Raw genomic sequence first — 61,090 nt, 5'->3', positions numbered from 1 at the left:
GACATGACAACTTGTACTTCTCATTGTTGCAACAGGTCCACCTGTATCCTCCATTCCATTTATAAATAAAGGCTGGTCAATACTTATGTTCTGGGTTTATTTTAGAACTTTATTTATTATAATTACTGGAGTTTGAACTCAGAGCTCTGTGCTCTTATTTGGCTTTTGCGATCCAGGCTTGTTCTCTACCCTCTGAACTATAGCTCCACTTTTTTTTGTGATTAATTGGAAATAAGAGTCTCTCAGACTTGTTTGGGGCTGGCTTCAAACTGTGGTCCTCAGATTGGAATAGCTAAGATTGCAGGCGTGAGCCACTGTGTCCGGCCTTATGATTTTCAAATAAGCATATTAAAAAAACCCTAGGATTCAATAAGTTTGTTGGATTCATTCATTTATACCCATCATCCACTAAAGATCCACAGAATTAAGACAATAACAATGAAAGCAGAACATATTTCATGTGTTTGTATTTTGTCCAGTTTGGCTGATTTCCTGGGGGGAGAGAGTATCTTAGACATCGCTCTCAATGGCTAGCATCAAATTGTACACACAGTAGGTGCTCAATTTCATACCCATTGAGGGAGTCAATTTTTTCAAACTTTGGGCACTCATTAGTTCAATGAACCCGAAGAGAAGGGTATAAACTGTGATGAGTAATTAAAGGATAGTCAACACGAGGAAGGGTGGGATTGTCAGAGATTCAACTTCATGGATCAAAGACAACTCCCCTGCAATTATATCCTTTAGGGATCAGCTTGGAGGGGCCCCTGTGAGTGGCCACCATCATACCAGCACCTGCAGGAAATTCCCCTTCCCTTCCACCTCTTCCTTCTCTGTCACAACCGTGACCACCGCCATTACCACAGCCATGATCATGCCCAGGCTAAGCATCCACAGCTCCAAGCCAGGTGCATGAATGATTCGCAGATGTTTAAACAATGAACAACACAAAGGCTTCTGGGACCCATAGTCCCACATGGGTTCTCCCATGCTCTCTGAGCATGGATGGACTCAGTTTACATTGAAGCACCCATAAGCCTTCTGGTTGTTATCCAAAATCTTCTCCAGCCTGCAGGGAAGGACCTCAGCTGTGGGGTTCCAAGTAAGAGGCTAAGGTCTCCTAGCAGGTGAGCTCATACTCAGCCATGGCAGAGGAGATATGAAATATAGCCTTCAGATCATCAGAGTCAGACTTATGATCCCTTTGCAGTCTGTGATGGAGGGTTAGCTACTGCGGTAGTAAAACAAACTAGCCTCTGATGAAAGTGGGTCTTTTATTTTCTTCTGCTCACTTTAATTTTGGCCAACTTCCTCTTTGACCTCTTGAGTGTTGTCTCCAGGTTCCAAGGCATAAATACAAGGGATTGAGCCCGTATCTGTGATGCCTGCCACGTGGAACTCTCTGCACGCCATGCCTCTGGGAACTCTCTGCTTCCTGTCCTATGATTTTCATCTTTATCATGAAGGTGAGTGATCTTGGACAAATTCCTTAATGCCCCTAAACCTCAGTTTCCTAACTTTGTTTGTTTATTTTGTGTTTGCTGGTACTGGGACTTGAATTCAGGACCAGGACACTCAGCCTTAGTTTTTTCTTTCAAGGCTGGCACTCTACCACTTGAGCCATACCTCCACTTCTGTTTTTATTTTCCCCCTGGTTAACTGAAGATAAGTGTCTTATAAAATTTCCTGCCTAGACTGACTTTGTTTTTTTTTAAATTTAATTTTGTTTTATTTGTGAACATACTGTACAGAGGGGTTATAATCTAGACTGACTTTGAACCTTGATCCTCAGATATCAGCTTCCAGATCTCAGGAAGCTGATTGCAGGCATAATCCACCAGCACTGGGCAGTTTTTTGACTTTAAGTAAAGTTAGTAATGTTGCCAGATACGGTGGCACAGGCCTATAATCCTAACACATAGGAGGAGGGTTGTGAGTTTGATACCAGCCTATTTTATATAGGGAAAACCTGGATCAGCCTTTCTGTGGGGAATATAAACCCTCTGGAGGTTCCTAAAACCCCACCCCAAGTAGCCACTTCCCAGCACACTTCCTTTCATTCTTCACAATGCTTGGGCTGATCTAAGTGTTGGCTCAGATTCCACTTATTGGATTACAGGATCCTGGGGGGCTGTTGGCTAAGTCCAGGTCAAGGCTCTTACAAAATGTGTTGACATTCCACACCAGAAAGGAGGCACAGCCTGAGTTCTTGTGTATGTGTATGTGTCAGGGTGTGTAGTGGTACCCCAGTTAACTGTTAACCTGCTGCCATCATTGTGATCTGGCTTAGAAAACCACAAGCCACCACTTCCATTATGTCCGCTCATGCCTTGGGGCCAGGACCTGCCAAGAAAGCAGAAGACAGGGACCTTAAAGAAGGAGGCCACTGGGGCTTTAAGGCTGCCGGAAAAATGTCCTGTAATGGAATCCTCTGGGACAGGCTCTGCCTGTATTCTATCACCTCCCATTGCCTACCATGTTCCCCCAGCTTCTTTCCCCTTAGCTGAAGTTACTGCCCAGTACCATCTATCTGTAGCAAGCCAAGCTCCTCATGTAGTTATGGGTGGCCACAGTGTCCTGCATTGGGACAGCTGTCAGATATTTAGTTTGGGGATATGTTCTAAACATTCCATTCTACCAGGACTACTTGAGCTCAACAGGGCTTGATATTTCTTGTCCCCAAATTGAGTGGCTCTTAGAAGTCACCAAGAAGTAGGACTGTTCAGGAGTGTCCAAGGAACTTCAGCCACAGGATATTCTAAAGAGCATGAGATGAGCTAACATCCAGTTTTCTCCCCTGATCTCCCAAGAGGGGGCCATTCCAGGTTATCAAGAAAAGCAAACTCTACTGGAGAAAGTGGAGGCTGCTTGAAAGGGCAAGCTGAAGGTCATCACACATTAGGCTGACCACATCAATACTGAAAGCCCCAGACAACTTCCTGAACTGGTGCATGCAGACACTGCTTCTCATTTCCACCCTCCTGGGCTGCATCCCAGAAGAGCTGTAGTCTCCAGGGTCACTTCAGCTTCTGTCTAGATGCAGATCTTTGAAGAAGAATCCTCTGCTTTCCACATCTCCTCTTCCCTGAGGAATACCTCACCAAGAACAGATGACAGGGAGCTGTGTTTCTTTGGGGGGTGAGGAAACCTAGGCTGTTCAGATGAGCTCTATCTGGATAAAAGCTGACATTTCCCCCCTGGTCCTTTCTGGTGGATAAGTAAGAAGGAGGCAGCCTTAGAAAAATAAAGCTAGGAGATCTCTGGAGGGGATAAGTCTCTACTCCCTAATTAGGGAGCATAGTTAAATTCCAAATTAGACCACTGCAGTGTGCAAGGACAGCATCTTCCACCTGCTATCAGAAGGGCTTTGTTGCTCAAAGGCTTGAAGATCTCAGTTCTGTAAATTGCCCCAGCCTTGTAGTAGGGAAGGAGATAGTGGAGAGACGCCCTTTTCCGGTGTCTTGGGATCCTTAGGGATAAAAGCAGGCAGCACTCTGGGGCGCTGACATATGCTCTCTAGCCCTTGGCAACTGTGTTTTCCCAGCAGTGTCAGTTCTATCTTCCCTACTATGAGTCGGCAGCTGAACTTCAGGCCTGGCGGAGACAAGGGCAGCTTCAGTGTGCTTTCTGCAGTAGTTCCCAGGAAGGCTTTGGGCAGCATGGCCTCTTACCGTGCCTCTGGCCAAGGGGTTGGGGCTAGCTTTGGCAGTCGGAGCCTCTATAGTCTTGTGGGAAATCGACATATTTCCTTCAACACGGCAGGCAGTGGTATTCGGGCTGGAGCGCCCAGCTTTGGGCATGGCTCTGGGTATGGAGGGGGCAGGGCAAGCGGCTTTGCTGGCAGCATGTTTGGCAGTGTGGCTCTGGGGCCTGCATGTCCATCTGTGTGCCCACCTGGAGGCATCCACCAGGTGACTGTCAACAAGAGTCTCCTGGCTCCCCTCAATGTGGAGCTGGACCCCAAGATCCAGAAAGTTCGGGCCCAGGAGCGGGAGCAGATCAAGGCTCTGAATGACAAGTTTGCTTCCTTCATTGATAAGGTACGTGCCCCAGGAGGAGACAGCAATCTAATAAGATTTGAGCAATTTCTTTGTGGCAGAGAGGAGGCAGCCAAGTGTTGTGGGTGGGTGGGGGGAACCTTATTATAAGAGGAGAACAGATTTGAAAGGTAGGTAGAGCAAAAGAATAAATGAATGGACTTTATTCTATTTTCCCTTCCTCCCTCCCTTCCTCCCAACCTCCCTCCCTCCCCTCTTTCCCTCCTTTCTTCCTGTTCTCTCTCCGCTCCTCCCCTCCCCTCCACATCCCGTCCCCTCCACATCCCCTCCCCTTCCCTCCCTTCCCCCCCTCTCCTCTCTCTCTCCTCTCCTCTCCTCTTCCTGCTCTCTTTCTCTCTCTCATCCTGGGGCTTGAACTCAGGCTTCATATTGTACCTTACTTTTTTTTACTCAAGGCTGGAACTCTACTACTTGATTCATGCCTTCACTTCTGACTCTTTGCTGGTTCATTGGAGATAAGGGTGTCATAGACTTTCCTGCCTGGGATGGCTTTGAACCTTGGTGATCCTCAGATCTCAGACTTCTGAGCAGTTAGGATTATAGTCATGAATCACCAGAGCCTACTATGTATTGTTTTCTTTGGGGACCTTTCAAAGAAGTGTGGGCAATTGGGTAGAGGGTAGCCATACCTTGAGAAAGAAGTAAGGAACCTCTGGAGACAGCTAGGCAGAACCTTAACTCCCTAAAGAACAGGACAGCTGGAAAAAATCAAGCACTATTCAGAGGGAGGGGATTACAACACAGGAAGACACATAGTATATCTTAGGATATGTGGTAGGTAATAGAAGAAAGCTAGGGGATGAACACTTGCAAAAGATCTTGTTTTTGCCAGGTGGCGAGGGTAGTGAGTCAGAACTTGCCTTTAAAGTCTTTATAAAAATCCAATTAGTCTAAAGGCAATATATGTCCATGGGGCATAAGAACATGATGTGGTTCTAGGTGGCCTTTGATTTGGGTTCCAGGTGCGCTTCCTGGAGCAGCAGAATCAGGTGCTGGAGACCAAGTGGGAGCTGCTGCAGCAGCTGGACCTGAACAACTGCAGGAAGAGTCTGGAGCCCATTTATGAGGGTCACATCAGCAGCCTGCGGAAGCAGCTCGAGACCCTGTCTGGGGACCGGGTGAGGTTGGACTCGGAGCTGAGGAGCATGAGGGACGTGGTGGAGGACTACAAGAAGAAGTGAGTAGAGTCATGGTTCATGTGCCCTTTTGTTTAAGAGGGCAAGGAGCAAGCTATTGGGTCTGGACCTCATGACCTCTTCTCTAGTGAAGGGAGAGGTGTCCGCCCTGTATGATGGAAGCATCCTACCTGGTTAATACGTAGGGGCTCCCACATTCATCGACTCACCTGTAGTTCAGGGAGCCCCACAGGCTCCTGGGTATTTTCCTGGAGTATAGTAAATGAGTTATAGCGAGAAACCTAGGGACTGCCTAGTGTTTGTGCTCACCCTAGGAGACTCTGGTCTTTGGCAGCCCAAGTGCTTGCCTGGTTAGTGTGAAGAGAAGGTCACTTGCCTGCAGGGCTGAGGTCTCTTCTGTCTTCTTTCCTGGCACAGATATGAGGTGGAGATTAACCGGCGAACTGCAGCTGAGAATGAGTTTGTGGTACTCAAGAAGGTAAGCAGAGAAGAGTCTCTGGTCTCTGGTCTCTCTTATGCCCTCATCCAAAGCAACTCAGGGCTCAGGGCTGGTCTCCAGAGACCTAGAGAGAAGGGACACTTGCTCAGGAATTGGACAGAGATAGACTCTTTGCCTCTGTCCTGGCTCATTTCAGTCTTTTCTGTGTGACCTGAGGAAACTCAATACTTCTCTGGAACTTGTGTTCTCCGAGGGAGGGGGTGGTAAGATGGGACAGAGGAAAAGCAGGCCCTTTCCCCCCTATCCTCTTTCCAAAGACTCAGTGAGTCTGGGAGGAGTTGCTTGATGGTGAACAAGTCTATGTGTTTTCTTTCCTTTGTGGGCAAAACACAGAAATTCAGATGGCTTTGGGGCAGGAGCAGGGATGCTGATGGGATAAGGGGAGTGTTGATTGACAGCTGTGGGGTCTCTTGGCAGGATGCAGATGCAGCCTACACAGTGAAGGTGGAGCTTCAGGCCAAAGTGGACTCTCTGGAAAAAGACATTAAATTCCTCAAGTGTCTGTATGATGCGGTGAGAACCCACCTGTCCCTCATCCCCACCTCTTTCCAGCTGCAGCATTACCTGGTGCTGCCAGGTGGAGGGATTTAGGGCTACTACAGGGAAAGATGTTTAGATAGGAAGATGCAAGTCCCAGAACTGACTGACTATTGAAGAACAGGATCCTGTCCCTGGTCAGGAGACAATTTCATCTGGGACACAATAATGGCTTTACCCACAGGCAAGAAAAAGATGGCCCCATGAAGTCCTCCTGAGACACAGCCTTATGGGTTCTTTGAAATTGTAGGTGACAAGTCTTTCCTCCTGTTCTTTCCTCCCGCTCCCTGCTGTTATTGAAGTGTTTACTGCTGCTATGGGCACTTTGGGCAGGCATATCTCCAGTGGCTATTTCCTTCACTTGAGCTCTGTGGATCCCAGTGATACCTATTATCAGAGACCAGGGGCTCAGGAGACTGGTAGGGCAGAAGAGGGGAAACTGAGGGCCTGACTTTGTCTTCATCTCCTAACTCAGGAGATCGCCCAGATCCAGACTCATGCCAGTGAGACGTCTGTCATCCTGTCCATGGACAACAACCGGGACCTGGACCTGGACAGCATCATCACCGAGGTCCGTGCTCACTATGAGGACATTGCTCTGAAGAGCAAGGCTGAGGCAGAGGCGCTGTACCAGACCAAGGTGGGCACTTGCTGATTTTCCCTCCTTCCTGGGAACAGTTCCTTGCACTAGAGAATGCAGGAGATATCTCCTGCATGTGCTGCAGGAGAGGGTGGTCATGACCATGAGTTCCACGTTGTTTCCCTCAAAGAAATTCTCAGAGAATGTGATCAAAACACTGGTGTGGATGGGGCACACTCAACAGAGGGGAGGAGATCATGAGGCAATCTCATCACAGACAGGAATGGGAGCATGCTGCCACAGCACAGGAGGACAGTCATAACCACGGAGCAGAGCAGCTGGGGTTGGCTGGGGAGTGAGAGAAGGGGAAGTCTGGAGATATTTACCAATGGCACTGGGAAGACTTCAAGAGCAGGTCAGACTGGAGAAGTGTACTGACTAGTGGAGTTACGCTTCAGGGTAGGGCCCTCTGGGGCTGTTGGGTACAAAACTCTTTACCTTTGTACTCCCTGGAGCCTGGGGAGGTGTTTTTTTATTTTGTTCTTTGTTTTTCTGGTTTTTTTTTTTTGGTCGGTCATGGGGCTTGAACTCTGGGCCTGGGTGCTGTCCCTCAGCTCTTCAGCTCAAGGCTAGTGCTCTACCACTTGAGCCACAGTGCCATTTCTGGTTTTCTGGTGGCTAATTGGAGATAAGAGTCTCATGGACTTTGTTGCCTAGGCTGGCTTTGATCTTCAGATCTCAGCCTCCTGAGTAGCTAGGATTACAGGCATGAGGCACAAGCACCCGGCTTCTGGGGAGTTATTTGTTATATTTGTCATAACATTTGTTATATTCTACCTGTATTAGTCAGCTTTTCATAACTGTGACAAAAATAGCCAAGAAAATCAACTTATAAGATGCAAAGGTTGGTTCTGGCTGATGGCTTCAGAGATTTGTCTGTGGTGTCTCAGCACTGTGGCAGTACAGTATGACATGGTGGGAGGAGGCTGCTCCTTTTATGCCATCCAGGAAGCAAATAGAGAGAGGAGAAAGGCCAGGGTTCCAGTATCATCTTCAAGTGCCTGCCCTCCAGCTATCTAACTTCTTCCTATCAGGCCCCATCCACAAAAGATTCCAACATCTCCCAAAAGGACCAAGCTGAGGGCCAAGCCATTAACACTTGGACCTTTGAAGAACAGTTTCAAATCCAAACTATAGCACCACTAACAGCAAGGATGCTGTGGTCTATCTTCCTGCTTCCCGCTGTCCCCTTTCCCCCTGTCAATGTACTTTCCATTTCTTCTTTCCCAGAGTCTGGGTACTGGGAGAAGTCACCAATCCTATCAATCTTGTCTGTGATCCCTTTCAAGGGTACATGAGATTGTGGACTTTCCTCTCTTTTTCCCTGTGATCAAGGAAGTGTCACAGGAAAATGGTGACCAATGGCTTTGCCTGTCTTGCTCTCATCTGGATTCTAGGACCCACTTCTCTGAATAGGTATTAACTAGGTGAGGGAGGTGGGTTAGAGCTCCCTCACATTGAGGAATGCTTAGTTCATTTGAACTGCATCTTTCCCTATCCATCCCAAGAAAGATTACAGGCCAGGAGGAGATAGGAACAGAGGACCACATGCAGGTTCTGATTAGAGGATGGGTTAGTTCTTAGTCAAAGCTGGAAAGACACTCAGGGGCTGGCTCTACCTTCTCTATCCTAGCTACTCAGGCTCATTCTGGTGGTGGGAGTATTTGTTCAGCACTCTTCCCTTCCTGGTCACATCACCACCCCTTCCTGCCTCTGACCTCTAGATCCAGGAGCTACAGCTGGCAGCTGGTCGGCATGGAGATGACCTCAAACACACCAGAAGTGAGATGTCGGAGCTGAACCGGCTCATCCAGAGGATCCGCTGTGATATCACCAACGTGAAGAAGCAGGTGAGCAGCTCAGTATCACCCCTGTGCTGGAGAAGCTGGGGCTGGACGTTCAGGAGAAAGCAAGTCTTTCCTCTTGGGCTTAAGAGCTGCCAGGCCAACCATAGTGCCTCTTTCCCATTTTGCTTCACCCTCCCTGCTATCAGAGCTTCTGGCTCTGTAGTTGTTCCTTGCAGTCACGTTGGGCCTCCTCTGCATACTGAGAGAGTTATGTTACTTGACCTGTATAATCTAGACATGATTTTCTGTTCTATTTTCATGCTTTCCGCCTACCTCCCCCAGTGTTCCAACTTGGAAATGGTCATCGCGGATGCTGAGCAGCGAGGGGACAGTGCCCTCAAAGATGCTCGGGACAAGCTGGATGAGCTGGAAGGCGCCCTGCACCAGGCCAAGGGAGAGCTAGCCCGGCTGATGCGTGAGTACCAGGAGCTCATGAGCCTGAAGCTGTCCTTGGATATGGAGATCGCCACCTACCGCAAGCTGCTAGAGGGCGAGGAGTGCAGGTGAGGGCAGGAAAGCACCTTGGCGGGTGCCACGGGAGGAGGGGGCTGTGTGTGTCCTGTGTGGCTAAGGGGCTTTTTTGGATCTGGAAGATGAACAACAATACTGTGTCAACAAAAGTTCTGGTGACACCATGAATAGGAGAGATGATGATTTGACAGGTTAGTTTAGCTGCTGCTTCCTGCCAGGGGATGTCAGACAAAAGCCATGAACACAGGTGGCCATGTGGCTCCCTAAGAAGAGCAGACAGACTGACACAGGCTAGCTGTATGGTCTTGGTAAATCATGGAGGGTCTCTATTTTCTCACCAGTGGAATCGAAGCTCTAATCTCTACCTATAAGAATGAAATAACCTGGGTGCCAGTGGCTCATGCCTGTAATTCTAGCTACTCAGGAGGCTGAGAGATCTGAGGATTGTGATTCAAAGCCAGCCGAGGCAGACAAACCCAAGAAACTCTCCAGGGAACCAGCAAAAAGCTGAAAGTGAAGGGGCTCAAGTGGTAGAGTTCCAGCCTTGAGCAAAAAAGCCAAGCAAGACCATGAGGCCCCGAGTTCAAGTCTCACTACCAGCACTCTCTCACCCCTTCATGAATGAAATAAATTCACATACTCATGAAAGCAAGAGCTCACTAAAGCTCAGCTGAATCTGGACACATTCCTGAGGTTTTTTTTCTCTTTAATTTTGTCTTGCAGGATGTCTGGTGAGAATCCATCTTCCGTGAGCATCTGTGAGTATCCTTGAGTTGGCTGGGAAAGGCAGGGGCTCTGGGACACCTCCATTCATTGTCTCACCTGCATGCAGAAGGTTTTGTTACAGCCCTGTGGAGGCTCTCTGGCTTCTGAGGAACTTTCTCCTCTTTTGTTCCTTGGCAACAGTGACTGAAGTCCCACCCAGCCTTCTCCCTGCGTCTCCCTTGGGGATTCTGTCATCTAGAGAAAGGCTTGGAAGAGGGACTTTCCTCAGAGGTTCAGGAGAACAAACATGGTCTCTGCCTTATGTAGTACTTCCACCACACAGATGCTGCCCTGTGGCAGGGTCTCCATCATCTTGGCTAGGTCTTGACCGCTAAGGAATGTGGTGGGATTAAAAAGGATATTATAGTTGTCATCTTTGGTTGATTGACACCTTCCTCTCTCTCCCTGCTCCTGGCTTTACCTCCCCAGCAGTCATCAGCAGCAACAGCTATGGCAGCTATGGTTACAACCCCAGCTCTGCGAGTGCTGACCTTGGGGCTGGCAGTGTGGCTGGTAGCCCCAGCAGCCCGCGAAGTGGCCAGATCAAGTCTCGAGGCGGACGAGGGGGAGACCACCAGGAGTCCCAAGAGAAAAGTGTTCCAGCCAGCATGCCAGCCAGGAAGACCACTCGATAAGCCTGTTGCTCCTTCACCAAACACCTGGAAGAAAAGATGTCTTTGCCATTGCTCAAAGATGCCTGCCACACCCCACTCCTCATCCCCGAGTTTTAGGACTGTCTGTAGCACACTATCTACATCATGGCTTATCTTGCTTTCCAGTTCTGATGGATGTGATCACCCTCCCTGTACCCGTAGGTCCCGTGTGCAATTCATGACTTCTGGTTTTCCTTGCTGCCTTCAGCTTGGCAGGTGGCCATGGACACACAGCCATCAGTACCTTCTTGGCCTGATGGCAGTTATGATCAGGCTCTACAGAGAGAGAGGTGGGAAGAGAGAGAAAGAGAGGAAGGAGAAGGGGAGTAAGAGGAGAGGGGAGAGGAGATAGTTTCATTCTGTGCTTAGGTCAAGTTCTCAATTCTTCAAAAGATTTTATTTTACCCCTGCTAGCATGGTGGGGTGAACCTGAAGCCATACCACCAGGGTATGAGAAATTAGGTCTTTGTCATTTGGGAGAAAATGTGTACATTCTCAGATCACCAGCTGCATCCTATTCATGGAACCAAGTGGAGAGGGATGGAGATTTTTTGCCACCTTGTGTCATCCACCAACTCCCTTTGTTATTCATGGCAATAGCTGCTCCCACTTAGTAAATGCCTGATAAATGCCAGGCACCCTACACATGTCTCCTCTAATTCTCACCTTGCCCTGCAGGGAAGGTGTTGATCAGAGGACAGGGAGCCTGATCCTCAGAGAGCAATGTGTCCTAGTCACTCACCACTCCCCTCCCACCCAGTGCCAGCTCAGGCCTGACTGAATACAGGGCCAAGCTCTTCCCATGACATGACACTGTCTCTTTACCAGAGGGAAGATCAACTTGTCCTTTGTCAAGACTGCAGGCCGTGATTGGTCCTTGGTCACTTGGCCACAGATCCTATTTTTGCAGGACACAGGCTGTGCCCTATGGTAGCTTCTGGCTCTCAATTACCATTGTCGTGAGCTGAGTCCATTGAGGGGACTTGACTTTGTGTCTTCCATCCAGCCAAAGGTCATGGCTTGCAGTGGAAATCTTCTTTAGAATGGCACCTGCTAGTCTTTCCCTTGCTTGAACGAAGGACTCTGAATTTCTGCGGTATATTCAATAAACTGCTCTTGAGTGATGTTATAGGTGCATTTTTGTCAGTCTGTCTCTCCAAATATCCGCTAGTGATGATGGAAGCCATTGCTGCATGTACACAATCTTACCATGTCGCTAGTGCCAATCCCAGGAGACACTCAAAGTTGTGCAAATCAAGGAGTGGCCATAATGGGAGGCTAAGCAAGGATAGCTTCCTGGAGGAAGAGAGATTACTCAAGTAATCAGAAAGATAGGCACCTAGATTCTTAGAGGGAGAAGTTGAATCATGTTATCACAGTAGGTTTGAATGCAGGCCTTACTTTACATTATATAAAAAAATAAAGGCTGGGCACAGGTGGCTCACGCCTGTAATCCTAGCTACTCAGGAGGCTGAGACCTGAGGATTGTGGTTCAAAGCCAGCCCTGTCAGGAAAGTCCATAAGACTCTTCTCTCCAATAAACCACCAAAAAACCAGAAGTGGCACTGTGGCTCAAGTGATAGAGCACTAGCCTTGATCTGAAGAGCTGAGAGACAGAGCTCAGGCCCAGAGTTCAAGATCCATGACTGACCAAAAAAAAAAAAAAAAGAAAGTCAAATCGATCAAGAACAGTTTTGTGATGTTTTTGTGCATTGTCTTCTCTTCTGGGTTTTGAAATGTCATAAATAAACTTTTTCACTGTGCACTTGAAAAGAAAACAACCTAAATATAAGAATTAATTAAAACCATAAAGAAAATATAAGGATAAATCTTCATTTGGGATCTCACAGTGGATTCTTAGATACCAAAAGCATAAGCTACAGACGAGAAAGTACCTAAAATGGACTTCATGAAACTTAAAATCTTTTGTTTATTCAAAGGTGCTATCAAGGAAGTGGAATAAGAAGGTACGGTAGTAAAGAACTATAAACCCAGCACTAGGGAGGCTGAAGCAGGAAAGATAGTGAGTTTGAGTCCAGCCTGGGCTATGTAGTGAGATCCTGTCTCAAACAAAACAAAACAAAACAAAACTAAGTGGGAAAAGAGAGAGACAGAGAGAGGAGAGTCTGGAGTTAAGGTTTACATGTATAAATGCACATTTAAAATAAAACCTCCTTGAACAACTAATTGATGCTCATAAAAAGTGGCAAGGAAAAAGGAAAATTTTACAGGTTATTTATCTAATAAGGTATTCAGCATATAAAAAGAACTCTTGCAACTCAACAAGAAATAAATTACCTAAATTGAATGCTGGTGGCTCATGCTTACAATCCTAGTTACCCAGGAATCTGAGATCTGAGGATTGTGATTTGAAACCAGCCTAAGCAGGAAAATCCATGAGACTCCCATCACTGATTAATCAGCAAAAAGCCAGAAATGGAGCTGTAGCTCAAGTGGTAGAGTGCCATCCTTGAGGGAAAAAAAAGAATTACCTAGTTAAAAAAATCAAGGGATTACAATGAAATTTTATTTAAAGAAGATATACAAATGGCCATTGAGCACATGAACTATATTCAAGGTGGCGAGACATTAAGGAGCTGGAAATTAAACCCGTAATGAGGAGCTAATTTTCACCCAGGGGGCTAACTGTCATTCAAAAAAATATGATAAATCTTGGCAAGGATGTAGAGAAGTTGGAAACCTCTGTGCACTGTTGGTGAGGATGTAAAAACAACTCTGGGGGAGAATTCAGCAGCTCCTCAGTATTGCCATGTGACCCTCACACTGCTCCCTTAGAGATGCACTCATCAACATTGAACTCAGATAGTTGAGCAATACACTCACACACTTGTGTTCATATTGGTACCATGCTCAAACATCTAAGACAGAAAAGCCCAAATACCCATCAAGGAATGAATGGTTGGTTAAGAATTGTGACCACTGAATGCAAAAGAAGACGACAATGACCACCATGATGACGACGATGATGATTGTCACCTATGCACCTGCACGTCTCTGGGACCACATCCATCTTTTATTGTACCATTTCCCTGGGCCTCTCCCAATGGCCATGATCTTCTTGTTTTCTGATGTTATAAATGTTCTCCCAATGTTTCAAATTCAAGAGGCTCTCACTGACCCATGGATGTGCACTGCTAGAGCAAGTCTCATCAACGTGGGTCCCTACTGACCTTGAGATGTCCACACAAGGTCAATCCTCTTGCCTTTGGGACTCAGGCTTCACTAATTAGAACTTGTCCTGCTTCCACGATATCAGAGATAATGAATGATGAATGAATGATTCCCTCACTAGACCACCAATTACGGTCGCTGCATTGCCCCCTCCTCATGACAATGAACAGAAATATGTTGGAAGGAAAGGAAATGGGACCATTAAGATGGAAAGTATGGCTGTGCAGGGGTGCTCAGGGGGCAGAGACGCCATGTGAGCTAGAACGTGTTGAGGTGGCACCTCTGTGGCAGAAGAGAACAGAAACTAGAAGTTGGGGGAGGTGAGAATTGGACCAGAGAGTCATGGCAGTATGAGGACAAGAGCCAAACTGCAGCCGTGCCTCCTGGTCCAAGACCTGGCTGAGCATCTCATCAGCTGTGTGACCTTGAGTAAGCTGCTTAACTTCCTTACGCCTCAGTATCTCATTTGCCAATTTGGGAGGTAATCATAGTGCCGGCCTCCTAGGGCTGTTGTGAGGATTAAATGAATGAATGTATGTGGAGTGTTTAGAACACTGCCTGAGTATTACCTTATCATCATCATCATTGTCATCATCATCATCATCACCATTGTTATTTACAAGCTGCCTTCCATTCACCTTAGGGAGTCAGTGGGGTGGGTATTGTTGTCCCTCTTCTTGGAGATGTGGACACAGAGGCTTTGCATGGTAGGAGATCCCCCCATCAAGGTTACATGGCTAGTGAGTGGCAAAAGTAGGACCAGGACCTTGGTCCTCAGTCCCAAGGCAACATACACTCTAATAGAAAGCATGGGGTGGGGTTGGAGGAAGGAGATGGTCAGCCAATCTCTCAGGAAGTGCTCCTGGCCATGGAACTGTGTGAAATCATGATGGCCCTGGAAGACACTTCTCTGCAGTAGTGGGCATGGAGCTGAATGCCACGTGAGACCCCCCCTCCTACTTATCCTTTACACCCCAGCTCTTCAGTGTGAGCTTACCTCCAGCCTTGCCAGTGGCAAGCCTGCTGAGCACCTGGGCTGCTCCAGATGGAGGCCAAGTCCTCCAGGGACTGTAGTCCATAAGGCCTGTCACCCACCATCTACCTGAAGCTTCAGGTAGAGATAGGGTGTGAACAGAGAGCTTCTGGAGATTAAAAGCTCATGTCCCAGGCCGAGCTGCTGAAGATGTCTGGCAGAGCCTAAGCTGAGGTCATTCAAATGGCCTAGCTCATTCTCTCTAATTTTGGGGACAATTATTTTGCTCAATTATTTTCTACTCTTTCTTTAAATGTTTCTCCATTCCATACACACACACCGCCCCCTCGCTGAAGTGACCCATACAGCAGCTCCATTCTGCCTCTTCAAACATGCATTGGTTAGGCTTTCCCTGGGCTCAACAGTCTTCAGTGGCTCCATGTTACATGTACAACCTGGGTCTAGTCCACTCACGGTTACTCTTCTCATGATTGCTCCAGCCTGCTAGGTATTTTCCTACAAAGGACCTGCCTCCTGCCCACTTGGGCTCCTATGCCAACTTCTTGTTGCCATGCCTTCTCCCCATAAAAGACTGAATGCAAGCCTCCTTCTACAAGCGGCCCCTGTGGAGTTAAGAGCCCCAACTCTTGCTTTTTTGGGGGGGTCCGGTCATGGGGCCTGAACTCTGGGCCTGGGCGCTGTCCCTTAGCTCTTCAGCTCAAGGCTAGCGCTCTACCACTTGAGCCACAGTGCCACTTCTGGCTTTTTTCTTTTTTTTTTTTGCTTATGTGGTGCTGAGGAATCGAACCCAGGGCCTCATGCATGCAAGGCAAGCGCTCTACCACTGAGCCACCTTCCCAGCCCACTTCTTTTTTTATTTATTTCCCTTATGTTCATTCAGCAATTGCCTTCGCATGCTGTGCCAAGTCCTCTCAACCCTCTAAGAACATCTCTTGGGAGGCTTACTAGGCCAAAGAACATAGAGAGGTGAGGACAAATGTACCAACCAGAGTTGTGGGATCATAAATGTGTCAAACTGACCACCATCTTAAATCTTAAACCACAGGTAGAGACGACACCACCAAAGCACATAAAACATTTTGGTTATTAAGCCAAGAGCTCAATGGCTATAATTAGTTAACAACCCATTTAATTTATCCTCAGATGTTCAAGCTAGGTGTTCCTGAGGTTTGATTGTTTAACCCTTCATATCCTCCCCAGTGATTTCATAGATGAGTAAAATTGGCTCAGACACATCCGTGGCTGGCCAAGGCTGGCTTAGAACTCAGTTCTTACACAGAAAGCCTGGGAAAGGTGTGAGTGACAGGAAGCTGGGACATAGCAGCTTCCAGGTGGCCTCCTAGAACCAGGTCAAGAGGCTGCTACAGCAGGGATCCTGTCTCCTGCTCTCAAGTCTGTCCTGATCGCAAACAGGAGTAAGGACAACGTCTTTGTACCTTTGGTGAACTTGGTCTTTTGCTCCCTCCCTTTCCCCTCCAGCAAAGTGCAAGAAGCCCAGGTCCTGTCTGGGCCCACCCTTCCTGTGGGTAGTCCAGAACTCTGGGCTTCCTCCTCTATCATCATCTGCATCAACAACACCATGTGTCTCATTCCTCATGGCCTGAATCTGATTAACTAATGTATGCTAGGGTGTTAATGACTTGTTAATAACCCGATGAGCTGCGTCTCCCAGGGTCATTTGTAGGGACCCAGACTTAGTTCTTTGAGGGTAGAAAACTTCAGATCACATCCATCAGTACTTAATAGGTGCTCAATATGTATTTGATAAATGGCCCAATACCAACAGACGTTTGGAACGTGCTTCCCGCTGAGTTATATATTTGGCAATACTTGCTGGACAGTGGATAGTATATTTTCCAGTGTCAGGGATGGTCTGAGGGGAGAGTCTGGGGCCTGAGGGAACACACCCCTTGCCTGTCCTCAGCATCTGATGCCACTGTGTGGGAATGTGCTGATCCAGAGGTCCCACAGGAGAAGAACCAGGGAGCCAGCAGGGCTGAGCCCTGGATCCATCTGTTCCCTCTTTTTAGTCATTGACATCAGTTTGCTGGACAATAAGTGCAAATCAGGGAGTATCTGTGTCATTTCACCACTACCATATTAGTGTTTCTTGACCCCTTTATTGATGGGGAGCTGAGGCTCAGAAAGGCTAAGCAAAACTGCCCTGTTGAATATGGAGTGGAATTTGGGAATAGAAGGCTCAAGGCACCATCTCTGCTTTGTTGGCAGCTTCTCCAACAGCAGCTGTTCAAGGCTTTCTTAACTCAGGAAGGGATGTGTAGAGGCTGATCTCAGGCCCCAAAGGAAGATTCAGAGGGAGGTGTCACCAGACCCCAGAAGAAAGTCTGATACACAGGTATCAATGGACAGAGGAACTAGGGTGCAGCAAAGAGGGCGCAGGACAGGGGCAGAGTTTCAGATGAGAGACGGATATGGATGAGAGAGGTGGGGAGAAAGGGGGTCTGGGTTAGGTGAGAACAATGTGGCAGATGTTAGAAGTAGCTGAAGTTGAGGCCAGGGGGTAAGATGTTTCAGCCACTCAGGAAGAAGGGTGTTGGGGGTATGACAGGGGCAGTAGCAGCCACAGGATGTGGCTGGCTGGGCTGGAGTCCTGCCGTGAATGTCAGAGAAGCATACAGTCAACAAAGCCATCAATGGAGGACACTGTGCCAGGACTGTGTACTGAGAGTACTTGCAGGTCTTTAGCAACACACCACAGAGTCCTTTATCTCCAGACTGGGCATAGTGTAAGGTACACACAAGTGGGCACACAGGGAGGTTTGACTGAAGGGACAAAGGAAGTAGTAAGACTTTACTATGGAGAAGCATCTACCATCCTTACACAGGAAAACTAAGGTGACACACGACATGACCTTCATAGAGACATCGTAGAAGTTGCTCCCAGAGTCAGCGTCCTGTAGAGCCAACAATATTTTAAGGGCTGAGGGAAGTAAGCAGAGCTCAGTTCTAGGCTGTTCTGATCCAGGAAGTCCCTGAGGATGGGGACAATAGAACAAGAGGCGAAGAGAGGAAGATGGAGGGATGATGGAGAGGAGGAAATACAGAGGGTTGGGGAGCAAAGCTGGGAAAGGAGAGTGGCCGGTCAGAGGCAGAAATGCCGGGGAAGGAAGGTAGGGGAGAGATGAGCATGGATTCTAGGCCAATCGTGAATCAAGCAGCCTGTCTAGACTCTCTGCTACTTTGTGCCCTACCCAGCCAAGAGTTGTACCTGCCTCACCGTGGGGTCCACGCAGGGGTCTTTGGGTAGGAGTGTGGGCTAAATAAGATGATTTTAGGAGGGACCAGTAAGTCGGGAAAGGCAAGACAGCAAAAGCTCTGTGGCAGCCACTGTAGGACTGTGTGGAACAGGATGGCATGTGTTCGGGGAGGCTTGGCCTTATGGGGTGAGTTCTAGTCAGCTTCCGTTCTCAGCTGCTCAGGCCTGGGTCGTGGGAATGGGGGCTCATGGTGACAGTGGCTTTTGAAATTGAACATAGAAAGGGTGATTTGGGTCTTTTAAGCAGCTCCAAGTTTCAGAGAAGATGTATCTCATAAGAGAGACCAGAGTGGTGAAACAGATCACACAGAGAGGTCTGTCCTTGTAGTCCCCGGACAGCCAGCTCCTCTACTTCTTCCTGCCCAGCTCTATCTTCCTGTATGCATACATATCCTCTCCAGATCCGGTTCCCTCCCACTGTCCCCCACTTGTGTTACAGTGGGTGTCAGAGAGGCACAGTGTTACACACAGGCCTCTCCAGGAGGCACGCAGAAGGACACTACGGGTGGTGACCTGCAGCTCATGTCCCAGGCCAGACACAGAATCTCTTCCTCCTGTGGCTAGTGGTAGCAGGAGGTTTTGAACTTGTCCAGGCCATGATCGGTGGAGAGGATTCCCCCCGCCTCCCACCAGGAGAATGAACCACTGAGTTTTATGTGTTATATGTGTATGAGGCCTGGGGTGTGTGGCTTCCCGAACAGACCGTCTTTCTCTAGAAAGGAGGCTCCATTTATGGTGGATATCCCCGGATCCTCTGCTCAGTTGCCTGTCCTGTCCAAGGAAGCCCATGCCATCTCTGCTCCCTGAGCCCAAGAGGAAGCCAACGACCCAGAGATTCATCAGGATAGCCATGGTGAGGTGCCAGTGACATCCCCCTGGAGAGGCTGAGGCCTGAGGCAAATTACCCTTATAACAGCGGGTTAATTAGATAAGACCCAAATTACATGAGCAAAGCTTGCAAGCACAGCAATTTGATGGTTTCATGTTGTTTCAGAGGTGGGGAGGGCCCGATCTCTAGCTCAGCACAGAGAAAATGACTTCTTGCTCCCAGGCAAGCCAAACCCACGAATTAAGCTCTCAACTGCCCATCCGCAAGCCCAGTGCCAAGCGAATATAAAGGCACCTGTCGAATCTCACCACAGCCAACAGAACCCTTGTGGGACTTCGCCTTCCTCACTCCTGCATCTGAGCTCCATCTCTACCAGCAGCATGAGCCGCCAGTTCACCTGCAAGTCAGGAGCTGCCACCAACAGGGGCTTCAGCGGCTGCTCTGCAGTGCTCTCTGGAGGAAGTTCGTCTTCCTACCGGGCAGGAGGCAAAGGGCTAAGTGGGGGCTTTGGCAGCCGGAGCCTCTACAGCCTTGGGGGCACCCGGAGCATCTCCCTCAATGTAGCTGGCAGCAGCGGAAAGAATGGAGGTTTTGGATTTGGCCGGGGCCGGGCCAGTGGCTTTGCTGGCAGCATCTTTGGCAGCGTGGCCCTAGGGCCTACATGCCCAGCTGTGTGCCCACCTGGAGGTATCCATCAGGTCACTGTCAATGAGAGCCTCCTGGCCCCCCTCAATGTGGAGCTGGACCCTGAGATCCAGAAAGTGCGGGCCCAAGAGCGGGAGCAGATCAAGGCTCTGAACAACAAGTTTGCTTCCTTCATCGACAAGGTGGGTCTAAAGGCACCTAGGGATCTTGCAGATAGCTCTCCTCTTCTGTTCTCGGGATATGAGGGTTTTGTTACATGACAGAGGGATTGGGGTTAGGTATTAAGTAGGTGTTTATGGTGGACATGGCAGATGCCTTCTGTCATCTTGGTGTTTTGTGCTGTCTTTCCAGATAGAAAATAGAGGCAGAGTCAGCCCCACAGAAGCTTATGGGAGATCCAAAGGGGAGAAACCTGATCCTTACTCTTGAGGCCTAGGTTGTGCCATTGCTAAATCTATTCAGACAGGCAGTATTCAGTAAAGGCTGGCAGGAGACTCTGCCCCAAAGTATCCAGGAGGTCTGCCCTCCTCCTGTGACATGCTGACATGGTCCACCAACCACCTGACCTGTGGATCCAGAGCCTCTGTGTCATTTCAGGTGCTTTGACAGATGCTCTGCCATGGGCATGTGATTCTGTGGCTAAGGACTCCCTTGAGAAGTAGAGTTGTGTTGTGTGGGAAGAAAACCCCAAGATGCTTTGGAGTCAGGCCTAATCTTAATCCTGACCCACCACTAACCAGCTCTGTAGCCTTAGGAAAGTCACTTGGCCTGTCTGAGTCTCTATCTCTTTATCCTTAAAATGGAGACAAGAGCCTACTTCTCTTGGGGTTGGGCTAGTTTAGAAAAGAAAGTATAAGTAAAGATTTTGTCATAATGCCTGGCCCACACTCAGTACTCCAAAAACGATGGTTATTGTTGTGATCTCTTTTTAATCTCTGGTATCTTGGAGAGTGATGCTGAGAAGCAGAGGAAGTGTAGGTCTGGAAGATCCTTCCTGTGCACATAGGCTCCTGACATCTGGTAGATAAGAGATGATTACCCCAACTTTTGACTCAGTAAAGATGTAGAGAGCAATGGCTCCAAGGTATGGAGCACAAGGAGGGTGAGCTCAGACCCTCAGCCAACTGCCTTTGGTTTCAGGAACGAAACTAGAGGGCTCTGTTTGCCTCCATGCCATTCAGGCATCAAGGTGGGGCCAGCCCAGGACAAAGCCTGAACCAACAGAGGTGCACCTGCTCTTGCAGCTATAGCCTGTGTGCCTGGAGCAGTCCTGATCTCTGTTCTGCTCAGCCTTAAAGGCCAGGGATGGTTCTGTGGCTTCTTGTCATGTCTGGACACTCAAGGTGCTCTGAGGACTGGGAATCTGGGAGTGGGGGCAGCTTGGTTGACTCTTGGCTGGGCTGGTGAAACCCTGCTGATAAATCTGGAGGAAGGTAGGAAGATGGACCACTAAGGTAGACTTCCTTAGGTAGAAGGAAAAAGTCTCAGAACCTAGATAGCTCCTAAATAATCTCAGTTTCAGGAGAGTGCAATCCCTTACCTCAGGGAGCCAGAAAAGATTGGTGAGGTTTTATCTGCAATCCAGCTGGCTCCAGTGGTGCCATGTGTATTATGGTCTCTCAGAGGAGGGGTGAGTGAGGAACTCAGGATTAGTTAATCCAAACCAAATGGTAGATCACCTGCTAGAGACAAGCTGTTTGGTGAATAATCCTATCTCAATGGCAAAATCCAGACAACATTCCCATGACCTATGAACACAACCTTGTTATACAGCTGTGCTCATAAGAAGTGAGCAGAAAAAAAAGCGTCTGCAAATTGAACCTTCTGGCGTGTTTCCTGGCCCAGCCAGGGTCTGCCTCCCTCTGTCCATCCTTCTCCACATGCTGTGCCCATGCTAGGAAAGATGGGTATAAGGAGCAGGACAAAGAAAAGAGGGAGCAACTCTGAGCAAAGAAGGAGCTAGGGCTTGAGGTAGGAATCTGGAGTACCCTCAAGCACATGTTCTAAGCTTCACTGAGTTTTGACATGTCCTAGATGAAGAGCAGACTTTCCTCTTCAGACTGACAGCCTGGCTCTGCCCTGGTGTTTTGGATATGGTCACGCACTGCTCCAAGTTCACCATGAGTAATTGGATACATAGGGTACAGGGACACATGCCTGGGTTCAGTTCTAGGCACCACTAACTTGGACAAACCCCCAAATTCTCCATGCCTTACTTTCTTCTCCATTGGGGGTTAATGATGCACTCACCTTTTACAAATGCAGGGGGGAGCAAGGGAGAAGACAGAGTGCGTGCCTTGTACAATGCTCTTGAATGATCATTTCCATGGAGACTCAACCGTAGCTGGGCTTTGGGTTCCAGGTGCGCTTCTTGGAGCAGCAGAACCAGGTGCTGGAGACCAAGTGGGAGCTGCTGCAGCAGCTGGACCTGAACAACTGCAAGAACAATCTGGAGCCCATCCTGGAAGGCTACATCAGCAACATGCGGAAGCAGCTGGAGACACTGTCTGGGGACCGGGTGAGGCTGGATTCGGAACTGAGGAACGTACGGGACGTGGTGGAGGACTACAAGAAGAGGTGAGAGAGGAGGGTCTCCTCCTTCACTGGACAATTTCCCCTGGCTCTCTGGTGGTCCCTAGCTGTCACCCAGGCTTAAACTTATAGAAGATAACATCCTTGTGCATGAGAAGTAGAAGTCTGGAATATATTCCTTGCTTTCACCTCTAGTCTGGCACTTACGACCAATGTCCAGGGTGCTGGAGAGTGGTCAGGAGATTAGCTGTGGGAACCTTAGGTTAATGGCTCATTTTCTCCAAGGACCTGTGCCCTCACTTGAAAAGAGGAATACATTTATCTGCCACCCAGGCTGCTCTGAGGAGTCTCTGAGGGAAATGCATGGGAGATCGCTATCGTTTGTAATGCTTTGCTCCCATGTAGGGGTGGGAGTAGCTTGCCTACTTCCCAGGAGTTTTTCTGTAGAACACTCCATATGTTCTTCCTCCTCTTCCAAAGTAGATCTTCAGTGAACTCTTTCCAGAGTTGGCTACCATGTCCTCTCCCCAAGAAGTCTTCCTGGCCTAGCTGGCTCCACTGTCCAGTCTTCTAGCCTCTGTGCCATCTGGCTGGTGCATAGATTATCCCTTAGGGTCCTTCTAGAGCAAAGAAGGGATCTCAGTGAGAGACAGGATCCCACAAGCCCTGTTGTTCCCACAGGTACGAGGAGGAGATCAACAGACGGACAGCTGCAGAGAACGAGTTTGTGCTGCTCAAGAAGGTGAGGGGAAGACAGTGCTGGCCACACCTGCCAGTGTGCTCTCCCATGGGCCACCACGCTGGTGCTCCCTGGTGAGGAGAAGGCAGGAGGACCATGGTGACAGGCTCTCTAGGAGAAGGAATCAGAGCTGCACACTGTGGCTCACGCCTGTAATCTTGGCTATCAGGAGGATGAGATCTGAGGATTATGGTTTGAAACCAATCTAGGCAGGAAAGTGTATGAGACTTTTATTTCCAATGAACCAGTAAAAATCTGGAATTGAGGCTGTGATTCAATGGGTAGAATGCTAGCCTTGAGTGAAAATGTTCAGAGACAGCAAGCACCCTGACCCCAGAGTTCCAGCCCTAGGACTGGCACTTAAAGAAAGAAAGAGAAACAGAAAGAAAGAAGGCATGACAAAGAGAAGAAGAGTGAAAAGGAAAGGAAGGCTAATGGGGAAAGGACCTGTTACATAGGGGCTCCTCTGCAGCTGTGGGATCTGGCTCAGATGTTACAGGTGTGCTTCTAATGGCAGGTGCTCTCTACCCCATTGCTCTCAATGGAACAGGTTCTCAGGAGGGACAGGGCTTGGTGTTTGGTCCTTTCTTTCCCCAAGAGCCACCCAAGGGGAAGAGGGTGCCTACTTCTCCAAGGGGAAGCCAGGCTAGGATGGGTATTGCCTTCTTGGCTGCACCAGTGGTGACTTGGGGATGGCTGGGATATCTTTCAGGATGTGGATGCGGCTTATGCCAATAAGGTCGAGTTACAGGCCAAGGTGGACTCCATGGACCAGGACATCAAGTTCTTCAAGTGTCTTTTTGAAGCTGTAAGTCTGTCCCCCCTGTATTCTTTAGATAAGAAGGGATAAAATATTCCCAGTGGGTTGGAGAGAGAAAGAGGTCTCAGTCCCAGAAAGGACTCCAGGGTTCATCTCAGCCCTAGAAGCTTCTTAGCCTCAATCTTGTGAGTGGGAAGAAGGAAACAGGCCTCATTCCATGATAGTGGAGCTCAGGACACTTGCCAAAGGATATGGCAGCCTCGGGTTCCAAGCCACAACATGGCATCAATAAAACTTTCTGACCTTGCTCAGCCAAGGTCATCAGCTTCTGACAATGGTCAAACTGAGAGATCCCTCCATCTCTCCTGTAGGAGATGGCTCAGATCCAGTCTCACATCAGTGACATGTCTGTCATCCTATCCATGGACAACAACCGCAACTTGGACCTGGACAGTATCATCGATGAGGTCCGGGCTCAGTATGAAGATATCGCCCTGAAGAGCAAGGCTGAGGCTGAGGCTCTGTACCAGACCAAGGTGAGCTAGCTAAGGCTGGGCTGACATGGTAACCACAGCCTGATGGAGCCCAGAGAAGAGGTAGTGTCCATCTCAGAATTCACCATTCCCTGATCCCATAAAAATAGCTCTCAGGAGACCTCACTTCCTCAACCACACATCCTTAGACTCATCCTTGGCTCTGTCCTTGCTTTTGGGTTCCCAGTTCCAGGAGCTGCAGCTGGCAGCTGGCCGGCATGGAGATGACCTCAAAAACACCAAGAATGAAATCACAGAGCTCAATCGGTTCATCCAGAGACTCCGCTCAGAGATTGAGAATGCAAAGAAGCAGGTAAGGGAACAAGGTAGAGGGCACAGGACTTGGCCGAGAGCCTTAGGCTTCCAGATCTCTGCCAGAAGAGAAGACTAGTGAAGCCAATGGCACCAACAGCTGCAGCAGAATGTTTCTGGGACACCTATCTTATTCTCTCTAGCACAGTGTGGCTCTGTAAATATCTTTGCACTGAAGTGAGGTTCAGAAGTGGGGCTCAACTTGGCTATGATCTCAGGGCAGGATTTAGAATTTCCCATCACACAGACATCTGAGCCCAGGGCGTGGAGGTAGAGTGTGGGAAGGATTTGCTAGCCCCTTCCTTCCCTAACTAGAGTCAACGTATGGGTAGAGACTGGGCAACTGTGGCCTAGGAGCTTCAAGAATGGAAGACATGTGGTTGCAGATGGTTTCTACGATGACTTCTAGTTTTCTAACTTCTTGAATTTCTTCTATAGGCTTCTAACCTGGAGACCGCCATTGCCGATGCTGAGCAGCGAGGAGACAATGCACTCAAGGATGCCCGGGCCAAGCTGGATGACCTGGAGGGTGCCCTGCACCAGGCCAAGGACGAGCTGGCTCGATTGATGCGTGAATACCAGGAGCTCATGAGCCTGAAGCTGGCCCTGGACATGGAGATTGCCACCTACCGCAAGCTGCTGGAGAGTGAGGAGTGCAGGTGAGCTGAGTGTGCACTTCCCCATCAGCTTGGAAGAACCAAAGGAGAGAGGGCCTAACACATCTTCATCCAGAAGTGATGAGTTCCTGGGTAGTGATAGAATGGGGAGGATAGGAATACTAATAACAGTTCATAATCAGTAGCCTGGAGTGTCCACTCATGCTGAGAGTATTTACTTCATCCTAGGTACTGGGTGAAGAAATATTCTGTGTAGATTAGCTCATTTAGTTTTATAACTTTCCTGGATGTATCTGGGACCATCCTACTGTCCTCTCTGCCCACAGAACTGCTCTACACTCTTCTTTTACACATTCCCATTCTATCTTCTCTATCTGGCCAATTGCATACTGAGGCTGGCAACACAATTCCAGCCTCTTGTGCTAGGGAGATAAGAAGGGTATGGGCCTGGAGATGGACATGCTATCTGCACAATGCAGTTTTTGTAAACTATTACTTGACAAAGATTGTTACCCACATACCCCCAAAGATTCAGAGATGGTCCCCAAAGCTTCTCAGGCTCTATTTGTGCCGAAGAAACCCTGGAGTAGAATGGGGACCTGTTGGGTTCTGAAGCCTGGTGGGGACAATGTAGATGGAATGATTTCTCTCTCACCTTCTCTCCCTAACAGAATGTCGGGAGAATATCCATCCCCTGTCAGCATCTGTGAGTATCTGTAGCCTTTGACCTAAAGCTGTAACCTGGGGAGGCTGGGAAGAACTTAGTCATACCCTGTATATGTGCAGAGTGTAGAGGAGAGAACTAAAAGTCAGGGAGAGGAAAACTTTGCCTGAGGTCACACAGCCAGATGTCGGAGCTTACTGAAAGTCAGGTCTCCTCTCTCCCTACCTGGGGTTCTTTTCTCACGTCAGGGGATGGCGGCAGGGGGAGGTGGCTATTGCCATGCGGGGTAGGGGAGCATGATGGGTCTGTGTGGGGCCAGAGAAGCTGGGTCTACAAGTTGCAGTCTGGGGGAAATTAAAGAAAGTTGAGGGAATTCAAGAATGGGAGGAGGGGAGAACCGCAAACTGGTAATACTGGATCTAGACTTCTCAGAAGGGCTAAAAGAGTTAAATCAGATATTTGGGAAACTGACATATCTGGTGTGCTAGCAAGATAGAGATGCTAGAGGCCAGGGGCTTAGCCAAGGAGTTAATAGGTGCAGGCAATAGGAAGGTGGCAGGAAGACAGGTAGGCACATGGGTACCTGGACCAAGGAGATAAGCCTCTGAGCTTAAGTAAGGCAAGACCCAGCCACATGGGGTATAAGCTGAGCAAGTCAAGGACAAGACGTGGGGTAGGTGTCTTGGGGCTAGTCTCACCAAGGGGGGAAGTGTGATTGTGACCAGAGTCCCTAAAGAGTTCTGTCCATCCTGGGGAAAGGAGAACCACTCAGTTCTTCCTGAGTGTGAACCCCACCTCTTCCTTTGCAGCCATCATTAGCAGCACCAGTGGCAGCAGCGGCTATGGCTTCCGGCCCAGCACTGTCAGCGGCGGCTATGTGGCCAACAGCACCAGCTGCATCTCTGGTGTGTGCAGTGTCCGTGGCGGGGAGAGCAGGAGCCGGTCCAGTGATTACAAGGATACCCTGGGGAAGGGCACCAGCCTGAGCGCCTCCTCCAAGAAGAGTGGTCGGTAGAGAGGGCTGCTCATGGCCTTCCTCCTGTGTGGATCCAACTCTGGCTCCCACAGCGTCTTCCTCTATCCTTTTGTCAGCCCCAACCCCACCCTGCTGTTCCTGCCTCCCAGCCTTTGGCTTTGCCCTTGGCCAACCCATTTCTCCCTGCAGCTGGTGTCTTCTGAGCCTGGATAGGCAGCACATACCCAGGATTTGCTTAGCCCTGCCAGCCTCTGCCTGGATCCCTGCGTCTGGGACTCAGACCTCTCCCCTGGTGGGCTTTGTCTCAGCTCCTGCCTAGAGCTGGCCAGAGCTGGCTCTGAGTGTAGGCTGGGGACTGAGGGACAACCAACCAAGAGTGGCCATCCCATCCCACTCTCATTCTGAGTGGGACAAGCATGGCTCAGAGTGTCTCTCTCTGCTCTCTTGTACCCAGAGACAGAGAAGAGGGGACATTGTTTGCTTCTCCTGTGTTCCTAAGCCCTCCCTGTTGCATCTTCAATAAACAGCACAAGCTCAATTGTTGGTCTCTGAGTATTCAAATTGTGCACATACACTACGATTTGATTGCTGACAGAAACATGTGGGCACATGCATTTACATCCCCCACACCTACACATGCCAACAATATGCATCTACATAGGAGCAGTCACACACAAGTGTGTCATTGTGTGTTGCTTCTGCAGCTTGTTTGTAGCTTTTTTTTTCTTTTGGTAAAGTAGAAAAAAAGCCCACCAAAGTACACATGGCAGTAGGGAGGGAGCTTTGTTGGAGTTTCAGGGCTTGATGTATGGAGTAGAGGCTGGGAGGAGGGGAAAGAGGATAAGAGAGAGGAGGGAGAGCTATGGATGTGCATGCAATCTGCTCTGTGGTTTTCAACAGAAGGATGAACAAAGTCCAGTGACAGAAATGACTATGTTCCTGACAGGGACACTGAACACTGTCTAGGCTGGGGTCTTAGGTATCTGGATTTGTCCTATTCTTTCTGCTTTGCCTGGTCTCCTGGGGGACAGCAGGAGTGGGTGGAACTTGTGAGAATCCCATACCCTGGGCTGGAAGAGGAAGATGAACAATGAGTTGTTAGAAGCTGAGGCAGGACTGAAATCGAATGACTGGGGGCTTCCATAGGATGGGGATGGGCTCTGGATTCCAGCAGCTGTGCAGTTAGCACCTCCCCAGACACATGCCTGTGGATGCAAAGAGCTACCATTGTGATGGCTTTTCCCACCCAGTGGGTAGGAGGAAGGCAAAGAGAGGACAGATTCTCTAAACCAGTTCTGTTTTAGGTTACAAAGCAGGTAGAGGTAGGAGAGGAGCAGCACATTTATGGCAGAGGTGTGTAAAGCCAAAATCTCTGGACACCAGCCCACTCTCAAGCTTGCCATATTAACGGTGCTGTTGGGGGTGAGGCAGAGGGTTTCAGTTACAGAGAAGAGCAGACATGCCTGGGGCTGGAGGCAAGAAGAGGGTATGGAAGAACTGGTGGAAGATTTGGGGAAGGCTTGGATGGGCTGAGATGGCAGCTAGTAAGTTCAGAGCAGTGGTTAGTGGCTGGGGGGGGGCAAAGTCACAGAACCAGGTTAGACATCTTTATCATCCAGCAGGCAGCCATCAGCCAGAGACTCCCAGCTTCCCTCGGCTCAGAAGTCCATGCCACTGTCTGCCTCCTGGTGGAGGTGGAAGAGGTGAGTTGATCAAGATTCAACAACAAGTTTGCTTTCTTTTGACAAAACAAGCACATGTGCATGTGTGTGTGTGTGTGTGTATGCATGTGTGCATATGTGTGCTGCTAGCATGGGACACAGATATCTCCATTTCTGCAGTAAAGCCCTCTCCACACATACCTGCTAACTCTGCTTCCTGCTTCCCTTTGCAACAACTGGTTAAGCAGGAAGAACTTTCCAACCAAGAGGCTTGAAGAGATGACTAGATTCTCTAATAAGGGGTGTAACTTGTGGTTTATCACCCAGACTTTGGGGGGTAAGTAAAGACCTCTCCTACACCCCCTCACTCCTCAGGGCTCACAGGGGTTTTCTGGATGGGGAGCATTAATCTGGGCTGTTCCCTAGAGTCACTTGTGGAAGACAGGAGAACCACACAAGCCCCAGAGCCCACTGTGAAGGTTAGACCAATGGCAGACCAGTGAGGACTTGATGGATAATTTGGGAACCAAGTGAGAGATCTGGGGCTAGGAAATAGTAACAGTAAGTTGCAGGCAAGATGGCTACTGGGCTACATCTTATGAGTCTATAAGGGTATTTGGTAATGGTTGCCAAGAGCAGTGGTTCTTTATAGCAGCTGAAAAATAATCTCATCATTTTTAAAATGCTGACATCTGAGCTCCTCCCCCAAACCAAGTGAGTCAGGCTGCCGGGAGTATCCCACACATTCACTGGGATCTTTTTGAAAGGCAGTGAAAGGATTCTTAGTGAGTAGCTAGTTTTGAGAACCAAGTCTGTGGTCTTCAATAAAGTATCTTGAATAGTGTGTCCTGCTCCAAAGAGAAAAAGCAGCATGATCAATTACTCATGTCTGCCATGGTCACAGGTGGAGGACTTTGTCCTCTTGGCTGGGACTCTACTTTTCATTTAACAGCCCACAAATCACTCTCATACTATTGTCCAAGAACAGAACTGGTACAAGGAACTTGCTACTGTCATTTTACAGACAACAGGAACAGAGCACCTGCCTGTCTGATGACATCCTGACAAGAAGATTCCAAAGGGACCCTGTACTGCCTGCCTTTTAGTGGGCAGCAGGGAGGAGAGTGGGAGAAGGGCTCCAGCTCTCTGGCTTGCAAGTTTGGACAAGAGGCTGTTCTTGGCACTGCTAACACTTGCTCGTCCCTCCTACCTGGCAGCTTCCAGGAGACCAACCGCAGGTTAATTATGGAAGAGGACTTGTGCTATTCTGATGTCTCGATGTGTGGTGGCCTCTGTCACATACCAGGAGCTAACTTCTCTGTTTATTTCACCAGTAAAGCAATTGTGATAGTCAGAGCTTTTGTTGAAGACAAGGACAGAGCTAAGCTCAGATCCCAGATCCTGTACTCTTTCTAATACTCTTAGTAGGACCATGTTGGTCCTCAACAGGAGCATATCGCCAAGTTGGTCAGGAAGTGTAAGAAGTCAGTAACTTCCAGGATAGAGAGAATGCTGATAATTTGCAGGGAAGCAAGCACTAGATAATACCTAGGAATGTTCTGTGGGAAGGAGGCTAGGGTACAAGCAGGTTAGGGCAATTCAGGATTAGTTGGGAGGTAGGCAGCAAGAGAGAGGAGTCAGGACAGAGCTGTGGGGAGCGCCTAAAGGTGCATGATGTGTGGCCATTTGGTTCTGCTCCAAGCTGTTCAAGAAAGACTTTTCTCACCCAAGCCTCTACGCCCTGAAGGGTGGAAAGAGCAGAGGAAGGAGCAAGTTCTCTGTAGATGTCTGAGCCAGAGGGGAAGTTTAGGTTCACCTTGGGGCAGGGATGAAGCTCTTTCTTCCTTTCCCTCTCTTTGTCTTTTATTCAGAACTAGGAATATAATCCAGAATCTCATATATGTTATCAAGTGTTCTACTACCTTGTGTTTTGCATTTGACATAGGGACTCACACTAACTTTACCCAGGTTAGCCTAGAATTTGCAATCTTCCTTCTTCCATCTCCTGAGTAGCTGGGGTTACAAGCATGCACTACCACACCCAGCTAAGTCTTTGTATTTTTAGCATATTATCAGATGATGCTGATCCTGATGGTTCTTTTTTAATTAATATATATTTTTAATTGTAAAGATACTGTACAGAGGGGTTATACTTACATGAGCAAGGTAATGAGTCCATTTCTTATTGAGCATTGTTACACATTCCTTTATTTTTCACCTACCATCCCTTTCTTCCCCAACTCCTCCCTCTCCTCTCCTACCCCCCCTTCCCAGTCTCCCTCCTGCAAAGTTGTAAAATTCATTTTCAACATACTGTCTTGTACATCCAATCCTGGGTCATCCTGTATCCTTATTTCAGCATTTTGTTATTTCCCTTCCCCTCCCCAGATTAGAAAAATGTATATACAAGATTCAGGACACCGGAATCAAATACAGTGAAAACAGGGATTGTATCATGGGGGAAGAGCATACAAAGAAACAAAAAAAATCACATAGTACATTATAAGTAAATTAAAAAGAACAGCAACAAAGATAAAAGCTCTTGTATCCCTATCTTGGGGTTCATTTTGCTTAGCATCAGGTTATATGGTCATATGTACATAGCTTTTGACCTTTTCTGCTTGTCCTAGACATATACTAGTTATTGCAGATAAGGGAAACAATGGGACCTATGTTCTTTGAGCCTGGCTTACTTCACTTAATATAATTTTTTTCAAGTCTTTCCATTTCCTAACAAATGGGACAGTGTCATTCTTTCTGATGGAGGCATAGAAGTCCATTGATCCATTCATCTACTGAGGGGCATCTGGGTTGGTTCCATGTCTTTGCTATAGTAAATAATGCTGTGATAAACATAGTTGTGCTGGTAGCTTTAGTATGGCCTTGTTTATGATCACTTGGGTAAATGCCTAAAAGTAGGATTGCTGGGTCATAAGGGAGCCCTATATGTAATCTTTTGAGGAACCTCCATACTACTTTCCAAGGTGGTTGAACAAGTTTACACTCCCACCAAAAATGCGGTAGGGTTCCCTTTTGGCCACATCCCCTCCAGCATCTGATATTACTGGATTTCTTGATTATAGCCATTCTAACTGGGGTGAGGTGGAATCTCAATGTTGTTTTGATTTGCATTTCTTTTATGACTAAAGAGGTTGAACATTTCTTCATGTGTCTATTGGCCGTTCTTATTTCATCTTTGGAGAAGTCTCTCTTTAAGTCTTTAGCCCACCTATGAATCTTCTTTGAGGATTTGTTGTTTGGGAATTTAATTTTTTGAGTTCTAAGTATATTTTAGATATGAGACCCTTGTCCATTGTATGACTAGTGAAGATCTTCTCCCAGTCCATAGGCTTTCTATTGATCTTGGTAGCTATGTCCTTTGCCATGCAGAAGCTCTGAAGTTTCGTGCAATCCCATTGTCCAACCTTTCTTTGAATTGTTGTGTTTCTGGGTGTTTATTAAGAAAATTTTGGCCTGTGCCAAGGAGCCCTATAGTTTTTCCTGTTCCTTCCTGTAATGTTTTCAGGGTGTCTGCTTTGAATTCCAGGTGTTTGATTCATTTGGAGTTGATTCTGGTGCAGGGTGATATGTGGGGATCTAGCTTTAGTTTTCTACAGGTGTTTAACCAATTTTGCCAGCACCATTTACTGAAGAGGCTGTCTTTCTTCCATTCTATTTTTTAGCTCCCTTATTGAAGATTAGGTGGCTATAGGTCTGTGGGTTCATTTCTGGGTCTTCACTTCTATTCCATTGGTCCTGAGGTCTGTTCTTGTGCCAGTACCAAGCTGTTTTTATTACTATGGCTTTGTAGTAGAGTTTGAAATTTGGTATTGATATTCCTCCAGCACTGTTCTTTCTGCTAAGGATTGTTTTTTGCTATTTAGGGTCTTTTATTGTTCCATATGTATTTTTGGGTTGCTTCTTCTATTTCCTTGAAGAATGAGGTTGGGATATTGATAGGTATTGCACTGAATTTGTAGCTAGCCTTTGGAAATACTGTCATTTTTCACAATGTTAATCCTCCCGATCCAGTTCTGCTTTAATTTCCTTTTTCAGGATTTTAAAGTTTTCATCATAGAGGTCCTTCACTTCTTTAGTTAACTCCTAGGTATTTTATTTTTTGTGGGGCTATTACAAAAGGAGTTACTTTCCTGATTTCAGCTGCACTCTTCTCATTATTGGCATACAGGAAAGCCATTGATTTTTGAGGATTAATTTTGTATCCTGCTACTTTGCCAAAGTTTCGAATCAGTTTGAGTAACTTGAGAATGGAGCTCATAGGGTTCTTTAAATACAAGATCATGTCATTTTCCTGCTGGTTATTGCACTTCACCTTGAGCAGCGGAGAACTTGATTCTCTCCATTCCCTTCCAACCCAAGAACAATGAATATTCTAATAACTGGACTATTTCTGACCCATCTTGGTAGCAAGTTTCTAGCGGGAGTTTTCATGAGCAAAGCCAAACTCAAGGGTAGTGAAGGAAATTTGTCTTAACACATTTTTCAGATTTGAGACCCTGTCCAGCTTCCATGTACTGGCATTTGGGTCACTGCCATTTGGGCAGTTGAATGTTTTCCTGTCATCAGAGAATGCAGATGGAATAGAAGCAGCAAAGAAAAGCCTCAATACTGCAGTTGGCCATGACTCCAAATGATGGCAAGTCCCCTTCAATGGGAGTCAGATCAGTCTGAGTCACCTTCAATGGGAGCCAACCTGGGAAGAGATGGGGGGGGGTCCTTCGCCAGCCTGCACCACAGATTGAGTGGCTCCAGTGTGTGCATGTGTGCATGTGGTAACTTAGAGGGAACTGAGTAGGTAGATTACCTGGAACTTGGCAAAGCAAAAACACTTAACACGAAACCCAAAACCTCAAAATAAGGCAGAGAACAAAAGGAAGAAGGTAACCCAGCCTCAGAGTGGACTTTTGAGCACTGTCCTTTCTTCAGGACTCAGCGTGGGGCCATTCCAGCCCACAGAAGCCAGCTCTTACCTCTCCAAGTACTCCTGGCAAAAGGTACATCTTCTCTTTATTGGGGAGACTGGAATCCGTATGTCTCACATCCTAGCCATAGGAAATTTCTGCCTCATGTCTGACTTCACGCTCTACTTTAGTTACACAGGACTTACACCTCTATTTGTGCTCACTCACTGCCTGGCTTAGATGAAGCACTAGTACATTTGACCCTGGGTCAAGATCCTCAGGTCCCATGGCCTGGCTCACAGTGACCTAGTTCTCATTCAGTATGGTCTTCTCACAATGCCATCTCCGGAAGAGATGACTTCTTCAGGCCAGCATTTCTGACGAAGCTAGTTCTTTTCCTCTCCATTCTAAACTCAGATCCTGACCCATTACTCTGCCAGTGGATGGAGACAAGATTATATTAAGTGAAGTAAGGCAGACCCAAAGAAACATAGGCCCGCATGTTCCCCTCATTTGTGGTAACTAGAATTGCCTATAAATCTACAAGTAAACACACTGAATAGTAAAAGACCAAAAATACACCAGGACATGATAAACGATATACATCTCTAGATATTCATACAGTGAGACCAAAGGAGGATATTCTTAGGAGAGGATCATAAGGGCTCAATAGCTATGTGCATATGATCATATAAGATAATATTTATCAAAATAAACTCTAAGAAATGGAAACAAGATGTTTTTATTTGCTTTATTGCTATTTTTGTTTTGTGTACATTTTGTTTTATTTGTAAGTTTATCTGTTTTGGGAGAGGGCAAAGAGGGGGCATAGAAAGGGTGGGACAAAAGGTGAACAAAAGCAGCACTATGTTGTGGGTGGGGATGGGAGGAAAAACCTGGGAGAGAACAAGGGAAGGGGTAACACTGTTCAAAAAGAAACGTACTCATCACTTGACTGATGTAACTGCATATCACCTTTACAATAACAATAAAAATATATTAGAAAAAAAGAGCCACTTACAACCCAGACCTGAAGGACAGGCCATGAAGCTGGCATTCTGGAATCTTGTTTCCAGTCCTGAGAGGTGCGTGTATGCATCCTCTGGGAACTAACTGCTTTCACATGGTCCTGACATCTCCTGGTTTAAATAGGCCTTTCAGGTCTTGGGAGCCAGCCAAATTAGGGGAGTGGGGCCTTTTGGTTGTCATGGAAAACCTCCTAAACAAATACAGGGGAGGGTGAATCATAACATAGAACTTCCCTAGAGATAAATTAGTGGTGGGAAGATTAATCTTCCATTCCCCTACCCCCTCCACTAAGGAAGCAAGGGGAGTTTGTGGGAGAGGGGCCCTATGCAGGCTGAGGCAGGTCTGAAAAAGAGGGTTGAAGGGGATGGCACACCTCTGCAGCTAGAAACACTGAGGTGCTCTCTTTATAATAACAACCTCAGCAAGCCCACTCCAGCCTCAGGACTTGCTCTCACTGAGTCTGAAGCCCCTTAAACCGTAGTCTTGGGTAATGGAAGCTTCTCCATTCAGTGAGACACAGCTGGGACATCATCCTTAGAGACTCTTCACCAGCCAGGCAGCATGGGTATGCCTGAGCACCTTACCTGAGATTGACCAGGTGTGCAGGGAGCACAAGGTGCACACTCCAGGGCCTCTAGACCACTGGGGACAGGCTCAGAGCCCATTTCTCTTCAAATCTAATGCCCAGGCAACCAGCCTTTTATTCCTTTTATTTTGCTTTTAAAAATCCCAAACACACCTACTACCTTTATCATTTCCTAAAAGGAAGGAATAGTTTAGCAGTAGGAAGGACATTTTCTCTGAGGAAGTTCAGCCTTTGAGCCAGCTGTGTGAAAATGTACTGCATTGTACCGGGCCTCCTCAAGATTCATGAAAAACTGCTCCCAGGAGGGCTGCCTCAGCATGGGTCCTTGTATCTCAGTGTCCTCACCTAAATAGTGGGGCATGCATCCAAGTATGGTCAGCTGTGTAATGTTTAGAACATTGTCACATGGGGTGGAGGAGGGAAAGTATACAGGAAAATAATATGAGCTGCTGAACTCTGGACCAGGATGTCAATGAGGACTGAGGATCACAAGGGTGACCTGGTAGAGGTAAGGTGTGTGGGGGAGGACGTGGTTTGTAGGGGACTTAGGCTATGACCCTGATTCTGCAGAACTGCCCCTCTCTGCCAGCTTATTGACCTGCCTGTGCCTATTTCCTCTTTGGTAAAAGTACATGTAAAGCTAGGCATGGGCTCATACTTGTAACCCTAGCTACTTAGGAGGACAAGATCTGAGGAGTGTGATTCAAGTCCATGAGACTCACATCTCTAAGTAACTATCAAGAAGCCAGAAGTGGAGCTGTGGCTCAAGTGACAGAACACCAGTCTTGAGCAAAAAACAAAACAAAACAAAACAAAAAACCACTAAAAGATAGTACCTTGGCTCTGAGTTCAAGCCCCAGTACTGGTGTGTGTGTGTGTGCGGGCACACGCGCACACAAAAGTGTGGATGGTAACAATAGTAATAAAATAACAACAACAATAATAATGACTTCTTCCTTGCATTGTTGTGATCCAGACATAAAAGCCAATAGTTAGAGCCTAATACATGTTAGCAATCATCACATAATTACTAGTATTCCTATTATTAGATACAGTGAGAAGTCCCCAGGAATCTCTGAATAATTTGGTGGTTCATGCGGGCTCTGGTCCTTACTTGATTTTCTCATGGTGAAGGTACTTGTTTCTGACCTTCTTTATCTTGATCCCCCAACTGGTATATTTCAGCCCATTTCTGAAACTTTATGGAAGTTCCACTTAGAATTATATTGATGGGTTGGTTCAGGAAAGGAGACTAGAGAAAAAAAATATAGTTGTGGTTCCCAGAAGCTTTGTGATCTGAGGAAGGCCCTGGCACTGAGTTATAATAACACGTGCAAGCCATGATGGTGGCCCTGAGAAATAGATACCCCAAGTGGCAAAGGTAAGGTGTTCGGGTTCCAGACATGGCTCTTTCCCTAAGGCATTTGAAGCTCCAGTCTTCCTTGCAGTCTCCAAGATGGATTTTCCAAAACAATGAGCAAGAGGGGCGAACTGGGTTTAACGAGTGGCCTTCTCAAAGGGCAAAAAGGTGGACAAAGGTAATTCCAGTGTCAGTGATGGTGAAGCCAAAGCAAGAATCTAAAATGCACAGAACATTTTAGGAAGATGAGAGAGACTGCTCATAGGACTGCGAGCCAGGAATCCAAGAAGCTAAATACCAGAGCCTTTACACAGGTGATCTGAGAGATTTATCGATCCAGCGCCTCAGTTTACCATTGGTTTCCAGAATGGTTTCCTAGCTGACCCGAGACCACCTAGCAAGCAATAGGAAAAATCAGGTCCACGTAACTTGATATAGAAAAAGAGTATGTGCAATTTATACCTTCCTGTTTAAACTTACCCAGCCATGTTATTATTATTCCAGAGAGCAACTTATTTCTAGACGTTTGGGTCTAGGATAATCATTGATGAAAACAAACCTGAAGTCTTTCTTCTTATGTGAAAATGCTTGAGTCCAGGACACTTGAAAGGATATCCTGGGGAAATAGCACAGAACAGATGAGTACCAGGCACCTATCATCAGCTGAGATCAGAGTATGAAAAGACAGGAGGAGCACACAGGAAAGAAGTGATGCTCAGCTCTTCAAGGAAGTAGGAAATAAATAAACTCGGAAGGCAGGAACAATGGTAATAGTTATGGCCTATGCGGGCTCCTCTGTGTCGGACCCTGAGCCAGGTTCATGATTAAAACCTCTTGACATCTTAATGGCACCCCTATCTCATATAAATAAGGAAATATGGGCCAGAGAGACCAGGGGGCATGCTCAGTGGCAGTCCATGCTTTGACTTCCAATTGTGCAAAGCTGAAGGTGAGGTGGGGTGGTGGGGCTGATCTTCCTGTCTCCTTCCAGGCCTCATGTCTGGTACCTGAATATAACACCAAGTTCTTGAGCAAAGACAGTTCTCAAGGTATTCAGAGGAGTTGGGGACCAAAACCAAGAGTACGGCAGCAGTTGGGGATGGAGGTGAGGCTAGACTTAGCCCTGTGGATGGAACAGAATTCCAAAGAAGGTCAAGGCCAAGCAGGTGTCCAGGATATGGGGAGGGGTAGAGGTTTTGAGGTAGAAAGCTTCCAGAAATTTCTCCTGGATCTTGCCAGAGGTCAGTAAGGGTGTTCCCCCAACTCTAGGTAGTGTGGAGCTGGAGTTTCCAGTCACCTCCCTCCCTACTCCCCTCACGCATACCTGGGCCAAACCTCCCACAGCTGTTTTGTCTGCCTGGCCAAAAGCTGCCCGTTGCTATGCTCACTCACCCTCTCACCCTGTCAGGACTATAATTCCACTTTCTAAGTGCTCATTTGTGGTTTCCAGACACTCATTCATGTAATTACAGCAACTCATTGGCCACCTCCCTGACCGTGGGTCAGGTGTAGCTGCCTGTTTCTATTCACAGCCAGGCATTTGAGACTGGGGCTTGACAGTAAAGCAGCCTGGCCCTTGACCTTTACACCCCATTCCTCTCCTAAGTGCCACAGGGGCAGGGAGCGGGGTGGCACGGGGCGGTGGGTATCATTGCTTGGATGAAGTAGAGACCTGAGCTCCCAGGGTGAGAAGGTCCCAGCCTTCTAGAATACAGAATGAATAAGAGCCAGGAAGCAGAAGGAGGTTCTATCTTGCTCCCCAGAGCTCTTTAAAGGGGGAGACCAGAGCTGCCTCAGGAAGGAGATGAGGGTAAAAGGCTCAGGAGGAGAGAGGAGAGTGGGGAAGTGGTGAGGAAGTGCTTTTGGAGCAGGATGGCACACCCCTTGAGGCCATGCTCACAGTAGTTTTCTGATGAACATTAGGAGAAATCTAAATCAGTAGTTAACAAAGCTTCCTAACAAAGTAATTATACTAGGGGAAAAAACACAACTAAGTAGTAGTCCACGTAGCTGGTGGCTATGAACTACCTCCTGATGGTAGTACTTTAGTGACTGCTGTTTTGGAAAGATTTAAGGAGTCATATAAATATGAGAGGGGGCAGGGAGACTCGGGATGGAGAGGCTAGTAATCCTAGACCCAGTTCAGTTTGACTGAGAGGGCTACAGTCAGTATCCAGGGGCTTAGAGAAGGATGGGTGAAGAAGTAGCCACAGTGCAGGAAGCTGGGAAACACAAATACACAGTTCTCCCAAGGAGTCAGGGCTAGGACAGGGCCATGAAATGTCCTCAAATATGGAATTACTTGTCAAGGGGTAGAGCACATGATCCTTTTCTGCATAGCTCCACAGAGCAGAGTGATGGTGGAGAGGTAGGTGTTGGAGGAAGGTAGGATTTAGCTCATAATGAGGCATTCAGGCTGCTGTCTAGCAAGAACTGGGAGCAGGTGCTCTAGCACCCCAAGAAAGTACACTATTTCCAGCAAGAGTTCAGCAGCTATATCCAGCTGTCAGAGGTCCGTGATTAAGTGGCTGGCCTTTGTCTCTCAGGGCCAGTCATGTGCCTAATAGGAGATGCTTACCAAGTCACTTCTGAAGTCCCTGCATCTGGGGGCCCGGATGAATGAAGCCAGGAGATAGAGACTATGGGAAGCCTGCTAGAAAGTATTTCTTCCCTTAGTGCGAAGGAGGCTTTGTGATGCAGATCCTACCTTGGCCATCCTAGGACTATTGCACATAGCAAACAATGGCACACTGGACTTGAGACTGAGGATCAAGGGCGGCCAGCCTGCTGCCTGTCTCAAGGCTGAGGTCCCTGATGGAAGCAGGTGCTTCAGGCCTGTATAGGGACTGCCCAACTGATTCACCAGGTAGAGCCCAATCCAGTGATCTGATCCAATGTTGGGTGTTTGAAATCTACATTAGATTGGTGTCATCAGGAGACTAGAGGAATCACCTATTCTGTGTCTTCCATTCCATCATGGGCTGTCTCCCAATGGTAGTAGATTAGTAACTCAGCCAGTCTTGTTTCCCCTTGGGGGCAGTGGAGAGAGGTCTCATGGGAACTTTCTTCCCATGAAGGTTGAACCCTTTTCATGGAGGGCAGAATGCCTGGGCAGACCAAAGCTATTTGGAGGTCATTGACTGTCTGGAGTGTGTGCTCCTGCTGAGGTCATAGTGATGTAATCCTGTTAGGCATGTCCTGCTTCTCCTCAAGGAGGCAAACACATAAGGTGCCCCCTGTTCCTTGCCACGGAGAAGGCCACAGGGCCTTGGGATGGATGGAGCCTATTCTTTTCTTGAGAAAGGGGAGAACTGGTTTTTACTGCCTCCCCTCCAGTATGAGAATGTCTACACCTGTCTACCAGGGCAGTGTCCTCAGGGAGGTAGATACCAGTTATGGTGTCATATTCCTGGACAGACCCAAGCTCCAGCTGGACCCTTCCCCACACACAGACCTTTCATGCTCTCATCAGGGTGAAAACTATAGCAGTAGGCAAAGTCAGTTGGGCAGGGGATGAGACGACTGAGCTGCCAAAAATCTAATTCCTTCAGAACTCTAGAAATAGGCTGGCAAGGCGGGCACCCTCCACCAAGCTCATCACAAAAGGCAAGACCTCCAGGTAGAGGGTACCTGAGCTGGATGACCCTATTCCCATCCAAAGGTAATAGAGGAAAGGTCTACTTGTAGCTGGAGTTTCTCCTGCCCTTAGCCATTGTAAGCAGTGAGTCTGTCCATCAGTTGCTGCTCAGCACTAGGGGCAAGGAACATAAGGTGTGGGTCTGGAGAGACAGGTAGACTGAAGGCTTTCAGTCTAGACAAGTGGATATGACTCTGGAGGAATCAGATCATGCATCTGGGGAAATAGCTATACCAAAAATGAGGTAGCCTGCTTTCTGGGGCTCCCTGGACCTAGTTAAAGGCCTGGTGGAACAAAATGAGTTCTGAGCTTTGTTGATACAAACAGTGGATTTTGGCAGAGGGTAGACAAGGAGCAGAATTCAGGAAGAGGAGGGGCAGGGAGGCCTGAGAAGCAAAGGCAGGGAAAGAGACCTTGAAGTTGGGGAAGAGTGGCCTGAGTATGTACAGTACAGACCAGAATTCTTTGGAAAAGTGTCTGGATGGTATATCTAGAGATGGTTCATTGTTGCTATGCAACCCAATTACACAGACTCAGAAAAACTGAGCAATTTTATTATGTCACATGTGATAAACCATGTGTTGCTGGGGCTGGGAAGGTGGCTCAGTGGTAGAGCACTTGCCTTGCATGCATGAGGCCCTGGGTTCGATTCCTCAGCACCATATAAGCAAAAAGAAAAAATCCGGAAGTGGCACTGTGGCTCAAGTGGTAGAGCACTTAGCCTTGAGCTGAAGAGCTGAGGGACAGCGCCCAGGCCCAGAGTTCAGGCCCCATGACTGGACACCCCCTTCCCCCCAAAAAAGACATGTGTTGCACTTATTTTGCTCTTTCACAAGTAACCATCTGAGATAGGTCTCACCAGCTAAGATCAAGTTTCTAGCTGATCTGTGCTCCTGTGGGCAGCTTCTGCTTCCTGGTCCCTTCTAGCTTCTACAGGTCACCAGCATGCCTTAACCCATGACCTCTTTTCCCAGCAACTGTATAAAGAACCTAAGTTCTTCTGTTTCCCGTCTCCACATTCAAGGATGTTTGGACCCCCAGATAATCCAGGATAATCTCCCTATGTTAAAGCTGTCTGATTAGAACCCAAATTCTACCCACTGCCCCAATTTCCCTTTGCTATGTAGCCTAATAAATGCATTCAGAGGTTCCAAGGATTCGAGTGGGACATCTTTGGGGGTCGTTATTTTGCCTGGAAAAAAATGGTAAGGTGGATGTGAATGAAGGGAGACACAGAGCCATAAGGAGTTGAGCATAAGGCTATGTGTGAGCCACTGTGTGTTCCTGAGCAGAGGAGAACCTGTTTCACCAAGGGACCGGGGCTAACCTCAGTTCTCAGGATTAGTGTGAGATCATTTTTCAGACTCAGAACAATAGAGCCATGTTATGTCTGAGGTCTTGCAGACCATAATATGTTATTGTTTTCTGCTGAGGGCAATACGCCAACTTTCAGGAGGCCATGGTTGACACCAGAGTGAAGGAGGTCCAGCCCTTGGGAATACCAAGGTTAGCTGGCGGCTGGAGACTGCTCAAGAGGGCTGGACAAGTTGTGCTACCTAGCTACGAGTCTTCAGTAGTTGCTGGGCATGCAAGCTCTTCCTTCCAGAATGGCCTAGAGGGTAAGAAGGCTGATGGATAATGGGACAAGCCCTCAGACTGCCTCTCAAACTGCTTGCGATTCTCAGGAGGGCAGCTAAGGCAGGAAGCAATGCAGGGTGGGGGCAAAGGAGGGTCATCGTGAATGAAGCTTTTGTTCACTTGTTGGCAGGGCCTTTGTCTGGGAAGGCTGATGGACAAGTGGAGTGCATTTGGAGCTCATGGAGTTAGAAAGCTGAGAAGCTCCATCTTCTCTCTGCCTTTCACCTCCTTCTCTCTCAGTTCCCCTCCCTCATCTCAATCTCCCCTCTCTCACTTCCTCTCTGTTTCTGTCTCTCACCTTCCTGGCCACCATGAGGTGAACATCTCTGTTCTGCCACAAGCTTCCTACCTAATGCTCTCCCTCACCACAGGCCAAACAAGATGGAGTCCATGAACCTTGGACTGAGGCTTCTGGAACTATGGAGTAAAATAAATCTTTCTTCTTTAAGTTGATTCTCTTAGGTGTTTTGTTACAGTCACAGAACTATAACACAGATCTGTTCACATATCTGAGTTCAAGGGGGTTAATTTCTTTTCTCAGTGTGGTGCCTTCATGCAGGGAAATGATCGATCTCTACCAGGGGTCCCTGGATATCATGGCTCATCTCCAAGAAATTGAAGTGCTGAACCACAGCCCGAGGACTGCATCATTCTATACTCACCAAGTGTTGTAGTTGTTCTTTGCCACTACTCATTCAGAGCAAAATTCTGTAGGGATCTTTGTGTGGGATCTTGGCCGTCAGTGGTTGTGTGGTTGGGAGAGATGAGAAGCAGAAGGAACAGCTGAAGGTTGTGGGTAGTCAGAGAGTTGAGGAGAACTCCCCAAAGTTGTCCCCCTTTTCTCACTCAATGACAGAAGTCCCTCTCCCTCAGGTTGCTGGGCAATACCAAAGTTTACTGAAAACTGGGTAGCATTCATGGCACTCTGAATGCTGTCTGGAGATTGGACCTCATCTTCTTCAGGGGTCATGTTCAGGTATCATCAACCTGAAGTGGACCACGGTGAAGCTGCGTTTCCAGCTTCTTACCTTCTCCAGGAATAAGGTTTTCCTGCAAAACAGGGATAATCATGGATCTAGCTTGTGAGGTTGGGTGGATTAAATGAATTGACACATGTGGCATGTCTGGAACATAGTCACTGCCCTATAAATTATAATATTAATATAAATATATTTTATATATTTATATATTATATATATTTTATATTTATATATTTTATATTTATAAATATATAAATATAAATTATTATTTTCAGTCATTCTACAATATACAACTGGAGCACTGACCCATCTATGAGTGGGATCCAAACAGAGTTTCAGAGAGGCATCTGGTCTTGCAATCACCATGCATGTGCCATCCATTTGGAAGACTGAGAAAGCATCTGGGTATTTGCTTCATGTTTTGAATCAATGATGCTGAATAGGAGAAAGGAAGAAGGAGGGGATGGAGATAGGGGTCCAGGGGTGGGAAGCATCAGCACTGAGCATAAATTCTTCTTGGAGCACTAAGGTAGAGATAGATAGGCTCCAAGGACTCATATGCATACCCCTCCCTTCTGGAGAATGGGGTTTGAGGCTGATAGGGTCCTAGGAAGCCAGGGGTTTGTGAATGCAATGAGCAAGTATCTCAGAGAAAGAGCTTTGATGGAGAGCTGGAAGAAATCACAGTGGGTCCCAAAGATTAGAAGATAGAGTTGTGTGTGAGTGTATACTCCTTGGGTTAGTATGTGGATGAAGAGGTGAGGAGAGAGGGAAAGAGGGAGGCAGAGCAGAGAAGGTTTTCACCATCCTTTCCTCTTCCTGTCCATGGTTTGCACTGCTCACAGACTATTGGGACTAGGTGCCTGTCAGGGCAAATGCAATTGTGTAGTCTTTGGCTCTGAGCCATTGTTCTCTGGAAAGACAGAGGCTGTTACCGAGGCTCTGGACAGGGAGAAAAAGCAGAGCAGTAAGATGTAGATCACTCATAACAGTCACTGGCTAGACAAAGGCCTCAGTGGTAGGAGATTTTCCTCTGAAGAAGACTGAGACCCACAGCCTCCAAGAAGGATATAAATGGGCCCGTGCTAAGGTCAGGCAGGATGATATAGGATAATGGATAGTGTGTGGGACAAGACCAGGCCTCCATCCTGCTGTAACTCCACCTGGCTGTGGGCTTTGGGGTTGGGTCTCACCTCCATAAACTCATTCTTTCTCTATGGATGGATCACTGAGAGATGATAGAGTTTTGTTCTGAAACCAAGTTGGGTAGGATGCTGGCTGTGTTAGTCAGAGTTCTCCAAAGGAACAGAACCAATAGTGTGTGTGTGTGTGTGTGTGTGTGTATACACAATGGGTGTTTGTAGACTGGAGAGCTTGAGAAACCAGTCCAAAAACTGGAAGTCTCAGAACAAGGGAGACTCATGATGTAATCCCATGCTGAGGCTGAAAGTCTGGCAGGTCTCAGAAGAGCTGATGTTGCAAGTTTGGAGTCTTCTGTCCATGGGTGACAAAGCAGCTAAAATATAGCCACTCAAGGAGAGTCAAGTGCACAAAAGCAAGAACTTCCCTCTCTTCCATGTTTTCCTTTGGTCCAGACCCAGTCTATTCCTACTTCAAGGATGGGACTTCTCCACAGTGTGTTGACCCATGTATCCATCAACAAGTATGCATTACCAATTTTCTAGGAGTCTCTCTTTTTTCCTTTTTTTTATTATGAAAATACTGTACAGAGGGGTTACAATTACATGGGCAAGATAATGAGTACATTTCTTATCAAGCATTGTAGCCTCCTCCTTTGTTTCCCCTTCCCATCCCTTCTCATCCCCCCCTCCGCCCCCCCACTCAATCCTCCTCCCCTCTCCCCTCCCACCAAAGTTATAAAGTTCATTTTCGACATAATGACTTGTACATCTCATTGTGGCAATAGGTCCACCTGTATCCCTATTTAAACTATTTGTTTTTTCCCTTCCCCTCCACAAATTATACCAACATCAAATACAGTGAAAGCAGGGGTTGTACTGTGGGGGAGTGACATACAAAGCAACAAAGAAATAATCTTATAAATGTGTTAGAAACAATTGCATGAAAGAAAAAAAAACATTTGAATACATGTCTTAGGGTTCATTTCCCTAGGAGACTCTTAATCCAGTCAAATTGACAATGAGTACTAACCATCACATTGGTCAAGTGAAGGGAGTCACCATCTTGTGCCTGGCAAAGACTTCCAAGGAGGAGATTCAGCTTTGAGCTCACCTGGTGTATGAGAGGGAAAATCATATGGGTACAGCCAAAGTCTACACAGCACCCTACAATTGCTCAAGATACATGTGTTGAAGGGAGACAATTCAATGATTGGTACAACTAATATATCAGTTGTTTTAAACATTGCATCTTCCTTGGGAAAAGCCTTAAGCCCCCTTTCCCTTCCCTCTTGCCAGTGGTGCCTTGCCCGAGTGGGCATAGAACAAGGTTGCTAGTAGAATTTGTATAATGTGGAGACAGGGTTGAAAGTGTGTGGAGGTTGGGACTGGATGTAGCAAGGATTGTTCCAACTCCAGGGTAATACAGTGGACAGCCTGGCTGAGGTAGCACTGTTGCCTGCTTTCCTATTTTCACTGGGTTATCACTACCTGTACTGACCCAGCCCATGTGGCAGGAACTCATCCAAAGTCAAAGGCAAAGTCAGATGGAAGCGAGACTATTGCAAGACTGTTCCAGGTCCATCCTTGTCATGATGAGGAACCTGTGAGCTACACTGAAGCTCAAAGACAAGGCAGCTCCAGTCTCTGTCTCTGCCTTTCTATTCCTAACATATTTATGTGGAAGGAGTAGAAAGGAGCATGGTGTGGGTTAAGAATAGGAAGGAAAGCTAGACACCTGCAGTCAGTAAACTTAGCTATAGGGGAGACTAAGATCTGAGGATCATGATAAGCAGCCAGCCCAGGCAGGAAAGTCCAAGAAACTTCATCTTTTTTATTTTTTATTTTGCCAGTCTTGGAGCTTGAACTAAAGGCCTGGACACTGTCCCTGAGCTTCTTTGTGCTCAAGATTAACACTCTACTACTTGAGTCACAGAACCACTTCCAGCTTTTTCTAAGTAGTTTATTGGAGATAAAAGTCTCACAGACTTTCCTGCCTAGGCTGGCTTTGAACTGAAACCCTCAAATCTCAGCTTCCTGAGTAGCTAGGATTCCAGGCATGAGTCACTGGGGCCCAGCTCAAGAAGCTCTTAGCTCCAATTAACTAATGAAAAGCCAGAAAATAGAACTGTGGTTCAAGTGGTAAATCGCCAGCCTTGAGTGAACACACCAAGGGACAATGTCCAGGCCCTGAGTTCAAGCCCCACTAACAGGACAAAACAAAACAGAGCAAAACAAAAGAATGTGAAGAGACTTACTCCATGTCTCTAACACCATAGGTTCACAGCTTGGTGTAACTATTCGCTGAAAAGGAAAGCTGTGAATTCCAAAAATGGCAGGCATGCTCAGCCTATATATGAAGACCAAAGCAAATGTGAAGATGGTACAAATCTTCCTGTCAGGCCCACAATTCTAGATATGCTGATATTTGCAGCATGGAGCTGACCACATGACAGTTCCTATATATGTTGTCTAAAACCCCAAACCAACCTCTACAGGAAAGCAAAGTCCAGAGGTTTTGTGTGTGTGTGTGTGTGTGTGTGTGTGTGTGTATGTGCGTGCGTGTGTGTGTGTGTGTGTGTGTGTTTTCTGTATATCCTTATCTTAGTCCTTCTGACTAATTAAAGTATTTGTTGATTTCCAGCCCATAGTTTCAATCAACCAAAGGGGATTTTCAAAGACTTGGTATGCTATTGGCAAAACATTCTTCCAGCAAAGAAATAACATTCCCCAGACCTGCAGAGACCTGTTGGAGAGAAGCTGAATACTCTGGTCTTCAGCGTTCACCCATAAGCGCCAAACTCCTGCTGGATCTGGGGCCATGTACAGAGCAGACTCTGTACATAAACCCTGTATTTTGTCCCACTCTTCCTGTTTGGTCTCACTGACAATATTTACTTTCCTTTGTTCTGAGACTTTTTTTATTTCTTGGATTATTTTCCCCAGCTCTCCTGTCTACTACCACTAGTCATTGTACACACACACACACACACACACACACACACACACACACACACACAGCTTTCAACATTAAAACCCCAGCTTTGGGCAGGCATGAGATCAGTCTTGCAATGCCCTTTCCATCTTCACGGCCTTTTGCAGTAAGCTCCGGTTCCTTTCCTCTGACATTTGTGGGTCATTGGAGAAACTGCAGTAAGAGGCTGGAAAACATGTCCAGGGTTCTAGAACATTTCATGGACCAGGTTAGGACCAAGTGAAGCCACAAGTTTTTGTATCTGTGGTCTCAGTTTGTATGAAGCATTTGTGTAGGAAAACCCCAATTCCAAGGAGTCAAGACACCACTTGTCACCATGACCCCAATCACAACAACTGGGAACAGCCTCCGAAGTCCATCTGAGTCAAGGTTAAGAGACTGCTTTACTTGTGGACATTTCTACCAAGGCTTGTTTTCAGACTTGGGGTATAAGAGTCCTAGAGAAGCTGGTGGGATTCCCAGAATCACAAGGCAGTATTTGACAACTTGGCTACCAGAAGGAGAAATGGTATATTTGACTTTCCAGGTCCACAGGACTGCCCATCCCCCTCCTGCTCCCCTAGGATCCTGTAATCCTGAGGATCTAGCTCTGCTTAAGCTGCTCCCCCCCAACCCCCAAGGAGTTGGGGTGGGGACAGGACACCCATGGCTTAGGGTGGAGTCAGGAAAATTCTCTCAATTCCTCCCTGCGGCTAGGCTTTGTGGAGAGTTGTCTGGGGCTGGCACACTGTTCCATCTGCCCTTCCCCATCCCGAGAATCTGGCCCCAGGCTTCTGAATAGGGCCTGCCAACCAGAGCCCAATGAATAAGGTGACTCACACCTCAGCTATTGCTCCTCAAGCAGGGATGGAAAGGCTGCAAATATGAAGACACTACTGCTCTCTTTCTCTCTTGGAAGGGGATTTGGGGGCTAATGGCAGGATATAGAAGCTATTGGTAGACTCAGAAGCAGGATGCTGTCAGGGCTGGGAAGGAAAGGAGAGGAACAGAGAGAAGACCAAAGAATGAAAAGTCATGATCTGTATTCAAAGAGTGTCCAGTCTGAAGGGGACAAAAGAGTTGTCCTGTATAGATGGATCCAGACCCAGAGAGGGGTGGTATGGACTCTGTGTGTATCATTTCAGTTTAGAGAAGGATTTCAGAGTCCCCCAGTGAGCAAGACTGGACTAAGTGTGTGTGATAAGGGCCTCTGACATTGGGAGAGATTGGGGCAGGCCTATATGCAAATCATGTCCTATTTATTATCTTATGTCTTCCATTAAGTGTATTCTCTGTTTCTGTCTGTCTCTCTGTCTCTGTCTCTGTCTCTCTCTGTGTTTTGTGCCAGTACTGGAGCTTGAACTCAGGACCTGTTCTTTAGCTTTTTTGCTGAAGGCTGGCATTCTACCACTTGAACTACAGCACCACTTCTGGATTTTTTTGGGGGTGGGTAATTGGAGATAAAAAATCTCATGGATTTTCATGCCCTCGTTGGTTTTGAACCTTGATCCTCAGCTCTTAGCCTCTTGAGTAGCTAGGATTATAAGCATGAGTCACTGGCATCAGGCTCAAATGTGTCTTAAAAAAAATAAAACAAACAAGCAACACACAGCTTGAGGTGTAGGCTCCATGGAGAAAGGCTTGGCTGGTGTTTCAGGTTTGTATATTCTTCATCCATGAGCGGAGACTCTCCCCTGTGTCTGCTGTCTGCAAAGAACTCTGTTCATGCAGAATAGTCTTTGTTTCTCATACTCCTCCATGAGGAATCTGAAAAGTCATCTTATTGCCATCTTCTCTGACAGAGAAACCAGTGGGACCTCCATTAGATAGGCTCCTCACCCCCAACACTGTGCTGTCCAACTGTGCTGTAGAGGAAGTCGGAGAGAAGCTAGGCTAAACATAGCATGTCTGACCAGGTCTTGGTAACTGCTTCTCTAAGCTCCCATTGGAGTTTGCGGTCCCAGTGCAATTCCTTTCTTCCTGTCTCTATGGGATTTCTAGCTAGAGTGGGACTCCCACTCAGCCGAAGGGCTGGGACTTATCTGTCCATGGGGACTTCTCTATCCTCACATCTTCTCAGGTGTGGTGTGGTGGGAGGAGCTGCCCTGCCAGCTGGGGGGTGGTTCCCACAGAGCTTGGACAGAGTGCTGCTTTTCCCAGTGTTACCTCAACAACACTCCTTGCCCAGCTACCTGCCACCTCCACACCACTGGTCCTTGGCACCTAGATCTGAGCATGGTACACTGTAGCGATTCTCAGACTGGCCCCGAGTACATTCCTGTCGGGCCAAGCCCTCCTTCACAACACAGCTGGAGGAGGATGAATGCAGAGAAGAGAATGCCCCAGTGTCTCCAAGGGCAGTGGGGATTGTACCTAGGACCTGTCTCTGTGTGTGGCAGGACATGCCCAGATAGTCATCTTCCAGGGCAGGGAGGGAAAACTCTTGCTAGGAGCCCCTAAACACTTGCTTCAAGTTGGGATCTGTTCTGTCAGGGCTGAGAGCACCACAGGATGTCTCAGACACTCACATCTGACCTCCAGATGGCAACTGAGAGTAAAATTGGTAAGGGGTCTCACCATGATCTAGGTAGGGAGGCACCCAAACCTCATTGCCCAAAACCTACCAGGCCAGCTCTAGCTGCAGTATGCTCTCTCACCACAGCCTCTGGTGAGCAATCACTGTCTCAGCAGATCCTCTGCACCAGAAAGTCATTTCCCACAACCTTGATTTCCTTGTGGCCAACCACAGGCCCTGTGCAGAGATTTCTGTGCCTTAGCCGGTCATGATTTTTGTACTTTTGAGAACATGGCCCCTTAGCCTCATGGCTTTGAACCCCTTCCCACAGCTTCCTCCAGAGGCAGAGGGTGGAGGCAGAGGGTTTTAGTCTGTAGCCAGAGGGTGTGGTTTAGGATAGACACTTCCTAAAACCTAACCAGAATCCCCTTTCTTCTAAATGATACCACAGGCAACCCAGACCAGCTTGTCAGAAGAGCCTTCTGGGATCTTTCCTGAGAGTAACTGGTGGAGTGTTATGTTAGCTTTCCTGACACTCAGAACCTGCTCTGTCTAGTCTCTCTGGCAATCCATCCACATGTAGAATTCAGTTTTCCATCTCTTTGGCTCTGAAGGAGACTGGGCCAGAGCTCAGAGGAAGCAGGGGCCATTCCCGCTGCTCCGAACAGGATGGTTCACCGTTATAACAGGCCCGCCAATTCTCAACATGTTCCCTGATGAGATTAGAAGCTCCTGCAGGTATGTGTTTGTGGCAGCCTTCAGCCTGTATCAACAGATACGATGACTCATTTCTCCCCTGGTGGAATAACTGAGAGCTTGCTGGAACACACCTGGGGGAAGGGATTGGGGGAAACCAGCAGAGTGCTGCTCACCCCACCCCCCAGAGAGACATGCTTGGTAGCCCAGTGTCAAGATGTTTTCTAAGGAATCACACAGGACCCTTTCATTTCCTAAGCCCCCACAGGATCCTGCCCAGGGAAAGATCGAGGAAAAGGTCAGAGACACACAAAATGCTGAGTTAGAAGGAGCTGCGGAAAGAGAAGCCTGGCTATCTATACGCAGAGGCTGGGCTGTATGTCCAGACTGGAGAGGAATTCTCTAGTCTTGAATCTCCAGACTCTGTGGAGCTAAAGACCCTTCAGAAACTTCCTGTCTAGCTAGTGTAAGAAGAGGGAAGAAAAAAGAAGGGAGGGCCTCCCTTTGTCTCCCACTGATGGACAACATCCCCTAAGCTGACTAGGCAGCATTACCAGTCTGAAGGTTGATGGCTAATGTCCCTGGTTCTGTATGGATCTTTAGTACAGTGGCCATTGGCAAATGCCCTTCCTTGTGGTCATTCTTGGCTGCTGCACAGCCAACCCCCACCCCCAAGTCCCACGGGGAAGAGACACTAGCTGGCAGTCTCACTAATTCACTGCCAAAACATGAATGCTACAAGGCAAGGTTATTTCTAACTGAGCAGAGCCTGCCAGGAAGCGCGTTTGCACCCCACACTACTGTGCAGGTGTGACGGGGTGAGCTCACAGCTGCCCCCCAGGCATGCCCAGCCCACTAATCATTCACAGCTCGGCAGCTCTCCCGCCCAACCCAAGTTCTGAGGGGATAAAAGGGGCATTGCAGTTCCCAGGTAACAGAGCCACCCACTGCGTCCCGCTGAGCTCCGTTCTTTCCAGCACCGCCCAACCCACTAGTGTCTGGGACTTCTGTCCTGCCAGGAGCAAGCCATCATGTCTCGCCAGTCCAGTGTGTCCTTCCGAAGTGGGGGCAGCCGCTCCTTCAGCGCTGCCTCTGCCATCACCCCGTCTGTGTCTCGCACCAGTTTTACCTCTGTGTCCCGCTCCGGGGGTGGTGGTGGGGGTAGCAGGATCAGTTTTGGAGGTGTTTCCGGACTGGGTAGCTATGGCAGTCGGAGCCTCTACAACGTGGGTAGTTCCAAGAGGATCTCCATTAACAGCGGAGGAGGTGCCTTCAGGGGCCGCAGTATTGGTGGTGCTGGAGCTGGCTATGGCTTTGGAAGTGGAGCCGGTGGTGGATTTGGTTTTGGTGGTGGTAGCTTTGGGCTCGGCGGCGGTGGAGGTGCTGGCTTTGGTGGTGGAGCTGGCTTTGGTGGTGGCTATGGGGGTGGCTTTGGTGGCCCTGGCTTCCCCGTGTGCCCCCCTGGAGGCATCCAAGAAGTTACCATCAACCAGAGCCTCCTGACTCCTCTCAACCTGGAAATCGACCCCACCATCCAGAGGGTGAGGACCGAGGAGCGTGAGCAGATCAAGACCCTCAACAACAAGTTCGCTTCTTTCATCGACAAGGTGAGTTGAGGCCCTTCAGAATGCACCCCGTGAGTGGAGGGTAAATGCCAAACAAAGAGGGAAGAGGGAAGATCTACTAGGCTTTGTGTAGAGGCCTTCACACTGTGCAGGTGTGTTCAGTTGTTTCTGTGTCTTGGCCTCGAGGCCCTCTTTCTTAACTGCACTGGCAGGCAGGGAGACTGAGTCTAATTTGTTCCCACCCAGAGGCTGTCTTCTCAGAGCTCCTGGTTTCAGCAGGGCCCTGATGAGCTCCCAGCCTCCTGTGAGGTGTGGATTGATGAACAGGGTGGATATATTTATCAGACAGAAGCTGAGGGCCTTTGCAGAAGCAAAAGCCAGGGCCATGCTGCAGCCAGCAGTTCTTGGTGCAAATGGGTCCTACCTGCCCTAGAAGAGGGAGCCTGGGTTCTCACTCTGGAATCCCCAAGTGGCCCTAGGAGGAACCCCATCTGGGAGGCAGGACAATGAGTCTGTCATAGACAAAAGAAATCCAACCATCTTTTTCACACTTGGCTCCCTCCAGGTGCGGTTCCTGGAACAGCAAAACAAGGTCCTGGACACCAAATGGACCCTGCTGCAGGAGCAGGGCACCAAGACTGTGAGACAGAACCTGGAGCCTTTGTTCGAGCAGTACATCAACAACCTCAGAAGGCAGCTGGATGGGGTTCTGGGGGAGAGGGGCCGTCTGGACTCAGAGCTTAGAAACATGCAGGACCTGGTAGAAGACTTTAAGAACAAGTAAGTTGGAGCTGGGAAGAAGTAGGCACATTGGTATTTGTATGGTACCAAATATACTTTATAAGAAGACTTCTGTTTGTCCCTTCCCTGTGGGCTAGAAGTCATAATGTCTGTGGATGTCTACTGTAATGAAAGAAAATCAGATCTGTGCTTAGAAAATTTTAGCCCAGCTCCAGGCTTAGTCTCTGAGCAAGGCATTTAGCCAACAGCCAGAATAGCAAGCATTGAACCCTGGCATTACCTGGCAAACTAGTCCACATGACTCAAATTTCACAGTGTACACTTTTGATGGTTTCCCTTCAAATCTGGTGACAGAATCCAACTTGGTGATCTAAAAATCGTCTTTTGTCAGATGAACCAGCCACTGAGCTGCTCATGCTTGCTTTTGTTTCTTTTCTAAAAACCATTCTGAATGTTAACCAAAAGCCCTAGAGATACAAAGTTGAGGAGAAAAAGCACAGCTTATCCACAGGAATATTCTTGAAGCAACTGATTGGTAGTGATATCAAGTGAATATCTGAAACTGGATGTTGGTGTCTCATACCTTTAATCCTAGCTACTCAGGAGGCTGCAATCTGGGGATTGTGGTTCAAAGCCAGGTTGGTAGGAAAGTCTGTGAGACTTATCTCCAAACAGCCAACAAATAGCTGGAAGTGAAGCTGTGGCTCCAAGGGGTAGAGCACCAACCTTGAATGAAAAAGCAAAGAGAGAGAGTGCTCTAACCCTGAGTTCAAGGCCTGGTACTTGCACAAAACAAAATATAAAGCAAAACAAAACAGAATGACTGCCTGCTACTCAGTTACAGAGAAATTAGCATGCTAATAGGTCAGGTTGTTGCTCCAGGTCTCACCCTGCCTGGCTCTAGACTATGAGATGTGAGAAGCCCCTTCCCAGGGTGAAAGCAGGGTCAGTAAAGATGCCTTTCCTGTTCCTCATTGTCTGACGAGCATTTCCCCTCCCTTAAAACCACCAGGTATGAAGATGAAATCAATAAGCGTACCACTGCTGAGAACGAGTTTGTGATGTTGAAGAAGGTGCGTGTGCCGGAGAACTGGAAGCCTGGGGCTGTGATCTCCTGGGGGTGGAGCACTTAAAGTTAGGTGGGCATTGCTTAGTGTTATCATCCCTCTTTTTCTCTAGGATGTGGATGCTGCCTACATGAACAAGGTAGAGCTAGAGGCCAAGGTGGATGCTTTGATGGATGAGATCAACTTCCTGAAGATGTTCTTTGATGCGGTGAGAAACGATGGATGGAAATCTGAATGTTTAACTTAGGCTAAAATAATACAGAATCAGATCATTGATTTCAAGTGTCCTCACAGGAGCTGTCCCAGATGCAGACACACATCTCAGACACATCTGTGGTGCTGTCCATGGACAACAACCGCAGCCTGGACCTGGACAGCATCATCGCTGAGGTCAAGGCTCAGTATGAAGACATCGCCAACCGCAGTCGGACTGAAGCTGAGTCCTGGTACCAGACTAAGGTGAGTGCCCTATGTGACTGTCCCCTAAGTGAGCAGGTGAGCCGTGGCGAGGATTGTAGGCCAGGACAAGGCTAAGGGTGGAACCATTGAGGCCTGCTGAGGCAAATTGGGATGAACTATGGGAATAGACAGGTAGAGTTTTCTAGTCTAAAAAGTATTTCATATCAGTTTCTAAGAGGAAAGACGAGGAAGAAGAAATGATCTAAGTCTAGCTCTTACCTTGAAACCACTGGAGGCAGCTCCAGGTTTGAGATAGCAGTACCACTCACTACCTCTTAGGAGCTTCTACCCAGAACTTGGGGAAAGTTCTCTTCACCCTCAGGTAAGTGAGAGCATTCCTCTTTTTTGCTGGCTTTAGTATGAGGAGCTGCAGCAGACCGCAGGGCGGCATGGTGATGATCTTCGCAACACCAAGCACGAAATCTCCGAGATGAATCGCATGATCCAGAGGCTGAGAGCCGAGATAGACAACGTCAAGAAGCAGGTAGGGTGAGGTTGAAAGAAGGCAAGGGAAGGGCCTGAGCTCTGAATGGGACACCTACTTTGCTTTACTTTTCCTATACACACACCCACACTCCCCTCCCCCCCACGTACACACACTCAGGATACTGATCATTGTCTTTCTCTAGAACTCCAGGCAGTTTGTCTGATCTAGAATCTCAAGAAGAGTCATATCTGACCTAGTTACTGAGATCTCTCCCTTTTCCTTCCTTTCCCTTTGTAGTGTGCCAACCTGCAGAATGCCATTGCTGATGCCGAGCAACGCGGGGAGCTGGCCCTCAAGGATGCCAGGAACAAGCTGACAGAACTAGAGGAGGCCTTGCAGAAGGCCAAGCAGGACATGGCCCGGCTGATGCGTGACTATCAGGAACTGATGAACGTCAAGCTGGCCCTGGACGTGGAGATTGCCACCTACCGCAAGCTGCTGGAGGGCGAGGAGTGCAGGTGGGCTGACGCCACTGGCCCAGAAGAGCCTTAGCTTTCATTAACAGGACTTCTCCACTTCAGGGTGCAAAACACGCATAGAAGTGACCACCGTCTTATGCATCACAGTCACACATCATCTACACAATTTCAGTTTGACACATGGGTGCCTTGTAGGCCTCAATTTCCCCGTTTGATTAATTCCCCACATTGCATCAACATTCTTGGGCCACCACCTCTCCTTCAAACCACTGAGCAATTCAGCAAAGGCAAGGCAAAGGTTGTCCCCTTTCTGCTTTGTACATGTCCTGTACTAGACTTCAATAATTATGCCACACTCATCTTCACCCCTCCCTTCCCCAGTTTTCAAGTATCTCTTCCTTTGAAAAGTCTTTTGTGGTTAGTCCCTCTGATTTGAACTCACCAGCCTTTGAGTTGTCAAATACCATTTCATTCAGTCTTCTGACCCTGCATAGGGCGAGTCTATTCTTTTGTTTTAGGGATTTTTGTCTGTGCTGAGTTCTCTCACACAAAGTAAACTCTTACAAGGCAAAAATGCTTCATGCATATTCATATTTCCCAGAACCAATGACTCCTGTTTCTGTGAAATGGGTAGGGGAAAAACATGACTTATGATAACCTTGCATAAATCAATCCTTCTTCTTTAGAAAGTCCCTCCAGAGAACACTGTCTTTCTCTAACTTAAGTAGACTTGGGGGGCATCTAGACATCTGGCCTTGGATTAAGCTCTCATTATGACTATGGGAGTTATCCATATAGACTAACATTATCTGTGGGAGAAATGTGAACTCTCATTTCAATGTTTTCTCTTTCAGACTGAGTGGAGAAGGAGTTGGACCAGTCAATATCTGTAAGTAATTTTAAACAGGCATTCATAATGATGAGACTTGATGCTATCTTAGAATCCTGCTGAGCCTAGATACCAGACATTCCCCTATCCCAATATACGCTCATTTAACATGGGAAGCAAATGATGGAGGGGCAGAAGACAAATAAGGACATGAAGTGATCTAGCTCATACCTTATCTCTTGAGGTACAGGCCATGTATCATTCACATATTGGACCCCATCCCCCTACTTTACCCCTATTCTTAGTTTCCCTGGTCCCAGCATCTTAACAAGATGACTTTGTTCCTCTCTATGGCTTCTGTGTGAGAGGGGTCAGGAGTAGCACTCTTCCATGGACCACATCAAAGGAGTTAGCCCTATGAAACCAATCTCCTAGGCCAATCTTAACCCTCTTCTCCTTTTTCTGCAGCTGTGGTTACAAACAGTCTGTCCTCGGGCTACGGCGGCAGTTCCTTTGGCGGTGGCTATGGCGGAGGCATAGGCGGCGGCATAGGCGGAGGCTATGGCGGAGGAATAGGCGGTGGTATTGGTGGAGGTGGTGGCAGCGGAAGCTACTACTCCAGCAGCAGTGGAGGCATGGGAGGCGGCGGCGGCCTGGGTGGTGGGCTCAGTGTAGGAGGCTCTGGCTTCAGCGCAAGCAGTGGCCGAGGGATTGGGGGAGGCAGCAGCTCCAGTGTCAAATTTGTCTCCACCACGTCTTCCTCCCGAAGGAGCTTCAAGAGTTAAGAAGAAGAGTTAAGAAGGCCGCAAGACCCTGCCACCACCCCTGCCCTGCCCCCAGGCAGCCTCCTGGCTCCTAGCAACTGCCCTTTCTAGGCAGTTGTCCAAGTCAAGTTTTCCCTTTTCTGGAGAGTAGTCTAATCCAATCTACCACATACTCTTCCACGGTAGAACCCAATTCCCAGTCTACTCTCCCATGTCACCTCTCTATATTCCGCAGCAAGTCAGTCTTTCGGTCCCTCTAGCATGGTTCCTGACAATGTAAAAATCTGAAGTCTTTTAGAATGTAAGCCACTGAAACAGAATCCCACCCCAGCATCCACCTCAATTCTGTCCTAATTCTGACTCTCTCCAGAGTGTGTTCAATAAAATGCTTTTCTAATATAAGCCATGGTGTCAAATTGGTTTTTCAGATCTACAATCAGCCTAGAGACCCCATGAGGAATGATCTATCCACATGGGATTGAATCCTTTGATGAGTCACAGGAACAATGGAAAACTGAAGGAAAAGTGGCCATCAGGGGTGGTTTGTAGGCTCTAAGAGGTGGGACAGGAGGTTGAAAAAAGCATCTGTAGGGAAGAAAAGTCTGCAGGACATTAGTGGGGGTGTCCATTGCATTGCAACTTGGGTGGAGTTTAGAAACTTTAACTTGTTTGCAAGAACTGTACAAATGTGCTTAAGAAACAATAGATAAGGATTATTTTGCCTTTGGGACCCAAGAAAGCCTAAGATGTTGGGTCTCTTCTAATATTGTAGGTGCTGAGAAGGTTACTAGTTATTTCTTGGTAGTATCAAGAATGGAGCAGCCCTGAGTTTACCAAGGAATTTCAGGAATTTAACTGAGTTGGCAGATCTCTTTTTAAATGTAGGAGAAAGCCCTTCCCTTCCCTTCCCCCCACTTCCCTTTTAACCTTTCCCTCCCTCCCTTCCTTCATCCTTCCTTTCTTCCTTCCTGTCTTCCCCTCTTCCTCTCTCCCTCCCTCCCTCCCTCATTCCCTAACTCTCTTTTACTCTTCCAAGCTTTAAACCCTTCCTTTCCTTGATTCTGGATGCCCTTTATTAAAAAGAATTCTTCTGCTCATACTTATAAATATCTTTCTTCAGGAAGCATCCAATTAATACCATCAAAGCCAGAGGCCTCTCCCACAGAAATAGCTGAGTTAGCTCCTTGGTTGTACCACCTGAGGATGCTGGTCCCTTTTGTGGAAGCAGCAGCAGCAGTAGCTTCAGCCAAGGTATTTTATAAAATCCTAGTCAGTCATCCAACTGCAGGACTGTGGTCTCAGAACTCTGTATAGGAATTGCTCTTCCTCCACATGGACCATGACATGAGAGGACCCTATATGGCACACATTATCAATCTTTTTCATGAACATTCCATAAAACAAAGGCTAGTACCTACCTTAGTTACAACATCCATAGCATGGGGTAGGAGACATTCTCCCCTGAGCCCAGCCTCAACTTTGGTTTATACTGGAACTGAGAATCATAGCTATATAAGATATACAGATAGGTCTTGGCTGAGCCAATAGGATCCAGGGCCACTTTAAAGAGAGACTTGCTTGACATCTGTGGCTCATGCTTGTAATCCCAGGTACTCTGGAGGCTGAGATCTGAGAATCACAGTTTGAAGCCAGCCCAGGCAGAAAAGTCCCTGGGAGACTCTAATCTCCAAGTAACTACTTAAAAAATGGAAGTGGAATTGTGGGCTTAAAGTGTTAGAATGCCAGCCTTAAGCAAAAGAACTCAGGAACAGGCCCTGAGTTCAAGCACCACAACTGATGGGGGGGAATGGGTGGGGGTGGGAGGGAGAGAGGGAGGGAGGGAAGGAGAGAGAAAGAGGGAGAGACTCAATCTCACACTTATGTCCTTAAATGCCAGGTATTACAGCTCTAGACCAGTCAAGTAAGTCAAAGCCAGGAACAGAGAACCCTATATGCAAGTGTACACAAATGTACTAACTGAAATTTGGTAGATTCAGGGGGGAACTCAGTGTAATTCCTTAGCAAGACTAAATCAAAGGTCGACAAAATAAACACCAGGAAATGGGTACTTGAAAGGGTGGGATGATGCCAAGAGGAGGAGGGTGGATAAGGAGAAGAAGGGGGAGAATAGAGTAAAAAAAAATTTAATGAGTATCTTACAAAATTAAGAAAAGAAAATGGGCTGGGAAGGTAGCTTAGTGGTAGAGCACTTGCCTTGCATGCATGAGGCCCTGGGTTCGATTCCTCAGCACCACATAAGCAGAAAAAAAGCCAGACGTGGCGCCATGGCTCAAGTGGTAGAGAGCTAGCCTTGAGCTGAAGAGCTGAGGGACAGCACCTAGGCCAAGAGTTCAGGCCCATGACCGGACCCCCCCCCCAAAAAAAATTAAGAAAAGTGAGGGAAAGGGCGGGTTGGGAGGGATGGACAAGAATGTTGAAAGGAATGACATTGATCAAGGTATGTTAAATTCATAAATGACTTTGTTGAATGCCAGCTCCTTTGTACAATTACTTAACGATAGTAATTAGAAACAAAAAAGGAAATGGAGGTTCCTGGCAGTAGCAAAGGTGAGGAATGATGGCCAAGAGGGAGGGCATTTATCCCCCAAGTTTCCCCTAGCTCTCATCTTCCTGCAGACATCCACAGGAGCTTATTCAAAACTGATCAAATGAAAAGCAGCTCTTCCCCATCTGCCAGAGAAATGAGGTCACAGAATAAATTACTGCCCCTCCCCCCCAGCCACTGGAGCTATAGAGACCCTTTACTCACCATCTCAGGGGCAGAAGCCATGAACAGAAATCTCCATAGGAACCAATATCTAGCAGGAGAATTGATATTGTCATTGATAAATTGCATTCACACTTTGTGAATTTTACCTCTAGGGGCTCTACTGTGCTTCCTAAAGAAGCTTGGAGAAAATTTCCCCTCATGTTTCCAGCAGGGGGAGTGAAAAAGTGAATCACTTTGAAATAGAGTGCTCTGTTCAATCTGTCCACTAAACTATTCAATCATAGCCTACCTAACCTGCTGAGGTTTTTTATCAGATCCTAATCTATCCAGGGTAAAACAAATATAAGAAATTCAAAATAAATATTACAGATCAATCTTAACTAATGTGAATTATGTTAATATATACTCATTAGTAAACTGAACACAGTGAAGAGTTCTTTGGCACAGGTTCTCTGAGACTGAGGATAAGACAAGAGATATAAAACTGAAATATAAAAAGACAAAAGAAAAAAATGGAACTGAATATGCAAGAACTGCAATGGTAAGAATATGTATAAAATGGGAAATATTAAAGAAAAATGGCTCTATCACTTGTGCCACAACTCCTCTTCTGGCTTTTTGTTGTTTATTTGGAGATAAGAATTCACAGATTTGTCTGTCTGGACTGGCTCTCCAAACTGTGATTCTCAGACCTTAGCCTCCTGAGTAGCTAGGTTTACAGGCATGAGCCACAGGTCTCATTTATTTTTATGTGTATATAAACTACATATTCTTTATCCATTCAGTTGATGGAAACTAAGGTTGATATACCTTGGCTATTGTGAATAATGTTACAATAAATTTAGAAACATAGAAGTATATAGATCTCTTTGATTTGATAATTTCCTTTACTTTGGATATATCCCCAGAAGTGAGATAGCTATACCATGCAGCAAATATATTTTCAGTCTCTTTGAGGAGCCTCACACTGTTCTTAAGAATGGCTGCGCTGATTTACATTCCTACTAACTCTCTAGAAGATTTCACTTTTTGAGTTCTATATAAATTCTGGGTACTTCTTTTTGTTTGCCAGATGAATAGTTTCTAAATATTTTCTTCTATTTTATAGATCATCTTCTTACTCTGACAATTGCATCTTTCACTCTGTAGAAGTATCTTACTTGGCTACAATCTTATTTGCATATTGTTAGAGACAATAAAATAGACTAAGTGCTAATTCTCTTATTCCACTGCCTCTGAGCTGAGACATTGCTGTTTTCTTCCTTCAGACTCAAGCTAAAACATCAACTTGTTATAGGTCTTGAATTTTCATCATGTTTTGGTCTGTAGTATTGGGTCTTCTAGTTTTCAGATCTTGCGACTGGGTCTAGAACAAGATTATTGGTTGTTTTGGGACTCTGTATAGATCTTGGTATTTGCTACTCTCCAAATTTAGATCTATCAGTTCTTTTACTCCTCTCCTCTTCTCCCCTCCCCTTTCCTTCCCTCCCTCTCTTTCTTCTCCCCTACTATCCCCTTCCTTCTTCCCTTCACCTACTCTCCCCTACCCTCCTTTCCCCTTCTTTACTGGCGGTACTTGAGTTTGAAATCAGGGTATGTGCTTGCCATGTTCAACTCACCTCCATTTTCTTTTTCCCTTCTTTTCATTTTGATCTTTTTTTTTCTTGAACTCTGGGTAGGTTCTTGTTATGTTCAAGTCTCCTTTATGCAAGGTAACACCAAACTGGAACCCCTCCAGAAACTCACCTGTAAGTCTGAGTTCCAAACTGTGATTCATTCATCCAGGGCACATCACTCAGTTGTAAACACAATAAACTGCTAACACAACAACCTGGATAAATCACAGTGAATTTTGTTAGTGAAAAAGTCCATACACACACTAGCTGCTTGAAAGGTGGAGATTGGAAGATTGATGTTCAAGGTCAGCCTAGGTATACAAGTTTATGAGACTCCATCCCAATCAGTGGTTGGACACTTGGAAAAAATTATTTTAAGTGAAGTAAGCCAGGCCCAAAGAAACATAGGTCCCATGGTTTCCCTTATTTGCAATATGTATATGTCTGAGTCAAGCAAAAAAGGTCAGATAAGGTGATGTTAGGGAAATGAACCCTAAGATATGTATTCAAATGTTTTTTTCTTTCATTTGATTGTTTCTAACACATTTATAAGATTATTTCTTTGTTGCTTTGTATGTCCCTCCCCCACAGTATAACCC

The 61,090-nt window shown here is 47.3% G+C and overlaps 3 protein-coding genes across 9 annotated transcripts; all 3 read left to right on the top strand.

Annotated features, from left to right (window-relative positions):
• Nucleotides 1-3,569: 3,569 nt before the first annotated feature.
• Krt74 (keratin 74, type II) lies at nt 3,570-10,588 on the top strand. Of its 2 annotated transcripts, XM_013032452.1 has the most exons (9): nt 3,570-4,040; nt 5,021-5,235; nt 5,612-5,672; nt 6,111-6,206; nt 6,706-6,870; nt 8,595-8,720; nt 9,000-9,220; nt 9,912-9,946; nt 10,383-10,588. In XM_013032452.1, exons 1-9 carry the CDS (start codon nt 3,570-3,572, stop codon nt 10,586-10,588), a joined length of 1,596 nt encoding a protein of 531 aa, XP_012887906.1. The 2 variants fall into 2 exon arrangements, with proteins under 2 accessions (XP_012887906.1, XP_012887907.1); XM_013032453.1 differs by lacking the exon at nt 10,383-10,588 and having other exon boundaries at nt 9,912-9,960.
• An 8,625-nt stretch (nt 10,589-19,213) lies between these two features.
• On the top strand, nt 19,214-26,891 carry LOC105997895 (keratin, type II cytoskeletal 71). The gene is made up of 9 exons (XM_013032444.1): nt 19,214-19,725; nt 21,906-22,120; nt 22,757-22,817; nt 23,527-23,622; nt 23,946-24,110; nt 24,295-24,420; nt 24,858-25,078; nt 25,708-25,742; nt 26,510-26,891. The coding sequence occupies exons 1-9, from the start codon at nt 19,279-19,281 to the stop codon at nt 26,713-26,715; spliced, it is 1,572 nt and encodes a 523-aa protein (XP_012887898.1). The 5' UTR covers nt 19,214-19,278; the 3' UTR covers nt 26,716-26,891.
• A 23,953-nt stretch (nt 26,892-50,844) lies between these two features.
• On the top strand, nt 50,845-56,487 carry Krt5 (keratin 5, type II). Of its 6 annotated transcripts, none has more exons than XM_013032440.1 (11): nt 50,845-51,079; nt 51,140-51,420; nt 51,944-52,158; nt 53,132-53,192; nt 53,299-53,394; nt 53,481-53,645; nt 54,004-54,129; nt 54,370-54,590; nt 55,406-55,440; nt 55,849-55,899; nt 55,957-56,487. In XM_013032440.1, exons 1-11 carry the CDS (start codon nt 50,845-50,847, stop codon nt 56,163-56,165), a joined length of 1,695 nt encoding a protein of 564 aa, XP_012887894.1. In that variant the 3' UTR covers nt 56,166-56,487. The 6 variants fall into 6 exon arrangements, with proteins under 6 accessions (XP_012887894.1, XP_012887895.1, XP_012887893.1 ...); XM_013032441.1 differs by having other exon boundaries at nt 50,845-51,133; nt 51,194-51,420; nt 55,849-55,977; nt 56,056-56,487; XM_013032439.1 differs by having other exon boundaries at nt 50,845-51,160; nt 51,194-51,420.
• Nucleotides 56,488-61,090: the final 4,603 nt, after the last annotated feature.

This window comes from Dipodomys ordii, unplaced genomic scaffold (genome assembly GCF_000151885.1).
Source record: "Dipodomys ordii isolate 6190 unplaced genomic scaffold, Dord_2.0 Scaffold155, whole genome shotgun sequence".
In the NCBI taxonomy this organism is placed as follows: domain Eukaryota; kingdom Metazoa; phylum Chordata; class Mammalia; order Rodentia; family Heteromyidae; genus Dipodomys; species Dipodomys ordii.
Note: the sequence above shows the minus strand (reverse complement) of the source record. Positions and strands in the feature narration are given on the sequence as shown.

Coding starts and splice junctions, on each gene's coding strand:
- Krt74 (XM_013032452.1), top strand. CDS start 3,570: ATGAGTCGGCAGCTGAACTTCAGGCCTGGCGGAGACAAGGGCAGCTTC. Junction 4,041..5,020: donor TTGCTTCCTTCATTGATAAG/GTACGTGCCCCA, acceptor TTTGGGTTCCAG/GTGCGCTTCCTGGAGCAGCA. Junction 8,721..8,999: donor TCACCAACGTGAAGAAGCAG/GTGAGCAGCTCA, acceptor TACCTCCCCCAG/TGTTCCAACTTGGAAATGGT.
- LOC105997895 (XM_013032444.1), top strand. CDS start 19,279: ATGAGCCGCCAGTTCACCTGCAAGTCAGGAGCTGCCACCAACAGGGGC. Junction 23,623..23,945: donor TCAAGTGTCTTTTTGAAGCT/GTAAGTCTGTCC, acceptor TCTCTCCTGTAG/GAGATGGCTCAGATCCAGTC. Junction 25,079..25,707: donor CTGGAGAGTGAGGAGTGCAG/GTGAGCTGAGTG, acceptor TCTCCCTAACAG/AATGTCGGGAGAATATCCAT.
- Krt5 (XM_013032436.1), top strand. CDS start 50,845: ATGTCTCGCCAGTCCAGTGTGTCCTTCCGAAGTGGGGGCAGCCGCTCC. Junction 54,130..54,369: donor TAGACAACGTCAAGAAGCAG/GTAGGGTGAGGT, acceptor TTCCCTTTGTAG/TGTGCCAACCTGCAGAATGC. Junction 55,441..55,848: donor AGTTGGACCAGTCAATATCT/GTAAGTAATTTT, acceptor CTTTTTCTGCAG/CTGTGGTTACAAACAGTCTG.